Here is a 72,089-nt window from a genome sequence, read left to right as displayed (position 1 = left end):
AAAACATCATACAATTGTCCCATGTTGATCTGCTTAATTAAATAAACAACAAATTATAAAAATTATAAATTAGGTCTATTATATAACAACTCCACTAACAAGAAAAATCTTTGAATATTAATTCATGGTAGATGTGGAGCATGCAAACTAAAGCATCACTTTATTTTATTGATTTTTTATGTGTATTACATCATTATCTTTAACTATAATTAAAAAAAAGTACAAAAGTTTGATAATAATTTTTTTTTAAGTATATTTATGGTATTTTATTGTAAATGATAAAAAATTAAGCGAAGTCTAAATATAATTTTGAAAAGAAAAAAAAATATTTAGTACACTGATGTCATGTCTGTATCTCGGTTGAATTTTCCACCAGAGACAAAATTGGAATTGTATTTACATGATCCATTTTATTCAACAAAATTCCCAAAAGAGAAATTAATCGTGAAATAATTCAAGGAGAAATCAAACTTGTCTTTCAAAATTAACCTTTCCTAGGAAACTTTGGAAAGTTGGGGACACTAAAATTTTCAAATTTGTAAGTTTTAAGTTGTTGCAATCTTGGACCATAAATAAAAAAAAAATGATCTCTTTCATGTATTTTAAAATATTAATACTTTATTATAAACGTTATATGATAACAGATACCCGTTAGATACTTACCTTAATGTCTATTGATCATGTGTCATGCCCCTATTTTTCAAAATGTTGTCCATGTATCTCAATATTACACATGATTAGTGTTCACGTAATCTACCTTCTACATGTCTTGCCTATAAATAGTAGGTTTTGAAAGATACACGTTAGGCAAATTTCAAAAGTGGAGAAATCCATAATTTGTTATTTTACTTATTTTTGTTATTTATTTTATTTTATATATTTATATATATTATGTTTAATTTATTTTAATATTTATTTATTTATTTATTCCATTTATTTATTTTAATATTATATTTTATTAGCATCCGTGTTCCCGTTGTGCTCCTCAAATTCACAACACGTTATCAGCACGAATTCCTATCATTTTCCTTGCTAACATAAGTCCTAAAGGTATGTCGATTTTTTCTTTTTCGTTATAATTAATAAATTTAATGTTATTTTGCATATTTAATATCTATTAAATTTCTAACATAAATAAAATATCTTATGATAGTGCTGCCATGAAAAATCTTGCAAAATTCGAATTTGCAACCCTTGATATTAATGACAATAATTATTTGTCATGAGTGCTCAATGTTGAAATCCACCTAGATGTTATGAATCTTGGAGAGACTGTTAAAGAAGGAAATACAACATCCAGTCAGAACAAAGTAAAAGTTATGATTTTCCTTCGTCATCATCTCCACGAGGGATTGAAAATTGAGTATCTTATAATAAAATATCCCTGTTTCTTGCGAAAAATTTTGAAAGAGAAGTATGATCATAAAAAAACAGTTATTCTTCCTAAAGCTCATTATGAGTGGATGCACTTGAGGCTACAAGATTTCAAATCAGTAAGTGATTACAGCTTCGCATTATTTAAAATTAATTCAAAATTATTATTATACAGAGAGAAAATTATTGGTGTTGATATGTTAGAAAAGACATTTTCTACCTTTCATATCTCGATTATGCTCTTACAACAACAATATCGAGAAAAAGGTTTTAAACAGTATTCTGAATTAATTTCATGTCTTCTTGTGGCCAAACAAAATAATAAGTTATTAATGAAAAATCATGAATCTTGACCAACCAGAATGACGCCATTCCTTGAAGTCAATGATGTGAATTTTAATAATTATCATGGTCGAGATCGAGGTCGTGGTCGTGGTCGTGACCGTGACCGTGGTAGAGGAAGAAATAATTATTATTTTCGTAGTGGTCGGTCTAATAATTCAAATTTCAAAAGACCACACAAAATGGTGATCACAAAGGAAAATTTTCACAAGATAACAGTTCAAAAAGTGTTGAAAATAAATGCTTCTGATGTGGAATGACTGGGCATTGGTCACGTACCTATCATATGTCAAAACATTTAGTTGATCTCCATCAAGCCTCCCTAAAAGAAAAAAAAAAAAAAGAAAAATGTGGAAGCAAATTTTGCATACCAAGATAATGACATATTTGATCCATCTCATATGACAAATTTGGATGTGACGGACTTCTCTGAATCTCTTGAAGAGAAAAGTGGCAGAGTTGAAGGAATATCAAGTGTTTCATTTGACTTTGAAAATATCTAGACTTAATGTTGTTTTTTCATCTCCATATTTTTTTTTCTCTTCGTAGATGTTAACTTTTAGATATTCCAAATGTTGTTTTTCTTCTTGTAATTATTTTCCTTTAATGAAGAAACTTGGATCATTTTCATATGTTGGGTGACTAAAAAATGAGTAAAGAAGATATATGTCTGGCAGACAATGCAAGTACATATACAATACTTACAAGTAGAAAATATTTTTCCAAATTGATAATGCTAGAACCAAAAGTCCATACAATCAGGTTTTGCAAACCTGATTGAGGCTTTGGAAAAGAAAATATTATTTTGCCTAAGGGAACAAAATTTACAATTGACAATGCATTGTTTTCTAGTCAATCAAAGATAAATCTACTTAATTTCAAAAATATACATTGCAATGGTTATCATATTGAGACTGATAGTAAGAATAATGTAGAATATCTATATATCCTATCTACGATCTCAAATGAAAAACGTATACTTGAATAGTTGCCTGCTTTTTCTTCTTGATTATATTATACTCATATACGAGTAATTGAAACATATGTAACAATGAACCTGAAGTTCATGAATCTAGACATATTTACAATTTGGCATGACAAATTAGGTGATCCAGGGTCTATAATGATGAGAAGAATTATTGAGAATACAAATAGACATCTATTAAAGAGCCAAAAGATTCTTCAATCTAATGAATTATCATGTGATACTTGCTCTTAAGGAAAAATGATAATTAGACCATCGCCAGCTAAAATGGGGACTAAATCACCTACTTTTTTAGGACGAAATCATAGTGATATATGTGGACCCTTTAACCCACCAAGTGGACCATTTAGATATTTTATGGTATTAATAGACACATCCAATAGATGGTCACATGTTTGCTTATTATCAAGTTGAAATCTTGCATTTGCAAGATTACTTACTCAAGTAATTAAGTTAAGAGCACAATTTTCTAATTAAACAATTAAAACTAGTCGTCTTGATAATGTTGGTGAATTTACGTCCCAAGCTTTTGAGAGTTATTGTATGTCAATTGGGATAAGTGTTGAACATCTTGTAGCTCATGTTCATATATAAAATGGTTTAGTAGAATCATTTATAAAACGTTTGCAGTTAATTGTTAGACCATTGCTTATGAGAGTTAAGCTTCCTACATCTGTATGGGGACATGCTATTTTGTATGCAGTGTCACTTGTACGCATTAGGTCAGTAGCTTATCATAAGTACTCACAATTACAATTAGCTTATCACCATAAGTCAAATATTTCCCATCTGAGAATTTTTGGATGTGGAGTATATGTTCCAATTGCTCCACCACAATACACTAAGATAGGTCCTCAAAGGAGGTTAGGAATTATATTAGAAATGATTCCTCATCAATTATCAAATATTTTGAACCCCTGACGGATGATGTATCTAATGCATGATTTGATGATTGTCATTATAGTGAGACAAATTTTTCAACATTAGGAGGAGGAATTAAGAAGTTGGAAAAAGAAATTACATGGAATGCATCGTTATTGTCTCATTTAGATCCATGTACAGATTAATATGAACTTGAAGTTCAAAAGATAATTCATTTGCAAAATATAACAAATTAATTACCAGGTGCATTTATAGATGCAAAGAAAGTAACTAAATGACATATATCAGCTGCAAATGTTCCATCGAAAATTGATATCCCAACACAACAAGTTGTCACTAATGAGTCTGAAACACGCTAGAAGTATGATAGACTAGTGAGTTCCAAAGATAAAAGTCCTCGAAAAAGAAAAACTATAAATAGTCAAGAAGATTTGGTTGAGGATGTAAATACCCATGAAAAAATTCTCGACATTACTAGTGAGGAAGTTGAAATACCTAAAGATAATAATGAGATTTCAATAAACTATGTCATGACAGGAAAAATATGGAACCAAACTCATGTATTTATTGACAACATTTTTGTGTATAATATTGCTCTTGATATTATATCTAAAAATGAGGATTCTGAATCAAAATATGTTGAAGAATGTCAACATAGAAAGATTGGTTTTAATGGAAAGAAGTAATCTAGGCAGAATTAAAACCACTTTCAAAACGTAAGGTTTTTTTACCAGCAGTCCAAACACTAGAAGGTGTCAAACCTATGGGATGCAAATGGGTATTTGTGAGAAAAAGAAATGAAAATAATGTGGTCACAAGATATAAAGCAAGACTAGTTGCACAAGGTTTTCACAAAGACCTGGTATTGATATGATGAGACATATTCTCCGGTGGTAGATGCAATTACATTAAGATATTTAATTGGTCTGACTGTGTATGAAAATCTAGATATGCATCTTATGGATGTAGTCACAACATATTTATATGGATCTCTTGGTAATGATATTTATATGAGAATCCCAAAAGGATTTAAGGTACCTGAAATATATATATCAAATTCCTGGGAATTGTATTCAATAAAGTTAAAAAGGTCATTATATAGATTGAAACAATCAGGACGAATGTGGTACAATTGTCTGAGTGGATATTTGTTGAAAGAAGGATATCTAAATAATCCAATATGTTCATATGTTTTCATAAAGAAATCACAGCCAGAATTTGCTATTATAACTATATATGTTAACGACTTAAATATAATTGGAACTCTTGAAAAGCTTTACAGGCAATAGAATATCTTAAGAAAGAATTTGAGATGAAAGATCTCGAAAGAATAAAATTTTACCTTGGCTTGAAAATTGAACATTTACCAGATGAAATATTTGTTCATCAGTCAACTTATACAGGAAAAGTTTTGAAAAGATCCTATATAGACAAAGCGCATCTATTGAACATTCCAATGAAAGTTCATTCATTAGATGTGAGGAAAGATATATTTCGACATCGAGATGATAATGAAGAACTTCTCGGTTCCAAAGTACCATATCTTAGTGCAATTTGTATCATGTATTTGTGCACTTATGTATCTTGCTAATAATACAAGACTACATATTGCATTTTCAGTAAATTTATTAGCAAGATATAGTTCTTCTTCAACTAAAAAACATTGGAATGAAATTAGACACATTATCTCTAAGGAACGATTGATATGGGTTTGTTTTATTTAAATAAATCAAATTTTGATCTGGTTGGTTATGCAGATTTTGGATATTTATTTGATCTACACGATCTCAAATAGGTTATTTATTCACATGTGGGGAAATTGTTGTATCGTGGTGGTCAGTAAAATAGACCATAACGACTACTTCTTCAAATCATATTGAAATTCTTGAATTCACGAGGATAGTCGAGAATGTATATAGCTAAGATCAATGATTCAGCACATTCGTGGAACATGTGGTTTGTCTTCTAGTAAAAATCTTCCAATAATATTATACGAAGATAATACAACATGCATATCCCAAATCAAAGGAGGATATATTAAAGGAGAGAATAAAACATAACTTCACCAGAGCTTTTCTACACTCATGATCTTGAAGAACATTGTGACATCACTGTACAACAAATTTTTTCGAAAGATAACATGACAGACTTATTTTAAAAGACATTATCTACCACAATCTTTGAAAAACTATTACACAATATTGGAATGTGGTGACTCAGAGATCTCAAGTGATATTTCCATGAGGGGGAGTAAATATAATTTTTAGGAATATAAATTATATGAAATATATACTCTTTTCTCTTCACTAGGATTTTTTTTCTCATTGAAATTTTTTTCCTAGTAATGTTTTAAACGAGACATATTTCATATATATAATAAGCATCTGAGGGAGAGTATTATATTATATGATAATAGATGCCCATTAGATACTTATGCTTAATGTCTATTGACCATGTGTCATGCTCCCATTTCCCATGTCCACGTGTCTCAACATTACACATTATTAGTGTTCATGCAATCCACCTCTTAGTTGTCAAATTTCCTGTAAATAGTGGCATTTGGTGGATTTTGGAAGATACACACATTGGGCAAATTCCAAAAAGTTTGGAGAAAGTGAAGATTGGTGAGAAATCTAAACTTTAACTTTTGGAGAAAAATTTAGAGAAAATTTTATGATTTCATGATTTTCTTATTTTCTTTATTTTTGTATTTTATTTAGGTTATTTATTTCATGTCCATATATATTTATATTATTTTATATTTATTTGTAATTTATTTATATTATATATTATTAAATTTATTTATTACTATATTATATTTTTTTCCATATCTGTGTTCTATTGTGCTTCTCAATTTTACAAGAGTATTCAACTAGAGTATTAAAATTGTTTGATATCTATTTAATTTTTTTAAAAAAAATTAAGTTTATAAACACTATTTTCTTTTAGAAAAAAATTGTTTATTTTTTGTATGAAAATTTTAGAATTTAACTGTAAATTTAAATCTTCCCTCAAGAGAGCTTGACTTAGTGGTATTGGCATGACCTCCATCCTAAGAGGTTAGAGGTTCAATCCCCCTACTCCGCATTGTTGTACTAGAAAAAGTTTCCTTATGAAATATGACAACAGATAAAAAAAGAAATTGTGGGCAAGCCAACATAATTTTTAAAACTAAAGACGAAAAATCAGACAACTATAAAATTAGGTATAATACAGGACATTTGCAATCAATGGCGATTTAAATATGTTATTTTGTAGGTATGTCGCCCATATTTAATATTTCGCATATGGCAACAACTTCAAATTTGGATTTATAATTAATTTTTGTTCAGGAAAAGAAAGAAGAGAGAAAGAGAGGAAAGTGGCGACCGACGACCAGCGACTAACAATCGGACATGCGACGATCGACAAAGGTGGAACAAGGAGGTAGAGTGGTGGATGGCGACAGATGGTGTGGACAAGTGGTGATTGGTGAAAGAGAGATGTGGGGGGAGGGGTCTATTGCTGCAAAAAAGAAGAAAACCTAGTTTTTTTTTTTTTTTTTTTCAAATAATCTAAGCATATCATTACAAAATATATCAAATCAATCAAGTATATCGTTATCAAGTTTATCGACAACATATCAATTAAGTGTATCAACGGTATATCAGTCAAGTGTATTAGCATTATTAAATAGTGCAACATTATCAAGCTTATCAACATTATATTAGTCAAGTATATCTTTATCAAGTATATCAATCAAGTGTATCAACTTTATTAGTAATATAAATGAGTGAATAATTGACAAATTTATTAGTAATTTATCAGTCACATATATCATTATCAAATATATCAAGTAATCAAGTGTATCAAGTATATCAGTGGTATAAACGAGTGCATGATTGACAAGTTTATAAAGTATATCAATCAAGTACATCATTATCAAGTATATCAAGTATATCAATTAAATGTACCATGTGTATATCAATAATGTATCAAGTCAATCGAGTGCATTAAGTGTATCAGGTCTATCAAGTATATATCAGTAGTAAGAGCATTTGCAACATTTTACATATTTTATATGTGGGTTGACCTTTGTTTTTGCAATTTTAACAAACAGCAAACATGTGAGCTATAAGCCTAATTAATATATTTGTTTTGTCTTTTTTACCAGAGCCCTATAATATATTCTTTTCATATTATTAACTAACTAGAATGTATTACTAAATAATATTTGGAAAATTTGTACGGATGACCCATTTTTTGGGTCCAAAATGTCAAATGGCCCATTTTTAAAAAATAATGTCAATTGACTCTCTGCTGACATCATAGGCATACCAAATTACGTAAATTGTCCTCATCTCTTCGAGAGATCATAGGCATACCAAATTACGTAAATTATCCTCATCTCTTCGTCTTCTTACCTTTTTACTGAAAACCAACCAAAACTAAAAACTCTTCATTCAAATTTTCCAAGGCTAACGGCTTCGTATTGCTCATAAACTAAAAACTCTTTAGAATCCATCATTTCGGCTTGCAAACGATTCCACTGCTGCCGAAAAATCGAATCTGATAGGTAAATCTTTCAATCTGTGCCTGAAAATGTCTTAAACTGATCAGTAATGGGGCTTTGTGGGTCATTTTGGGTTTAGAAATATTGTGAACCTATGGTTTTTTTGTTTGTTTTTTTGGTTTTCGATGTGTTCTGTGGTTGAAGACGAGTCGAAAGAGTTTGTAAGCGAGATAAGTGAGAGTGAAATCAGTAGAGCGATACTAGAGAATGTGACACCAGAAATGGTGGGTCGTTCTAAGGTTTAGAAATACTATGAACCTATCATTTTTTTTGTTTATTTTTCTGGTTTTCGATGTGTTATGTGGTTGAAGACAAGTAAAAAGAGAGAATGTAAGCGAGATAAGTGAGAGTTACTAGAGAGAGCAACACCAGGGAGAGCGATACCAGATAGAGCGATACCGGAGAGAGCGACACTAGAGAGAGCGATACCCAGTGAGAGCGATACCAGCGCAATTTAAACAGAATGCTTTTTTTACAATTTTTTTTTTTAAGGAGTTTACTGATTGAATCATTATTTCATGCAGGAGTTATTTAAGATGGCAACACGTGTCAGAATACTCGTAGTCGAATGATTTCTCGGTCAAGTAACGAGCTTGGCCCATATTGCTAATGAAAACAAGATTGTGAAGGAGAAGCTTACCCAAAGGAAGTTAGACATGTTCAAGAGAACATTTTTTGGGCAATTTGTAGACGTTGACATGGTGTTTAACAGCCCAATTATCTATCATATGTTGCTGAGAGAAGTGAAGAGGACGAGATTTGACTCAATGTCATTCTCTGTTTGTGGAAATGTCGTCACTTTTTCGAGGATGATTTTTTGTTGATGATTGGTTTGTGGCGATCCCCAACACGAGTTGATCAGAATGAGCAGTCCTCGTATGAGCTTACAATCAAGTATTTTGGTAATCGAGTGACGAAGGACACATTACTTATCTGTCTACTTGAAAAAAAAAATACAAGGAGTTAGAATTTGAAAATGATAAGGATGCTGTGAAGATTATAGTAGTCTACTATACTGAGGTTGCAATGATGGGAAAGAACAATCAGAATAATACAGTGGACCTCAAACATTTTAAGGAAGTTCAAAACATAGAGTACTACAACAGTCTTGATTGGGGTACCATTGTTTAGGAGAGGACACTGGATGCCCTAAAGACTACGTTGAGTGATAAGAGTAGTCTATATAAGATGAAGGTGAAAGGAAATAAAAATTACGTTGTGAAGTACTTTTTGCGTGGATTTCCACAAGTGTTCCAAGTAAATTTGCTTAACATAATAATCATGTTGTTTGATTTAACATTACTATTGTTCTTAATATATGTTAATATTTAGGTATGGACGTACGAGATCCTAGCTGCATCGATAGCTGGGAACATTGCGGAGCGAAGGAGCAAGGTAGCTTTGCCCCACATATTACGATGGTCATGCTCCCATCCAGTGTCCTTCAAAGTACTCGAGAGAGAGAGATATTCGAGTCCAACAATGTACGGTTACTCTATGCATAATATGTTTATTTGGTTGTTAAATTGACACCAACCAGTTTACTGGGTTATTAATGCAGATAAAGATTAAAGAGGGTATTGTCATGACAGACGCTGAGAGGGAGTTTCAGGATACCCCAGTGAATAGACGACCTATCTTTGATCTAGGTGCCGATGATGATAGTGTTGAAAGTGGCAATAGGTCGAGTAGTGATGGGGTAGTTTTGAAAGTGAAAGTGACGGTGATGATCATCGTGGAGATGACAATGATAAATATGGAAAGGTGGAGAGAGGGGATGAACACGAGGATGCTGAATGTGGAAGGGTGGAAGGAGGGACATACACACCTAGTGATGATATGTTCCATGATGTGGTGGGAGACGTACGCGATGAGGATGAGTTGAACCCACCTGTCCATCTTGCAGACTTCCATAGAGAGCGATTTATAGATGAGGAGTGTCTTGAGTGTGTTGCCTGCAGGGAGAGAGCCAATCCTGGTGATTCTATTTATTCGTACCTGTGGGCCATTGACAACTCACTATCGAGGTTGGATGGCCGTATATCGAGTTTGGATAGTCATGTATCCAATATGGAGGAAAATATGATAGACATGAAAGGATAATTATTAGTCATCCTATCACTGTTGCAGTCTATGTGCAAGGTTTGCATTTACTATCATTTTATGTCTTTACATGTTTCATTTTTATGTGTTCGTGAACTCATCACTTTACTTTACTAATTGAAGGGTTCCACAGTGAATGAGGAGATAACAAGGTCACTCATCCCATCTCGGGATCTCGATACCACTAATGCGACTGTCTCTGATACTCTCATCCCCCCTATAGAGCCTCAAAACACCACCACTTTAACTACTCCCATCCCTCCTCTAGAGTCCGATACCACCACAACATCACCAACTGACGTCGAACCTATAAAGGCCGACGTCCCACAAACAGAGCTCGACATGTCTACCTTACTCACCATGCCACATACAGAGGCCGACATGTCTGACATCCCAAAGGTCGACACTTCTAGTATTGTTACGACCATAGAAGGAGTTACACTGGTGAGTAATTTATTGATCAGTAATTTTTTTTATATTTTTATATTCCTGGATGAGTGCCTTTTTGTTATCTGTTAATGTGGGAATCTCGAAGAACTACTTGTAAGAGGAAAGTTGTTGATAAATATACACCTCCAACTCAAGTAAAGAAGAAAAATGTGGTTAAACATCCTCTCCCAAGTGTAGCTACGTCACTATCCAGAGCGATTGTCGCATACAACGTAGCATATGACATTCCACACAATATCATTATAGAAATGATGGGTTGGATCTCAGACGAGAATACCGACAATGAGGTTCGAGAGAATTCCTTTAAACCACTTGCCAAACAATTCTTCAAGGAATTGATTTCCCCAAGTTCGTGGGTCGAGTGCGATGTAAGTTTCCTAATCTTGACTTCTTTACAGTTGAATATCTTGTACTTTTACTAACATAGTAATTCTTTGTGTAGACCATAAATACTTTATTTTATTTTATGAAAGAAAAATTTTATACCCAGACTAACATGTGCATGCACAAGTTCACCATCTTACCAATTGGTGTAACGGTAAATTTTGATATATTTTTTCGTGCAGAGTCATTTTACTATGGTATATTTCGTTACTTAACTTCTCATTTTATTTGGCAGAGTTACCTTAATGCTCATGGCGGATATTTAAACGAATAAAGAATAAGATACTTCTGGAGGCTGCCCTAGCATGGGAGGATGAAGACATCCACAAGGACTACGTCATCGATAAATTCAATGTCAAATGGGCAGATGTGGATTTCGTTTATACAACAATGAATATCAGTGAGCACTAGATGGTCCTTGTAATGGACATTAACAGAGGCCACATATTCGTGTTCAATTCACTTCCATCATACACACCAATGACAAAGCTGGTGAATTGGCTAGAGCCATTGACTATCACAGTACCATCCCTACTTCACTACTGTGATGTGGATTGTTCAAAGCCAGACCTATCCACAGCCCGTTGGAAAATCTTGCGACCTATGAACGTCAACATATAGCACGGGTCGCTTGATTGTGGCATCTTTGTAATAAAATTACTAGAACACTTGGTGACTGGTACTGATCCGTCCGTAATCACTCAGGAGAAAATGAGTGAATATAGGATGCAATTAGCGTGTCAATTATGGGCGAACACTCCATATTTTTTATGTGTATAGGACATGTAATTTTTATTATTATTTTTTTTTTGTGTATATAAAACATGTATTTTTTATGTATGTAAAACATGTACTTTTTATGTATGTAAAACATGTATTTTTTATGTATGTAAAACATGTACTTTTTATGTATGTAAAACATGTATAAAATAATTTTATCAAAGTTCAAAGTTCAGAGTTCAATATTATACATTTTATCGAAACATGTATAATTGAGCTACTGCTCTTTCCATTATATTAATGGTATATAAAACATTATATCAAAGTTCAAGGTTCAAAGTTCAAACATTGAGAGAGCGAGATTTTGAGAAAGAGTAAGATTTTGAGAGAGAGTGAGACTTTGAAAAAATAGAAAGTATGTTACAACATGAAGATTGCTATTATAGAAATACTCCAGCTTGTTATTGTTTTTTGTTTACAAGATGAAAGTATGAAGTATGAAGTGTTACAAATATGAAAAAGTATGAAGTATGTTACAAGTATGAAAAACTATAAAGTATGTTACAAGATGAAGTATGTTACAAGTATGACGTATGAAAAACTGATTAATGGTATTTATAACAAATGAAATGTTACAGGTTAGTTATAAACTAAACTAGATGAGAGGTGTTTGTATCACGGTTTCTGGAATTTTTAGCACATCACACGGTTGTGAAAGATTCGCTACAATTTTGGCGGTGATGCCCATAATTCCCACAATGATCACATTTCATTTATCTGCGAAATTCTCCTCTGGATGGTATTCTTCTCACTCTCCGTCGCTTGGTTTGTGCCACAAACTTCAGAGGAAGGATAGTCTTTTCTACATATCCAGGATGTCTCTTCCATTCAGATATGTGGCCAAGTGGATTTATAGGCTCCGCATACGCAGTCATTAAAGAATCTACTATATAAAATCGACTGCAAAGACTCTAGATGGGTATATTTTATTCTTTGGCAGCAACAATTGTATACGAACATGGGGTGCCAAGTGAGTTGAATTCCTTACACGTGAATTCCTTCGTGTGAAGATTGACAATACCATCCAATCAATTATCTCGCATGTGGACCCGCTAACAATCAATAAGCTCAACCCAATGTTGTCTACCCTTATCGGCCTCACTTGCCAATCGGGTTTCACAGCAGTCAGAGTGCAATGTTGTTCGAGATGTCCAGTAATTCTTCCGTTCGTAGAACTACGATTGGAGCATTCCTCTAACATGTTCAATCAAGCATACTATGAGCAATAGCCGATACTTTTTAGTTAACGAATTGAAACACTCTGCACTGTTGGATGTCATGTTATCATATCTTCATTCTATTTAGTAAACCCGTGCCCACCTTTGAAGACTGATGTCTTCCAGATATTTCATGACGACACCGTCTCGAAAACTATGGAGTTTGTCCCATTTTCTTTGGAACTCTGTCATGCGAAATGCCCTTGCTGCATCTCTAAATATCCCAACAACCGTGTTATCCTTAAAGTTTGTAACAAGATCTTATTCTATATGCCATGTGCACAATCCATGAAATGCCGTGGGAAAAAATGTACGAATAGCATTGCTGATAGATACCATTCGATCAGACACAAATACCAGATTATCGGGTTTTCCGATACTGCATTCCAAGTTTGACATAAACCATTTCCATGATCGATCGGTTTCATTATCCACTATTGCATATGCTATTGGGTATAATTGATTGTTCCCGTCCATAGAAACCGCAACCAACATGGTGCCTTTGTATTTTCCTTTCAAGTGTGACCTATCAACAATTATAACAGGCCGACAGCTTGCAAAACCTCTAATACAAGGCCCTAATGCCATAAACATATACTTGATATGCACCTCATCTTCAAGTTTGATCTCAAAGACTATACCCAAATTCTTTATTTTTAACGCTTCTCCATAAGCATGTAGTATAGAGTACGAGTATTCTGGAGTACCTCTAGTGAGATCATACGTGGCTTCCCTTGCATGCCACGCTTTATCATAACTTATGTTCACACATAATCTTTCCTCATATCCTCAACGATATGACAAGGTTTATAAATACGTCTTATTCCCGTGAACTTATCTTTAATCAACTGACCAACAACCGTAGCAGTTACTTGTCTATGGTCGTGATTCAGAATTCTAATGGAACATGTGTGCGAATTGTAGTACTTTGTGATCTTGAATATATCAAACCCTTCCATTTTCATGGCACGAAGGCTCCACTTACAAGTCTCCCCGATACATTTGACAGTGAACAAAGATTTGGTTGACTTCCTAACCCTAAATTCAAAATTTTTGTTGATGGACAAAATAGACAATCTTATTTCAAGTCCTTTTTGCTAAAAAATAGTTGACCAACTTCAATGTCCTCTGTCCCAAATGAAGAGGTACCAAGCATAATCAACTCTACCCTATGACTTGAAGACACAGATGGTGGAACCACTAAAGCTGCTGTAGAACGACGCACATCTCTATGATCACGATCCATTTCATTCAATCCTATTGGTTTCTCATTAACATCCACTGAAAGACCACAACTTTGCTCTGGATGACCACAATCCATATAATTGAAACTAGATGGTCTCTCATTACCAACAACTGAAGTACCGCCCCATTTTGAATTCAATCTTGTTGGATTAGTGCGGTTGTTGTATAGTGATAATGTTGATTGTACAGTGTTGGTAGACAATGGAATATCATCCTCTTCCTGACGAAACTGATATGATTCCTCATATTGTTTGTCCACAGTCGTATCATCATAACTCACATTTCCAAACCCCATTCTAATATTTTCGTTCTCATTTGATTTCAGCGTTATAGATAATTGAAGTCTACCAAGGTCTTCTTAGAAAAGAAGGAAGCGAACATCATCATCATTCCTTATGTATTGTGGAGGGGCTGCATATTCAAACTTATATTTAACTCTTAGTATAAGATCAAACTCTGAAGAATTGACATTTGTAACCCTATAAATGTGAGATTTAAGTTCTTCATACTTCAATGAAACATGCACAATGATTCCTGTCAGCTGTCCCCCAATGTACGAAATTTTATTCTCATCCCAATCACCTCCATATCGAATAAGTAGACACTTTTTTTTTTTATCATTCTACAAAACAAGAGAACATTTGTCATTAAGTTGTACAAGCAATTGAAGTGTACTCTCGCTCTCTCTCTTAATCTTGCTCTCTCTTAATCTCGCTCTCTCTCTTAATCCCACACTCTCTCGTAATCTCGCTCTCTCTTAATCTCGCTCTTTCTTAATCTTGCTCCCTCTCTTACTCTTGCTCTTTCTCACTCTCGTTCTATCTCTTGCTCTCTCTCTCCCAATAAAAATTTCGTAATGCTATATTTCTTGAAATAACACAGCAAAAATAATTAAACAGACTCAAAATAATGAAACACCTTTCTAAAAAACTTATTCCATTCTGAAAAAGCCTGGTCTTAGAAATCCCCGTTCGAAAAATCTCCGTTCAACAAAACACCGTCGAAAACCAGAGAAGTAATTAATGTTGAAATGGAGTTTATAATTTTAAAAAATCACCATTGTATTGTGTTTAGGTATTATTGATTTGAGGCTTCCATCGTGAAAATTGTCAAATCATTCGTACACTGACAAGCAATCTCATCAAACTAGGAAATTTCAAGCGAGAACGAGAGTATTTAATCAGACGAGAGCGAGACTTACCTCGTGAAGCTGATGTAAGGACAATTTACGTAATTTGGTATGACGATGATGTCAGTAGAGGGTCAATTGACATTATTTTTTAAAAATGAGTCATTTGATATTTTAGACCCAACAAATGGGTCATCCATACAAATTTTTTAACATCATTTAAAAAAAAAAAAATTAATTAGCCATTACAATTTTTTTTTACTACTACTTTTTAGTAATTATTACTACTTTATTTAATAGTTACTATTAAAAACTAACCTTATTTTAAATATTTATTTAATATTATAAAATAATTATTAATATTTTTAAAACTAAATAACTAAAATAAAATTACATTGGCTAATAAATATTAATATTACTTTTATTACATTTTTTTAAACAAACTTTTATTAGAACTTCAATATGTAATTAAAATTATTGTTCTGATATATACACACACATATAAGTATTGTTATGATATTTAGTAAGGATGATTTTATTTGATAATTTATTTTTATTTGCGAATAATTGATTATTAAAATAAAACATTCTTAAAAAGGTTTAACATATATACATTTTTTAATTAAAGCTATCTGATACCATATCTAATAAAAATATTTAATTTTAACAAATTAAAAATTAAAAATTAAAAATTAATATTCAATAAGTTAAATAGACAATTTTAATTTTTATAAAAAGATTGGGTGTAATAAATAATATATTAATATGATTTTTCTATTAGGAAAAAAGGTATTAGTAGTGCAGGGAGAAAAAATGTAAAATAATTAATAAATGTTGTTAGTGTCTTTTCTAGACAATAGAAAAATAATAACTCAAAATAGTTAACCAACAAGTTATAGGCAAGAACGAGAATGAGATTGATGAGTCAACATAAAAAATTTTGTGTTATATTTTTGATGTCTCGATTTTTCTATTTTCATATGTTGTCGAAAAAAAGTTTTAAAAAAAAGATGAAAATTACCTATTTATATTTATATTGTAGAAATTCTCAAATAAGTGGTGGTCCAACAATTAATTTCATGATGTATTTTAGTATACACCATAAATGTAAACGAAAATTTTGATTCTTGTTATTTCCACTCGTACTAAATAAATTAATATATAAAAGAAAAATATAAAAGAATTGGAAAAAACAAGTCACTTTACTGCTTTAGAAAATTAATAGATTTATATTCTTTAACATCTTCCTATAACATAAGGGTATTCAAATGATCTGACAATCTAAATAATCCAAACTATAAGATTAGGTTGGAAGTTTTACTTTTGGGTTGGTTTGATTTTTTTTTTTAAAACTTTTTTTTGGGTTGATTTGGGTATGAGGTTTAATATAAAAATTTGGATTGATTTAGTCCAATCCGAATTACTTATATATTAAAGAAAAAATATATATTTTTTAAGAAAAATTATATATATTTTTTAATAATATTTGTTTTTATATAAAATTGTAATAGATATTATAGATATTTGGTATATAAGAATTTAGTTTGATGAAATTTTAGTATGTTGTAAATAAATTTGAATATTTTAAATTAGAAAAAGCAATAACTCGATAACTCATTTTTGAAGGTTGGGTTAGAAATATGTTAGATCATTTAGATGGTCAACTTGACGGACTCAAATTTTGAATGCAATCCAAGTACAAATCCTATATAACGTGAATTAATAAAGGAAATATTAATTAATGTAAAGATTAAAGAGAAAAAAAATATGGCGTAGATCTGCAGAGAGAGAAAAATAGCGTCTTTCTTCATCTTCAGGCTTCAATGGCTGTGGCCCAATTGCCTTGATCTTCTTTGCATATGTGAAACTGATTATGCCCTCTCCAGAATCCAAATTCGTCCTTCTCCCATTCGGTTTCTTCTCTCTACAACTGGGTGGAGAAGGAACTCCCAAAACCTTCGTTTTCACCCATCTTTCCCCACTAAATTCTTCACTAATCAACTCTCTTCCCGGCTTCTTTTTCTCTCATTCTCAATTTCCATTCGTTTCTCGATTACCCCACCTCGTAATTTCTTCCTCATTGCATAATTTGATCCCCCTTTTCTAAGTTTCATTTATGGTGAAGGGATTTTCTCAACACGATTTGAAAAGGGTTGTTGTTTAGAGTTTTTCTTGTTTCTTTTTTGGGATGTGATTGATCGGGGGATGATTAGTAATGGCTCGGGACGGGCATGTAGTGCCGGTGGATCCACAGACGGCGGTGACTGTGAAGAAGAAGAAACAATCTTCTCGGAATTGGATTCTACTGGATTGTACGGGCCAAGGGACCGTCCTCGATGTCGACAAGCATGCTATTATGCTTCGAGTTCAAATTCATGCTCGAGACCTTCGGATTCTTGATCCTTTGCTTTCTTATCCTTCCACGATTTTGGGGCGTGAGAGGGCCATTGTTCTTAATCTCGAGGTGTGAATTTTATTGGAGTGTTGTTGTTGTGTCCTTTTCAGTTTCCTTTTCTTTTATGAATTTTGATCTTAATCTGCTTTTTTCATTCTTGTTTGTATATGGGCACTGCAGCACATAAAGGCGATCATTACTGCTGAAGAGGTCAGTTTTACTCTCTCAAGTTGGTCTTGCTTTAATGCTTGAATGGGTTATTTTCATATTCATAGCGTTGAGAAAAAAACTTTATATGATGATAAATTAAGGGAACACTTTCTTCCTTCTTCACTCATTCATTGTCTATGTCTGTTCTTCATGTTTGCCTGCGGTTTATTAATATTGGTCAAACTCAAACATTTACTCTGGAGAGTGATTAACCATTAAAGATGAATCGTACAGCCAGCTTTGATTGTTAATTGACGGTGTAACAGTAATATGTTGTTTAAGTTGACTAACATGTTGATCCCCTGCTAATTTTTGTCCAAGAACAACATCCTACGGGGGTTTCATTAAGTTGACTTTTGGCAATTGGATCATCAATTAGTCTTATTTTTACCCCTAGACCAATTATTTAAGTTGATGAGTTAGGTAAGTATTAGTTGACTTGAATATTAAGGTGAGATAAATGGGATGTAATGAAGGAATGATATTGTTGGAGTATGAAGTAGATAGGTTATTGTAAATTTTATATTTTTCTCTCAACCCACCAAAGTAAATTAGTTTAGTTTCCTTTTCATTGGGTTTTTGGTTTTGTTTTTGTTTTTGTTTTTGTTTTTTTTTTCATTAAAAAATAAGAACACAAAAACTAATTGTATATATATTTTCTTTGTTTACCTGTTCACTTTGTAGGAGCACAAAAACGAAAAATTCATTTCTAAAGACTACTATTTTCTTTTCGCTGTTGTTTGAGTAGGATTTTAAAAAAACGTAAATTAAAGATATATTACAAATAAAGTAATATGTTAGTAAATTTGTGTGTTTGTTGGAAAATAGAAGTAAAATTATTATCAAACAACTCTCTTTAAGCTTTGTAACAATAAAAAAATGACACTGTTAATTCATGTCATGGATAGGTTTTGCTTAGAGATCCGACAGATGAACATGTCATCCCTGTGGTTGAGGAGCTTCAGAGGCGCCTGCCTCCTTCTAATGCCTTCCAGTTTCAAGTTCAAGGGGACGGCAAAGAGTATCAGGGTGGCCAACAAGATGGTGAAGCTGAAGAAGATGGTAAGCATTTTTCCTCAGCCACCCGCAATGTGTCCTTAACTTAGCATATTCAAAAGAGACATGAATTGTATTTTACATATTCCAACGTGTTTCCTCTTTCCTCTTTTGAATGTGACACAAGTTTATTTTCTAATCTCCTCTTTTTACATTTGAATATAGTCTTTCTTCATACAAGTAACTAAAGCTATCAAATTCGTTCTTGTGATTTGTTTTTACATCAATATATTAATGATCTTGAGAGAGTGCATTTCAGATTCACCATTTGAATTTCGTGCCCTCGAAGTAGCTTTGGAAGCTATATGTAGTTTTCTTGCAGCACGGACAACTGAACTGGAGACTGCTGCTTATCCTGCCTTGGATGAGCTTACTGCTAAGGTGAGTAATTATTTTCTCACCTCATTTTGGTATTTCTATCAGCTTCTATTTTTTAGTTTTCCTCCCAGCTACGGCATATGAAATGCATAAATTTTCTTATAATTCCAGGAGATAATATTGTTAAGTTATGACTCTATCTTGTGGTACCTATATCATCTGATATTTACATATTTTTATGAGATTTGTTGATACCTATGTAATTACATTTCACTGTAATTATATCACTTTGAGTCACCATACCCCTGTATGTTCCTCGCTTTCTATGTTAAAGACTATAGATCATTTCTGATTGATTGTTTGCTATTGAACACTAATAAACAGGGAGGGGGCATCTGAGTTAGGAGGAAGAGGTATGATGTTGATGGGAACCGGAGCATGAGATTGAAAATTAAGAAATTAGGGACTAAATGTAATGTTAATCTCAAAATATGCCTGCTTGAAAACTTGTAACCCTCCCTATTTATAAGACTCCGCAGGATATTAATAAACTTATCTTACATTCCAACTATTTCTCTAGCAATTGACTAATATGTCCCCAGTAACCTTCCTAGTTCTACCATAATCCTTTTCACTAAAAAACAATGTATCAATATGTTCTGTTTTTGCTGTATGGCCTCATACCTTATTCATCATTTTTGTTTTGTTTTTTTCTTGGAGTTTGTAGATTAGTAGCCGCAACTTGGACAGAGTTCGTAAATTGAAGAGTGCAATGACCAGGTTGACTGCGAGGGTTCAAAAGGTATGGGCAACTTTTCACATATCGCACAATGTAGAAACTTTTGTCCAATAGTTCTGTATACTGAAATATTTTCTATTTGGAGAAAGCAGATTGCTGCATTATTAAGTGAAGCAGAAATGGTTTCTACTAGAAAATGCTTCTGCAATGTAGAGCATCCTATATGTGTCATATCTTAGGATTTTATCATGAACATGAACAAAGTTGAATTGGTTAGAGAATATCTTAATATCCTTCCCTAACCTTCTTTTCCCTTCAGTATTCAAGTTTTTATCTCCATCGGGTTTCTTTGTCTAATCATATCTGTAATCACTCTCATCTCTTCGTATGTCCTAGATTCTGTTGCACAGTACTGAATTGATAATAATACACAACTATCTGACTTTCTTACTATAAGATCAGCAGTTGTTATCTGCATAACTATAATTTTTTGACTTGTGGCTCCTAGCTTTCCTTTCAATACAGGTGAGAGATGAGCTTGAACAATTACTGGACGATGATGATGATATGGCAGACCTTTACTTGTCAAGAAAGATGAGTTCATCTTCTCCTGTAAGTGGTTCTGGTCATGCCAATTGGTTTCCTGCCTCTCCTACCATTGGTTCAAAGATCTCAAGAGCAAGCAGAGCAAGTATTGCAACTGTACGTGGGGATGAGGATGACATCGAGGAGCTTGAAATGTTACTGGAGGTAATAATAAATATAGTTTCTGGTTAGTCAATTTTCATTTAGGTCCATAATGAAGGTTTCATTTTGCAGGCTTACTTTATGCAGATTGATGGTACATTGAACAAATTAACTACAGTAAGTTCACCTGTTTCCCTGCTTATCTAATATATAGCTGAGATTGCCTCGTAATAAGCATAACTAAAAAATCCATTCTATTTGCAACCTACTTGAACAAAAATATTAGGAGTTCATTAGTACTTTGCGATATTAACGTTCACAGTGTGACAGGAAGAGATTTTGTAATAACTTTTTAATTTTATGCTAAAACGAAAATTTGGATATCGCTGATAAAGGTTTTAGATTAATTTTATTTTTGTTTTTTGTTTTTTGTTGGATCAGATTGAAATACACCCTTAACTTCTGCTCACCACATTAACGATACACTCATGATCATCTTACTCTACCTTTATATCTGGTTTTATCCTTATATTAAAATATATGAACACCATCTTATTGGCTTAATTGTCCATTGAAATGTTACAATGTTTGGATTGGACTAATAACCCTTACAAAGTACGATTGCCCCTAATCTAAGGGCATATTTGCCTATGTTTTATGCTAATTTACGATTTTTAGTTGTTTTAAATGATTTGCAGCTGCGAGAATATATTGATGACACAGAAGATTATATCAATATCCAGGTAACTAGAAGTGAAAGGTTCGAATCTACTGATGCATGTTCGAATGACCTTTCTTTCTTTTCTGACTTGAAGTTATCATTGGTTTTGCAGCTTGACAATCACCGAAATCAACTCATTCAGGTTCTATATTCTTCCATATATCAATGCTTCCCGGATTCTTATTTATTAAAATTTCTTCAATTTTGCTGGGTCTCTTAATGTGCAGTTGGAGCTCTTTCTAAGTTCTGGAACTGTTTGTTTGTCAATCTATTCTTTGGTGAGTGCAATATTCGGCATGAACATTCCCTATACTTGGAATGATGATCACGGATACATGTTTAAATGGGTATGCCAAAAGACTCGACTGATTTCTGACTTGAAATGCAGGAAACCGAGACTCCGAACACGAGCTTATAACCATTATCTTGCCTTCATTATGTGCAGGTTGTCATTGTTTCTGGAGTAGCTTGCGCGGTGTTGTTTGTCACAATTATTTACTATGCTCGCTACAAAGGTTTGGTGGGATCTTGATCTTCTTTCAAATAATCAATCCTTTTCGAATGGAAATCGTAAGTCGAACTGTGACAATAAGGGGGAAAAGAAGGAAGAAAAATAGAACGAAAGTGCATGGAGATGAGTTTAGAGTGAAATACATACCTGACTATACTTACAGTTTCAGTTTCTGTGGGATTATAGGATTTGGACAAAAGGAAAGGGAAAGAAAAAAGGAAAAGAAAAAGGAAAAAAAAAATAATGAAAAGAGAGAAATTTCTTTCTAGGACCTATTTGATTTTATGGCTGATTATTAGGTACCATATGAAATCAAAGATCATCAGGTCGTTCAAAGTTTATCTTAATCATATTTGATTAACTGGCTTCTGGCTCTACGGATAATTGTATAAACATCATATAGAAAGAAATTTTCTTATTTTAATTGGGAACTAAAGCTATCGTATTTCTCTCAAGAAAACGTTTTCTTATTTGAAGCTTTTTGTTATGGTTGGTTTATTTTGTCATATTGGCTTTATGCTTAGTTTTGATTGAGAACCAAAATATGAATATAGTTTTCTTATTTCAATTGGAACCAAAGGTTTTAATTTTTGGTTTCAAAATAAATTAAAAAGTTCTTATTTTTTTTTTTTCTATGTTGAGAGATGTGGTTAATCTCTGATCACACCATGTTCATTAGCGTCGTATTGGTGACTTATGGAAGATCAAAATCATAATTTTTTAAAGTTTATTTTGAAATCTTATTTGAAATGAATTATTAGTGTGGTTACTATTTTCTTTTAAAAAAGTGAAAACCGTGATGGAAGGATTGTTTGAGGCGTTGAGTTGAGATATAATATTTGAAATTTATGTCGTGGAGTTCATATGTCTGGGTGCAAAATTATTTGGTCTGAGTTTATATGTCTATCTTTGGAATGCAAAGTTAAGTTTATATGTTTGGGGTATTTGGTTCATATGTAGAGATGTTTAATTTCCCTACAGAATGGGATGCCTCGATTAGGCGGGAAATGGGGAGGGAGTCGAAAAATTTTTTTTTAAGCTAAATGCATTCCCCGTCCCTACCCTGTTCCCTGTTCTCATCCCGATTAGTTTCTACATATTTATTTAGTATAGTTATCTAATATTATGTTGTTGTTATTATTATTATTATTATTATTATTATATTTAAATTTCAAATTTGATTATTTATTGGGAAAAATAATGAATATGTTTAAATTGAATATTTAAATTTAGATTATATATGTAAATAATTTGATTTATATTTATTTCTTTCTACTAAAAAAATTAATTAGTTTTTTTAGGCCCAACTTTGAGTAATTTATCTTTAAATTCAAATGGTCAGTTAAAACTAATCATAATAAATAATTTAGTGATAAAGTTAGTTATTTAATTAAAATTTGCTCATATTAGTGATTTAAATTAATTGATTTTTTAAATAAAAAAAAAAGAAAAAAGAAAAGGAAAAAGAAAAAGTAACGGGGAAAAATTATCCGCGGGAAATTTGATCCCCGCGAATTACCCGTGAGAATCTCCGTCCCGATCCCTGTGAGGAACTTCAGGGATAGGGAATGAATGGAGAATGATATCCTAAGTCCTATCCTAGCTTGGGGACATTGGGATGCATAGTTGAGGTTAGATGTTTGGGGTATTTGGTGTCTGAATAATCTGCTTTTATGATTACTACTTTTGTTTTGAAACTTTTTTATTCAATAATTTTACCCATAATTTTTTGTGTAAAATGTGGATTGCAATTTTTTAATTTTAATTTTTAAAGTTTTCTTTAAAATTTTAATTTTTGGTAATGAACCATAATTATTAACCTATAACATTTTTTGTAGAAACATGGTTAAATAAAATGAGAAACTAAAGATAAATCAAAACTTTGATTCTTAATTATTCTCTATGAATTTCATCTTCTTCTTTTCCTCTCTTGTTGTTGCTCTGTATTTTACTTTATAATTTTTTTTTAAAAAAAATTGAACTTCCCTCATCATCTTAGCCGCCAAAGAATGCCACTACATTTTTTTTCTATAATTTCACTTTCAATTTCTTTAAATTTTGGAGGATCATCATAGAACATATTTAAATTTTTCACTAATTGTTACTATAAAATGTTTCAGAAAAAAATATTAATTTTATGGTTTTTTTGTATATGTTACAAACTTTTTAACATCATAATTTTCCAAATATTCTTAACACTCATTTGATATATGAATTCAATTAAATAAATATATATTTTACAATTTCTACATATGAATATTGCATTTAATGTAGACAAAATATCATTATTTATATAATAAAAGACTCTATAACATACTTTTAATCGTCATTAGTCTTATAATAGTCAGAAGTGGTTGCTGAAATTGATTATAAAAGATGATTTTTGTTGAAGTTTGTATTCGAAGGTGGTTGTTGGAGCCTAAAGTTGGTCGCATGAAGGTAGTATTGGAGTTGGTCGTTGAAGTTTGTCGTCAAAGGTGGTTTTCAGAGCCTAGAGTTAGTTGCACGAAGGTGATCGTCAAAGTTGATTGTCAAAGATGATTTTCGTCAGAGTTTGTAGTCGGATGTGGCTGTCAAAACCTAAAGTTAGTTGTATGAAGGTGGTATTATAGTTGGTTGCTGGAGTTTGTCATTGGAGGTGGTTGTCGAAGCTCGGAGTTTGTCATCGGAGTTGCTTGCTTGAAGGTGGTCATCGAAGTTGATCATCGAAGGTGATTTTCGTCGGAGTTTGTAGTCGGAAGTGGTTGTTGAAACCTATGAAGGTGGTTGTCGAAGTTGGTCATCGGAGTCTGTTGTCGGAGGTGGTTGCCGAAACCTAAAATTGGTTGTCGGAGTTGATTGTACGAAGATGCTTGCTTGAAGGTGGTCATCGAAGTTGATCATCGAAGGTGATTTTCGTCGGAGTTTGTAGTCGGAAGTGGTTGTTGAAACCTATGAAGGTGGTTGTCGAAGTTGGTCATCGGAGTCTGTTGTCGGAGGTGGTTGCCGAAACCTAAAATTGGTTGTCGGAGTTGATTGTACGAAGATGCTTGTTGGAGTTGAGTCATCGGTGTTGTCATCAAAAGTGGTTGTCGGAGTCCAGAATTGGTGGTTATTGGAGCTCGAAATTGGTCACAAGAGTTGTCATCGGAGGTGGTTATCGGAGGCCAGAGTTAGTTCCCAGAATGTGATAGATAATCGTCGACATTGGCCAATGAGTGGAGTCATTGATAACATTGGAAGAATAGAGAGTTGGAGTTTGAGTGAGTTGGTAAAATATATCAACTTGACTCTACCAATATTTAAAGTTTATGGGTTAAACATGGAGTTGACATATTATACTAACTCAATTCGACTCATGTTGGTGAATCAAATATCTCATAATGATTTATGAAAATTGATGTTATTTATTGGTAGAGATGTTAATGGGTATCTCTTTGTCCTTCTCCACATCTATTTTAAATTTTTGTAAGCTTTTTACGAAATCTTTTATTTAATTTTGTGGATTAGGTTTTCCATGGAAAATTATTCTCCATGTTTCTTATAATGGAAATCTCTGTTGGTTTTGCTAAAAAATTGATTCCAACCGAATACAATGATTTTTAATAGTAATTTTAAGTATAATTTTTTCATTCAAAGAAAACAAAATTCTTCAATATCCTAATGAAAACAATATCACAATAACATTCCTAGGCTAAAATATAATTAAAATGTTTTAACATAATTTTTAAAAGTTTAAATTTAATATTACAACACATATTCTTCAAAATTTCAAAATTTCAGAATTTTACATCAGTGTGATACAAAAATTTTCTAATGTTCTTTACAAGAATAATGTATTCACTTTTTATTGCTATATTTGCAATTATATATATATATTTGCCATATACATGCAATGGCTCTTATAATTTGTTTTTGTTTGAAAAACTATTTTTTACGATATGTTGGGAGAATCAAACTTTCGAAGTTGATAGTACATACTTGATTTCAATTGAGTTATGCTCATCTTGACAGTAACCTTTAAAAAAATGTACCTTAAAATCTCCTATGAATAACTGAATAATCATAAGATACAAGTGTGAATTAACCCATTTTAACATTAATGATGATTGACCATCAATTAGAAGAATATAATCAAAGCAATTTAAAACATATCAATTTAAAAAACGGTGGGTTTAGCTCAACGATAATTGACGTAGTTCACTATTCTAGAGGTGGAAAATTCGATTTCCCATCTCACGAAGTTGGTGGTACCATAAGAAAAAAAAAACTTTAAAAGCAGTGTTTAAATCAAATTCTAATTAAATAATTTGCCATGGGGTTTGGTAGAAGCAGATCAGAAAAACAATTTGTTACCCTCTTTTAGCAAACATGGAAAAACATAAATAATTGTTTCCTTTGGCCTTTTTTTTCCATCCCTCTTTTGCTTTTGCTTTTGCTTTTCAATTTATTTAATTAAGATTTTGCAACCAATTATGAGAGACTCATAAATCTGGCAACATCACACACTTCTAAAATCTCTCTCTTATGTCTTCTTTCACTTTTACCTTTTGCTTTTTCTTTTCAACTTGTTCAATCAAAGGAAGATTCTACAAACATCCCAACACATGTGATTTATGACTTTTAACACACTATTTAAATTGATTAAAGCACATTTAGGGTTAGGATTAATCCCTATTTTTTTTAGGGCTAATTAATATATAGTGCAAATTAGTTGATGAAAATCTCTATGGCTTTTATTGAAATAAAAAATATAACTTACCATGTTCAATTTATGCTTAAGCAATAAAGATATATAATTTATAGTCAATTTTAAACAAAGATTAGGAAGACAATAGTGGAACTTTTAAAACACATGGATTAAAAGCATAGTGAAATTAGAATTAACCTAAGCTTTTGTTAATCAAAAAGCATGCAGATGGAGCTGTTAGCTTTGGTTAAAGTTAACACAGAAATCGAGTTAATTAGGTCTAGATATTGCTAGTTGAAGCATGAGTACTTTTGATTAGGGTTTTGTTTTTGTTTTATTCTCTGAACAAGTCACTAAAAGGTAATGAGGAATCAGTAAGCGCACCGAAACATCTCAACTAGATTAATATCTTTGTAGCGTATTCATCATATTCCAACTCAATAGAGAAGAAATTCATTGCCAAGAGATGAAAAATACAAGAAAATTCGATACAAATGAACAATGAAAAAAAAAAAAAAGAGAGAGACTAGAGGAAAGTCTTCCAATTAACAGTGATTGTAGCAACATCATAATTACAAAAGGATTTATATTTAGTGCACCAAGAGGTCGCCAAATATATAAGGTCTTTCCACAGATGAGTTGGTGTTTTTCAGTGCAATTGAAAGTTCTATTATTACTTTTTCTTGAATGTTTGCGAGTCAACAATATAGGCCCATCGATAACATATCTATTACTATTTTAAAATATGATGACTCAATATCGTGACTAGTAATATATTGAACTCGAAGAATAAAAGAAAATAAAACGAAAAAAAGTTTCTTTTATAACCATTAGATTAATTTAATTAGATCGAATATAGTTAGGGACATATATTTTAACCCGTTGATTTATACTCAAAGTGATTTATTGGTACATAATAATATAGAGAATGTCTGCATTTATTGATTCATGTAACCAACAATTTTTTTTAATTGACACGAACTATGCAAAAAAGCCATGTACATATATAAACCATGCTTACTTTAGATACAGGAAGTGGATTGTAAAATATTTGACTATTGACTTCAATTCGATTTTTTTATTATGAAATGTGTTGTCAGATCAAATAATGAATAAATCATCTACATTTGGTTATCACTTTATTACTATTGAATATATATTCAAAATGATTGACTTGAACATAACTCATGTTAAAGCATTATATTTTCGATTAAAAAAAAATAAAAATAAAAATAAATAATACAAAATTTAAACCTTGATATTTCTTGAACTTGGAAAAATAGTGAAAATGTAAATTTTAGTTTTGATTTTATTTTACCAAGTATGACAACCATACTGTTTTGAGGTCACGTTCAATAATTTCTCGAACGACCTTTGGTAATTTTTGCAAGTATAGGATTTTGACGCAATATATGAAGAGAGGTTGTTCCACATGTTACGAAATCCGCCATTAAAAAATATAAAAGAACGTAAAATAATTGACATATAGATATACGTGGTTCATTAACGGTGTGTTAGCTACGTCCACGGTACAAAGGAAAAACAGTATTATTAGAGAGAATGTTTTCTGAATACACAAACGACACCTTTAGGATTAGAGAGTTTATATAGCGCATTACTCTAAACCCTAGGATCCTAATCGTAAATAACTACAAACAAAAGAATATGCTAGATACGAATTCTGAATAGGTTTCAGGGCATTGCCCCCAAACTCCCACTAGGGTGCGCCGAGACCCCAAACAAAATTCAAGGCATTCCAAGACCACACATTATTAGAAATATTAAAAGAAGTTCAGTTATTGGACTCAAATCGTTCAAGTTAGAAATCTTTCAAAGTTTGGATGTGCTAACTTTATTTAAATTCTTTTGGTGTTATCTTATTGAGAGTTGAGAAAAGGATGTGAGCGGCAAAAGAAGAGCTTGAGAGAGTACTCTTGTGATTGAAATCGGGGAGAGAATTCCAGAATTCTACGTGATTGTTGTAAATTTTTTCACATAGTGAATTTCCATCTGATGGATTTGGCCATTTTTGTTTTCTTTTCGAGTTTGAAGTTTTCCACTAAATTCTCGTATTTTCTAGTTTTGTTGTTTTCTTTATATGCTTATTCGTGAATGAAGGATGGGAGGTATTCTTTCACCTAGATGAAATGCAAAGCTTGAGGCATCTATTCCTAACCTTGTGAGTAGGGTTTGTTTATTATTGTAAGGATTTAAAAAATGTATCCTCTAAGATTTTTGCTGCTTCTTCTTTACAGAAAGCTGCATTCAAATTCTTCGGTGTTGTGACTTTGAAGACTAATATCTTGTCACTTTCTCCAAAAGAAACTGTGGGATTTGGAATCTTTTAATCATCATTGTTAGCCGCCTATCAAAGTTTTATAACTTTTTCCATTTTCCATTTTATAATCTTAGTTTACTCAATACTTAGTTTTTGGTCATGGAAACAATGCATCACATGAAAGACTTATCTACATTGGATGACTTTGGTTAAGATATTCACATAAAATTACCTTTCATAAATATATCTTAGAAAAAGAAAAAAAAAACAACTTGATATATGTTTCAAGAAGTAGGTTATATTGTACATGATGCACTATACTTAAAACAGAGAAGTCTTTAAAAAGGGGAAAAAAAAACATATACCCTTCAACTTTGCAAGTCATTAGACCATATGTGTACTTTCTTATAAGTGAATCAAATTGGGCTCTAGATTAGTTTATTTATTTTTTTTTTAAAAAATTATTTTACTACTTCAGTAGAAGAATCAATTTGAGTATGAGTATATAAGTTAATGACAATATCTCTATTCGTATATGACATTTTTTTAGGTAAAACAAAAAGTAAAGTCACGAGTATTTATGGTCAAAATAAATAATATCATACAATATTAATTGAGATATGTGAAGGATTGTCTTTAATCAATGGTATAAGAATTATAGGCCCCTAACTTAGTCTCGTGGGTCGTAGAATCCTCGAAAGCCGGTGGAACCTTTATTATGCAGGTGAAGTATTTTGGAGAAGAGGAACTCTCTTGGGTTCAGCAAAATCTCGATAAAGCAAAGGAGTTGGATGGTTGTTCAAGGAGAGAATTAATTGTTTGGAATGTGACTAAAGTCTCACATTGAAATATCAACGAGGGACACATATTTCCGATAGTATATGTCTTTTGGATGAAACTAAAAAAATAGTCACTATAGCTTAATTTCTTGTCTAAATAAGACAAATCGATTTTTTTTTTCCAAAAAAAAAAAAAAAATTAAAATTTCCCATTGTCTCATTAAATTTCTTAAAACATTGTACCAATAGTAGATTCTCTCTGAACAAACATTTTTTTTTCTTGAGAATTATACTAAGATTTCATTTTATTTCAAGTTCTAAACTTGTAATTTTAACATTAAAAATATTAGAAAATAGCGAGTCTATACTTGTACATACAATTAACATTAAGAGAGTGTTGAAAATCCTACATTAAAAAAAATAGAGATTTGACACTCTATATTATATAAAAGATACATGCATGAGTTACTCCGAATTGATTTTGAAATGAAATATTCTAAGTTTATCTAAGAGGGAACACATTTCAATTATATTTGTTAATGCATGGGATTGTAGATTAAGATTTTTTAACTTCAAATAATTCAAAAGATATCAAAGACATTTATTATCATTTTCAAAGATCGATAGTTCGATCCATTCCTACAAATGTCTAACCAATTTTTTATAGCTCAACACAAAATATATACTAAGTAATAATATTGGTCATAATTCTGTCTTTCTTTTCTCTTTTGTAAATTAAACTTGCTCTTATTAACCTCTATTTATTTTGTAGTATATTTTTTAAAAAATAAATAAAGGGAAAAGACAACAAAGAAAGTGAGATATGGCCTACATCAAATCATAAGCTTCACTAAAGCTCAAATTCAGCATGCAACACAAATTCTTTTCTTCTGACAAGAACAATGGTTTCTTTCATACTCTTTGCCTTTTCTGTCTTTTATAGAATATTTTTATGTGTATAAATATAGCCTAAACAATTCCAATAGACAACACAACCAAACATCTCTCAACCCTTATAATCTTTCCTTCTATTATTTTTCACTTCCCTTAAACCATGGCCGCTCCACACAAGGCACCCACCACACCTGCATTGCTTCATTCTAAGCAATCAGCCAACCCTAAGGACAAGGAGGAGATGAGCATGAGACATTACTCCGACGACCTCGTCACCGGCCACATTTATGCCAAACATCGTGATGACGACACTACTAAAATTGACCTTTCCAATTACATCTCAGTTATTGAGAGCATTATCACCACTGCTGATCGAATTACTGATACCGTTCATCGCGTAAAAACAATTACTATATATTCACATACATATAAAAAATTTGGCTTGTCTTTTTTTTCTTTTCCAGTGTTTGACACATTATAATATTGTCCATGCATGCAGGGAAGTGAAGGGCGTTTGGTGTATTCAAATGATTCATTGGCATCCGGTGTTGTGATCGAGCCTCCGCTCTGTACCCTTCACTGTATCTCGAGCGAGGTCATAATTCATAAAATTATGTCATATTTGTTAACTAATTTATTTTTAATATCTTTTCTTGTTTGATTACATATATTTCTTTGGTGTGTTTCTTATACTTTTCAAAGAAATATGTGAACATCAAACAAACAAAAACAAGTTCAATTTATGGAAAGTTGAGTAGTTTTTAAAAAATGGTAATTCCAGTGAGTAGAATTTTTAAGGCTAATAATTAAATGTATAGAAATATTATTAAAGAATTATTAAATATAGTAAAATCTATAAGGGATAGACTTTTATCAGTGATATAGCCTATCATTGATAGACCTTTACATACAACTGGATCTAAATTTTTTAATATCTACAAATTCTTTTGCATTGTGCTATACCTGCTAATACTTTGAGCTTAATTGTTATATTTTCAATTGTCCATTTTAAAAACTTGTTTTTGTTTTGAATTTTGACTAAGAATTCAAATGCTTTCTTAACAAAGATAAAAACTATGGTAAAGAAAACACATAAAAATAACTATAATTTTTAAAAATAAAAAATCTAAATCTAAATGATTATCAAACAAAGTTTTAATGGTTATACTTTGTATCTCTTTCTTTTTAAACTTTTTTTGTTATGTATTTCACCTTTTAATAACCCTTTTGAAATCTCTAAGTAAAATTTCAAACCATGCACAAAAAGAACTACTTCTATTATTGTTATTATTTTTTGAACTTTTACTGTAACATCATTTTCAGCTATCATGCAAGCCCACGGGGATAGAAAAAGCACACGAAACCACACTAGAAATCTTTGAAATATTGGTAAATTATCCATGGGAAGCCAAGGCAGCTCTCACTTTGTTAGCCTTTGCAACTGATTATGGAGATTTATGGCATCTCTACCATTACTCCCAAGCTGATCCATTGGCTAAATCTTTGGCAATTATCAAGCGAGTAGCTACTTTGAAAAAGCACTTAGACTCACTTCGATATCGTGAAGTGTTTCTCAACCCCAGAAGTCTCATTCAAAGCTGCTTACAAGCAATCAAATACATGGATGAGATTAGAGAATTCTCAAAATATGATGTCAAGGAACTTCCTGAGTTACCTTCTGCTCTTCGTCAAATCCCATTAATTACTTATTGGGTTATCCACACTATTGTTGCTTCTAGAATTGAGCTCTCCACCTACCTCAGTGAAACTGAGTAAGTTTTTTATCTTTACCATAAACAATCCGACAAATCGAGCCGATCGATCAAGATCAACTGTGTTAATTTCAATTAGTCGGCTTATGTCAAAGACTCTAACCGACCGACGGAAAATGACATGTTGACTCTTGTTATGTAGTGTTTGTTTGAGAGTGATTTTCAAATCATCAAAATCACCCTAAAACCCATTTTTAATCACTCAAAATTAATTAAATATTAAATTTTATACTTTGAAATGCAATTTCATTTCATCAAAATTAATTTTGAAGGATTAAAAATACGTTTCATGGTGATTTTAAATGCATCGCTCTAGTATTAGGGTATGATGAAGATGCTACAGATGTGTCAACCTAGTTGAGATGTCTTGGTGCACCTATTGATCGATATCATCTATCTTGTTCAAATTTTTATAACTATTTTAGAATCAATCACATATAATACCTTTGGAAGATTTTATTTGGTTTATAAATTGATTACAAATGGTTGTTTTTTTTTCCAGGAATCAGTCACAGAGATATTTGAGTGAATTGTTTGAAAAAATTGCCCTTGTACTCACTGTACTCGAAAAGCATCTAGAGGCCATCCGAGAACAACATGGTCAAATACTTTACAATATATAATATTTTTATTAGTGATTGATATCATTAATTAATTGTCAAATTTATTGGCTTAACTATGACTGAAAAATAACATTAAATTTAATTTGTTGTATATATTCATTTGAATGCAGAGGAAGTTAATCTCTACCGGTGGTTGATTGACCACATTGAGCATTATCATACTGACATTACATTGGTTATTCCCAAGTTGCTTAGCGGTAAACCTGAAACCAAACCACTTATTGATGGCACTACTCATAGAGAGGTCTCTTCTTGCTCTAAACATTTGCTATTGCAAGTTTAGTTCATTATGAAAATTATATATTTGAATCTTGAACTTTTAAACGCGTTTGACAGATCTTAAATTTTTAATTTTGTGTCAATAGCATGTTCTTAAACTTTTATAATATATAATTAAGTATCGAATCTTTAATTTTGTATAAGTTATCGGTGTGGTCTACTTTAAAGAATTAATTGTTCTATTTAGATATAAATTTAAATTTTACGTTGAGTCGCAACTAGCCTAAACATTCAATAATATCAAATAGATGAAAGATACATATTGATACAATTGAAAGTTGAGAAACTTAACTTGTAATATATTTAGTCATGTAATTATAATTTATTAGGAGGGTATGTTATATGTAAGAAGGTGTGTATACAAAAAGAAAAGAAAAAATCGACAAGCAAATAAAGCATGAAAATGTAAACAATAAAGATCGACACGGAGATTTAAGTACTTTACTAACAATGTGTTAACTACGTCCATCAAAAGAGGAGAAAAAACCATTTTGTTATTAGAGTGTAATATCAGATAACACAAATAGGAAGACGCTAGTAGGGTTAGAGGATTTATACATAACACCTCCTATAAACCCTAGGTCCAAAATCGTAAATAACATATAATGCGTATACAAATCATTCTAAAAAATGTGTGGGTGTTTTTTCAGGTAAGTGTTCATGAAAGTTTAGCGGGAAAGAACGTGATATTGATAATTTCTGGGTTGGATATCTCAGAAGATGATATCAGAGCTTTTCATAAGATTTATGAAGATTTGAAAAGAGATAATAAGCATGAGATAGTTTGGATTCCAATAATCCCAGAGCCTTATCACGAAGAAGATCGTAAGAGATATGATTATTTGCGTTCTACAATGAAATGGTATTCAGTACAATTCACTACAAAGATATCTGGCATGAGATATATTGAAGAAAAATGGCAACTTAGAGAAGATCCATTAGTTGTGGTACTAAACCCACAATCTAAAGTGGAATTCATGAATGCAATTCATTTGATTCGAGTTTGGGAAAGTGAAGCAATACCTTTTACATTCAATAGAACTGAAGTTTTACTAAGAAAAAACTGGCCCGAGTCAACTCTTATCAAATTTGCTCATCAACCAAGATTGCAAAATTGGGTATGTATTATAACTATTGATATGCCTGCATTTTTAATACAACATGTTTTTGTTTGACTACTGATAGAAGAAATAAGGATATGAAACAGTGGGACGATGATCTAGAAAAAAAAATTTGATCATCAAATCATTTTAAGTCACTGTTACACTGTTACACTATTTCAGGTCCTTATTTTCATTTGAAAGTGTTAAAAATGCTTCTAAATTCATGTTTAGGAGTTATTTTGAAATAATTAGAATCGTTTTTGTTATATTCAAAATCCCTGTGAAACACGTCTTTCTTCACTCAAAATCATTTTAGATATTGATTATTTTACATATATAACTCTTTCTAAACAGATCGCAAGAGAGAAGTATATCCTATTCTATGGAGGAAAGAACCCATTGTGGATCCAACAATTTGAAGAGAGAGTAGAAATTTTAAAAAGTGATCCTTTAGTAATGGATGGTAGTTCATTTGAGATTGTACGTATTGGAAAAGATGCAACAGGAGAGGATGATCCAGCACTAATGGCTCGTTTTTGGATAATACAATGGGGTTATTTTGTAGTTAAGAGTCAAATAAAAGGTTCAAGTGCAAGTGAAACAACAGAAGACATCTTAAGATTGATATCATACCAAACTGAGGATGGTTGGGTTGTTCTAACTGTAGGGTCAGCCCCAGTGTTAGTTGGTCGTGGGAGTTTGATATCAAAATTACTCGAAGAATTCCCAAAATGGAAGCAAAATTTGAGGCTCAAGGCTTTTCCTGATGTCTTTAGAGATTACTTCAATGAATTGGCTCTCAAAAGTCATCAATGTGATCGGGTAGTTCTTCCTGGATTTAGTGGATGGATTCCTATGATTGTGAATTGTCCTGAATGTCCACGTTTCATGGAGACTGGTATTAACTTCAAATGTTGTCACGGAGGTGTTGATGTGTGATGTGATCATAATCCAAAGTGAGTTATCGTTTTTTTTATATGTTATATTATTACTACTAATTAAGACTACTATCAATAATAAATGATGCCATTTTTGGTGGCAATGGAGTTGTTTTTTTCCCCTTTTATGTTGTAATCGAGGCATATGATCTCGTAGTTATTTCATCGATGGAATATTTGTATGATTTTTATGCTATTTAACTAAATGATATCATTGTATCTTTCTCTGTATTTCGAAAAGTTATGAAATACTTTTATGTTATTATTTCTCATTTTCTTTCAATCTTTCGTAAATTATGAAGTACGTTATCTTACCAAATCTCTCTCTCTCTCCTCTCATCATACGAAAAATATTGGAAAAAGAAAATCAAAGTTAACCCTTAAACTTTCAGGTAATATCAAATTTAGTCCATAAATTTTAAAAAATGTTGCAGTTTTTACCCTTAGTTCAATCTCTTCCAATTCACCCATTAATTTATCAAAAATAAAAATAAAAATAAAGACTATTTTCAAATATAGAAAATAAACCAAAATATTTATAATTAATAATAGAATATCATCGTCTATATGTGTTACATCGCGATATTATCTGTGTCTATCATATCATGACATAGATAGACACAGATAATAGTTTATCGCTGTCTATCATAGATAGACTGTGATATTTTGCTATTAGTTGTAAATATTTTTAGTAGTTGTATCATTTAAAATAATTTTTCAAGAAATAATCATATATAAAACTAATTAAATTCAATAAAATAAAATTTTGCACATAGAAAAATTTAAATAGTGCAAAAATTTTCAGTGAAGCTTATTTTTAAAGCTAATAAAAAAATACTCAAGAGAATACTAAAAACATGCAATGTTTATCCATCCCCAACTTAAAGATGGAACATTGTCCTCTATGTTTAGAATAAACAAATGAATTCAACAAACAAAAGAGAATGGATGTAGAGAGAAGTTTCGTGGTTTTCTTGTTGATCGCTTATTTGCTTGAGAGAGAATTTCTTGCTTTTGTTTTATTTATTTGAGAGCTCATTTTTCCTCTTTTTATTGAGTAAATCACCTACAAAGAAAAAGAGAAATTTGAAATACTAAAATAAGAAAGAAAGAAGAAAAATGAAAAATTAGAAAAGACAAAATGAAAATAAAAAGAAAGAAAGAGAAAATTTTATCTTGTTGCAATTTTTTAGCGTCGTTTGCTCGACGTTGGTGAAGAGGGGTATCAAGTATATGAGGGATTAGCTAAATGCAAGCCCAATTGGACTTGATTTACATGTCCTTCATTGTAGCTTTTGAGTCTGTACCCGTTTACTTTAAAGATTTTTCTAGTTTCTCAAGGAACATGAAAATTTTCATGTTTTTCTAGGTTTTTGCTTCTTGGGGTTCTTGAAACAACTTCCCAAGTTTTTACTCTTCTTTGGAGAAGGGAGAGCCTTGGGCTCAATCCCTTTTACCTGCACATTTAAAACAGAGCAAAGATTAGAAGCTTTGATTTTATTTTTGTTATTACAATTGAATTTTGAATTTGAATTATTAGTTGAAGGTTTTTCATTTATACAAATTTTGTTTTGAAAATTTGAATCTTCTTTTGAAGTATTTATATTTTGGCAAAATTTGTTGTTGAAAGAATTATCATTATCATCTTTTGAAGAAGATTCATTCTTTTTAGAAAATTGAAGTGAAGAATTAGAAACATGCTTTTTATTTGAACTATAATAGTTGCAAAAGTGAAGAGATGCACGAGAAGAATTATGAGAAGTCAAATTAAAACCATAATGAATTGAAAGGGCTACCAAACAATGAGAACTTTTGTATAACATGGAATCAACAATGTAATCAATTTCATCATGTGTCTATGGAGCAAAGAGAATAATATTCCTCCAGAAATCTCATGGCGTCATAAATGTTGAAGGATATTACCTCTCCGTCAAATTCTACTCATAAAGACCCCTTATCTATATTAATTATAGTTTTTGCAGTTTTCATGAAGGATCTACCAAGTAGAATATTAGAGGAAGAAGTAGAGTATGGTTCATCCATTTTTAAAATGTAAAAAATCAACAGGAAGAATTAATTCTCCAACTCTTGAAGATGCATGCACTGATAGTCCTTCATCAACCTACAAAAAAAAGTTAAGTAATAAAAAATTTAAGTAAAGTTATTAAAATAAAGAAATAAAATAATCGATAGATATATGTACTAATTAAAACTTTGTCAAATAACCATGCAACTGTATTCCCAATTGCATCTTCTATGTATGTCATTTATGAGTTTGGCCTCCATAAAAATGCATCATGTTTCATTGATAAGTCTACCCAAACTCTAACTGCTTGTGGACCAAGGGGAATATGATGAACAAGAACTTTTGGGTCATTTGAAGACCATCGACCTTTAGCAACTACCTCTCCTATACCACACCAATCTAGCAACTTACACTTGCGAAGAGCATTATTATTGTTAATAGTCTATCAACAAGGCAATATAAAAAGCAATATATAATATAGTGAGAAACTTATTAAAAGTTTGTTAATCTAAAGATAGTTCAATAATCTACGAGTAATAAATAAAGAATATAGGAAACAAATAATAAACACTTTACCAAAGGTGAAGATACCACAGGGTCAATAGTAACGTTGTTAATCAAGGGTCCATTTGAAGCATTAGAGAGATATTCACTTGTATTTCCCTAAAATTAAAAGAATTTAAGAAACAAAGTAAAAATATTAAATAATAAGAAAACATAAACATAAGCCCACATCGATTCTACTAGTTAGTAGCATACTTGAACTTTGAGTAGGTGAGAAATCAAATATCTCATTTCAATCATCTCTCCCTCCATCTTGTTACACTTTTCTTCAAGTTGGGTATAACTCTCTCTTTGAGAAAATGCAGACAACTTTGATGTGGTCACTCCAAATTTGAGTCCTCTAACATGACCACGATCAGGACCAAGAACTTTGCTTATTGCATCATCTTTCATATTAGTTGAGGAAGTGTTTATCCCTTCATTATCAATTTTTTTCAATACGTTCCTAGCATTCCATCAATTAACAAAACAAAAGTGGTCAAGGAAGAAAGAGCAAAACATTCTATAAATCAAAATTAGAAATTCACAAGACATTGAAAGTAATAAGAAAAACCTTACAATAACTATAATCATACCATTATTTCTGCAACTTGTGAGTTACCAGATTACCATCTCTTTTCCTGGGTGGCTTGGTCCATAGTGCAACTCTAGTCACTGAAGTTGAGGCTGAACTACTATTTTTCTTAACAACAACACATGTGTTAAGAAAATGCTTTAGGACTGAAATAAGTCCACTCTGTTTAAGTTGATTGTGTCAAAGATTGTTCCTATTTTTAGGGATTAGTTATTTTGTTATTCATGCTCTATAATTGTGGAGCAAGTATAGGACTTTTTGGTAGAGGGTTGTTATGTTAAGCTTTAAATATTCTTGGGAGTTGGTTGAACTGGGCTAGCTACTTAGGAAGAAGAAGAAATTACCTTTCCGCTTCTTAGAGTGATTGCACTTACATTTGCATGCTCCAGTTGAGTAGGTAGCTTTCCTGATGATTTACTCTCAAGCTTGCTTACCACAATTGCAAGTTGCATGATTTGTGTGCCTAAGTTTGAGAAGCCTTGTCTAGTTTCTTGTTGAAAAGACTTTGTGTCTTGTTGAAGTTGTTTTGTTTCTTGTTGAAGTTGTATGTTGTCCTTTTGCAAATTGTGGAGTACCTGTTGAAATTTTAACGAATGGTCCACAAGAGATTTAACTACATCCTTGAGAGACATACCTGAAGAGCTTGAAGAAGATTGGTTCCAAGTTCTCAAATTTTCCTTGGACCCCCATTTGAAATTTGGGTGATCTCGCCACCCTTGGTTATAAGTTTGCCCATGGGGGTCGTACTTCCTTTAGAAGCCTCTTATCACTACAGAAAAAAAAGGTCTACTATAACTTTGAAAAAAATGCTATCATAGGTCTATTATAGCATTTTGTCCAAAGTCGTGACAACCCATGCTATTAAAAGTATGGAGCTTTTCATAGCACTTTTTAAACGCTATTGAAAAGTTGAACTGTTTATAGCATGTTGTTACATGCTATAATAAGTTTCCTTCTATAGCACTTGCTAAATGCTATGAAATATTCATTTTTATAGCGTTTCGTAAATGTTATAAATACAGGTTTCAAATAGCACATTTAGTCTTTGTAACACGTAAGAGCATTTTTGAAAAACTATGAATTCACTTTTATAGCAAAAATATGTAGTTATTGTTTGTCTATTATAGCATTGATTTATAATTCTAATTATTTATTTAGTGAAAGCTATAATAAGCCTTATTGTTAAGGTTTTGTATTCATAGCATTATTAGCTTTTTATAGCTCTAATGAATCCTATTGTTGCATATTTATAACTTCTAAAATATGTTCATTTAATCCTATATTGTTGTGTTTCATACATTTCTACACATTAGAGATCACATAAAATTATATTTATGTAATTTCCAAAATAAATGTTATCAAAATAAGCATTCAATACAAGATAAACACTTTACCAAAGGTGAAGATACCACAGGGTCAATAGTGACGTTGTTAATCAAGGGTCCATTTGAAGCATTATAGAGATATTCACTTGTATTTCCCTAAAATTAAAAGAATTTAAAGAAACAAAGTAAAAATATTAAATAATAAGAAAACATAAACATAAGCCCACATCGATTCTACTAGTTAGTAGCATACTTGAACTTTGAGTAGGTGAGAAATCAAATATCTCATTTCAATCATCTCTCCCTCCATCTTGTTACACTTTTCTTTAAGTTGGGTATAACTCTCTCTTTGAGAAAATGTAGACAACTTTGATGTGGTCACTCCAAATTCAAGTCCTCTAACATGACCACGATCAGGACCAAGAATTTTGCTTATTGTATCATTGATAACTGGCAGAAATACAAGTTATTATAGCCTCTTATTTAGAATTATGAGGGTTAACAAGTAGAATATGTGGTGATTATACTAAGAATTCATATGAAAAGTGAGCTTGCGTCGATCAACATAGGAAATCTCCGCTAACCCAATAATATGCATTATTCTACGTCGAAATGTCTATTTTTGTAGCTATTGTAGGAATCGATCGTATGCAGTGAATCCCAGATCATCGCAAGGGTGATCGCGTGTGTTCATCGCATGGATGTTGCGGTTACAGAGTAATAACCATGATAGAAGGATGATCGCAAGGTTGGTGGAATGCGATGGTACTTCGACAAAAATGAGCATAAATGCATACCTTGGAGTACCGAAAAGATGATGTTGACATTTCACCTACCGCGCCGTTAGTGGCAAAGGTTCAGAGTTGGACCATCACGCCGTTAGTGACAAAGATTCAGGACGAGACCATGAATGCTGTCGGCGATTGAGCTCTATAAATAGAGCCTTAGAGCCCAAATTCAAGGTATCCAAGCTTCTGCCTTAAGGCAGATCCTTGTGATCATAGATGAGAGCGTGAGAAGACATTCTTTGAGAGTTCTTCATTTCTTCACCCATTCCAAGTGACGACCAGAGCTTTGCTGGAGATAGATCTTGAGAGAGACTACTCCACCGCCCTTCCATGGCACCACCGGCAGCCTTGACACACATCTGATGGAAGCAAGAGATTGCCTACATCTAGCCCTCCATCTCTCTTCTACATCTGTATTGTATTACATTTTGGCTTAAGACATTAATACATTTTGTAATTAATGCATCTCTTTATTTCCTTCGACTCCATCTTCATTAACTTTGTCGTTATTATCCCTTACTTTCATTGCAACGAACTAAGTAAGATTGTGAGAGTATCACATACTCAATCATGCGGCATAGACATATGAAGCATGTAACAAACCACCGAGAGGTGTGCATTGCACGAGTATAATGAGTAAATCCTCTTTGCTTAGTGTGAGGCTGTAACAACGCTTGTCTATGAGCTGATCAACGGTGAGAACTCACTAAGCAAAGTAGGCAGTGTTCCTAGAGATAGGAATAATCTTATGTTCAACCATGTTTTATGTGATTATCTTGTCTTATGAGTGCATCATTCACCCTTTGGTCATACTTGAGAGAGTAGTCTAAAGATAGAATCTAGATTTGAGAGAGTCGGATTAGAATCACACAAGCAAGAAGTAGAAACTTAGACATAAGTTCTATTGCTATTTACACATCGCATGCGCCCTTGAAATAGGATATGGTGGTATGTGGTCACCTTATCTCATGTGTGTTAGATCGCATAAGAATAGAGACTTAGACATAAGCTCTATCAACATTTTCACATATGCATCACATGTGCATATTTATGTACAGCATGATCGCATAACTTGTGCTGGTTGGGATTACCCTTGCGATCAAGCTTAATGATGCAGTGAAGCTTTCCCCTCCACTATTTTATCTATTTTTTCATGCATCTTATTACGCATTAACAGTCGTCGCGTCTCTACCAATTCTCATAGTCATACTTCTATTGCTTAATCTGTTTAGTTAGGAGAGGATTCTTCTATTAAAACTGCGCACCGAGGAGAATTATTATCGCACCTACAAGGAATGAACGCACATCACATCTAAGAAAGCAACCGCAAATCCTAACTAAACAATCACTTCATATGCAAACATTACTATAAAACACTCGAGAAAAACTACTTGTAAATAAGTGACCATTGAAGGGATAAAAATTATGTTGTTTGGATTTATCTTGGAAGTTCAAAGATAAAAAAAAAAATCATATGATCAAAAACAAAAAGATTGCAACCACACTTGGGAATACTTCGATTTAAAATTATGCTAGAAATTTCAAGCACACTTAAAGAAGCATCCAACATCCTATTTTGCAATGCAAAGATTGCAAAGACAACAAAAAAATTAACTTAGAAATGACAACTCTTTAACTCATTCGGTAGTCTGCTACAAATGGTGCGATCAATTTTAACTTCCACAATGGGTCTCCAAGATTATGAAAAGTTGCTCACCCTAACAGTATCAATGAGAAAATATTATCAAATCCATTGAGTACTTGAGAGCGTAATAATGCAAATTCATAAAGTTGGAAAAGTATGGAAAGACTAATGAAGTTTCTTCCTCAACCATGCGTTTTATATGTAAAGTATCACTAATCTTCACAATGCAAAAGATAAGTTTATTAAATTAAAAGGCAGGTAATCACTAGCCATGGGAGCATCCGCACACAATTGAGATTTAAAATCTATGCAATTGAACTTCATTTGCACCACTCCTTCGTTATGAATCTTTTGAACTAGAGCTGATTGCAACTTATCTAGATTTTGGATATCCTAGATTTTGAACTAGAACTCCTCCAATTTCTCACAAGCAAATAACATTCATTTTGGATATCCTAACCTAAAATTTTAACAAGTTATCTAGATTTATGCAACATAAAAAGTTTGTCAATTGAAAAAATCAGTCATAATCATCTCACTAATAATACCCAAAAGAGTTAAATTTGAAAGCAAGAAAGTTGAGAAGTCATTCAAGTTGGAGATTGCATCTAGTAAACTGCATCTAGTATACACAATTTACCAGTCTACAAGACAAGATCTGCTATGTCTACATGGAAAAGTTACTTGCCTCATCTGACCAATGTTATTTATGTTTCAGAAAATCTATATAAGATTATAGTAAAAGCTAGTTTTGGTAACCATGGGTGTTAGGCTAAAATATGTACACCTTTGTATGATTTATACATGGAAATTCATGATTGTTAATATCCTAAATGGTTGGTCGTGGTTTGAACCTTGACAACCTTATTCACAATGACCTTGAACAACCAAATGTAAAAAAACAAAGCAAGTGCTTGACTAATATGCCAAAATGTTGATAAATGATATTATGAAAATTTTGTTAAACTATTGCATGGCCATTAGTCAAATAAAAACCAAACCAACATCCAAATAGGTAGCAAACTTTGAAGAAGTCAGGCCATTAAGTCAAATCAACGTCCAAATAACAGAGATCATGGTAGAGAAGGCTTTGCTTGCACATATCAGTGAATATTCTATAAAATAAGTTGCAACCAATTATCTATATCAATAGTGAACAATAATTATAGCATAGGCCAAAGACCATCTTGGCAGTGGAAATAACAGATCAATACACATCAACAAATGGTTTAGGTTCTTTACAGGGAAGAAAAAGGCACACAACAATGAGAGAACATCTAAATTATAAGTGTCATTAAAAATGCAGAGACATGTATCCCCACAACTGCAAATGCAAAAAGAAAAGTGCAACTTATTCTTTCTCCATCCATACAAGGACTCACATTTTTTAGGTACACCATTAAGGATTAGAGTAATAAAAGAATACTTCATCATAACACCAAGTAGAGAAATCATTCTTTACCAAGTCTAAAGTACAAATAACTCATGGGAAGTGCTAGAATAAGCTCTCAACTCCAGAAAAATATGAAGAAAGAAAAAACAACCTGTGACATCTGAAAGAAAAGAGAATGTGAGATGTGCTAACCTTCAATAATAAAACAATATTTATAGTATTGTCACCGTATGAATATTTTGTAGCCCTTTTATAGACCCAAATTGCCTTTGCTTGCTGATTTTTTCATCACTAAGAGTGGGATTGAGTTGATAGACAACCTTAGGGCTTGCAATCTAAATTGAAATCATGACTGAGGCATATGATAAACGGTTCTCAAAGTTGAAATTTTCGTTTGTCTTTCTTTTTTGTAACAATTTTAAATTATTTGTCAAAAAATTGTCTGTTAGAGTAATCACTAAGGAATTGAATATATAAAATAGTTTATAAATTATTTCATCGGATGTTGGACTAAAGAATACCAATGATACTCAAATATGAGTAGAATCATAAGTAAATTGAAAAACAAAGAGTCCTTTTTTTGTACTAAGCTTATGAAAATATGAAGAAGCCATCTCTGTATTTTTCCAAGATCCATCTTGGATGGTAAAGGAATTGCAAGATTATGGAAAGGGATTGGAAGATTACAAAGTAAGAAAAGAAGTAATTAGATTGTTTAACCACAACAAGTGTAGGCTTGTGATAACAGAGTTAGCATCCAGGTTTAACATTAAATCATTAAGCACCAAGTGTCGTGGGTTTCAAAAAAAAAAACAAATCTTTTCCTACATAATTTTGATGTTCTCTCAGAAGAAGACAAGCAAAAGCTTTTGATGGAAGTCTACTTTGGATAAGGGGTCACCATTTTGCCTAAAACTATATTTGCAACAGAAAAAAGGTAAAGTACTTTTCAAGAAAGCATTTTAATCTTGGTTCCTTCAAATTTCTGTTTTGATTCTTCATGTTAAAAAAAATTGAGTATATATGTTTTAATAATTATCTTCCTGAAATTGGTTTTTATTCAATTAAGCTACAAAAACTAGTTTAGCTAGGATTTTGGATAAGAGAATATTAAAGACCCCAAGAAAAATCATTCCATGGAAACCCTTCACTTATTTTTCTTGGAACAAAACAGCACATTAAGAAAAAAATCCAAAATAAAGAACAATTACTTCACCATTGCCAAATCAAATAAACAATTTCACGAGGCATTTTTTAAAACAGGCTCTATGCAGCAGTAAACTTTTACCAACAGAGCTGAATTTAACAAATTGAATTTAGCTAAAATAGAAGCTATAACAGTAGACATTCAGTAGAAGAAATCAGTGGAAAATATAGAGAGAAAGCAAAATGAAAAAGAAAACAATGAACTGAAAAAGAATACCTAAAAACCTGAAATGATGTTGAGTTTTTGGAGAGCCCAATCACAAACCCTATTTGTTGTTATAGGAAAAGCTTAAAGAGGTGCCTCTGTCGCAAGGTTTCAATCCCAACATAGAGTCGTGGGCCACCTCCGAAAACACCATCTATTCGGTCACAAGCGCTCCTCTCACTGACTTCACGCTCATCCGTCCACACTTTCTGACGTCTAATCAAAGCTTGGTGCGTTGTGAATCAGTTTTACGACATCAAGTGAATTCCAACTCAACTGGTTTTTGCGAATCAAAATTGGGGCTTCATCAAGAATCAAGATTAAGTGGAGAGAAACACATAAATAAAAAAGAAAGAACAGAGAAATAAAGGGAAGGGGAAAATGTGAGACCTTTTCACCTTAGTTGAAATGCTATAAAAAGTGATATATCTTGTAGTGAAGGTTGCCAAATCTAAACTTCATAGTTGAAAAAACAAACCATATAACAAAACTAATACACAAAAAGAAAGCACTCAGTATAGATAATTCAAGAGATAATTCAAGATTAGACCTGAAAGACAACGAGCAACAATGATCTAGTGGGCCATTATTTTTAGTAAAGGAATTAAGGCTTCAAATTTTTCATTGCAACTCCACCCAAGATCTTGAAGTCTCAAATAAAGTTAAAAAAACTGCAGCGAAGATAATAAATTATAAGAAAAAGGCTAATCCTAATCATGGCCGTCAAGTTTGTCAACTCAAGAAAAATTCGGCTTCGGCCCAATATTGGAATGGTGCTCTCAACCCATGATCTTTTCAACTTACATGGAATATAGTGTCCCAAGAGTGGAACTATACCCTTGTACAACATGCAATTACAAACGAGTCAAAACAATCGTAGTGGGTCTTTTTCTATAATGCACTTCAACGATACTTTGGGAGGTTTTTTGTTATTTTCAAAGAAATATACAAACCGAAAAAATGATAAAACAATATTTGACAAGTCTTGAAGAGCAAATATAGAACATCAACTCTTTTATTACAGATCTTTTATTGTGATCAAGCTTGGTCCTATTATTGTAAGCATCTTCTGCCATTATTCAGTTTCTTGTTTAGCTGCAATCCAATCTTCTCCAACATCGAGATTATTTTGGATATAATCGTTTTTGGTAGATTGAGAAAATCAATCCTAATCTGATTTGGCTTTATTTATGCCCAATGAGTTGGGTTGAAACACACATTCAATCTCTCTCCATCGCATTTAGTCAAAAGAAGGAGAACAATCATAGTCTTCAATTAAAAAAAATAAGCCAAAAAAGGTTAGAGTTGAAGGAAAGCACACACCAAGAGAAGGGCATCAGAATCAACGATCCAGTAAAACAAATCCAATTGCTCGACGTGAAGCCTTTAAAAGTTAGGGCTTGAGAGCACCATTCCAGTATTCTGGCTCTTCTCGATCCTATACACAAACTCTACAAGAGATGTGGAAGCTTTGAGAACGGAAAAGGCCACAACATAAGTAACCTGTCAAATGAGACAAGAGTTGAGGCTAGGGTTTGTGATGAAGAATGTGTGAGTGAAAGAGAAGGACAAACAAAGTTGGAGAGGACTAACAAATATGCTTCACGCTGCGACTGACTTGCGAAGTTGGAGACGAGAAACGAGAGAGAAACCTAAGAGCAAACAATAGATGGAGCTGTTCGAAGGAGAAGACGAGAAAGAAAATGAAGGGGAAGAGACTGCACTTGAACTAAGAGGCAGAAGAGAAATGACGCTTGAAGGAAAAGGCGGAAGAGAAAACAAATCCAACAGCGCGTAATCTGAAAAAATGAAGAAATTGAGCGTCCTAAATTTTAACCCTCCCGCTTTTTTTCTTTTGTTTTTTAATAGCCTTGTATTGAAAGGCTACGCTAAAATGCTATTGAAAAGTGTAGTGTATTGCATTAACTGAGGTTGACTTCATGGGCAAGCTTCTAAAGCATGTCCAACCACTCTACATGCTCTATATGTTTTAATTTGGGGAAGTTCTTCTTGAGCAACCTGAGTGAAAAGAGAAACTAGATTAGATACTTGAGTTCTCAACTCACTAACCTCTTTAACTTGAACAATATCATATTCTAGAGTCCTTGATCCAAAATTCTATGAATTCTCTACCATAGTTGATATTAGCTAGCTAGCTTCAGTGGGCGTTTTGTCATCTAAAGCTCCATCGACAACTGCATCAATGTTGCTCCTCTCAGATGGAAGCAATCTTGAATAGAGATACTGAATAAGATATTGGTCAGAAATTTGATGATGGGGAAAGGAAGTACAAAGTTGCTATTGAAGGGAACTCGACATGAGGGGATCCTTGAGCAGAAGCGGATCGTCTAAATTTCATTAATTATCGAATATAAAATTTACAGTAAACATACAAGTAGATATGCATTCAAGGTTAAACTACAACATGCTTTTACAAAGAAAACAAGTTTCAAGAAACCCCACCTTTGAAGAACCTTTATTCAAGTAATCCCTCGTACTAGCCACGAACAGAACTTCTTCTTCGTGGATCTCCTTTTTCACGCACGGACACTACCAGTTGAGAACTCTCTGTATTCTCTTTTGGGATTCAAAGACTCAAGCAGGAGTTATGGGCTTTGCTTAAATCCTAGGAAGAGGGAAGAAGATGGAGAGGATGAGAGGGAAGATTTCTTAGAGAACTTTAAATTGCTCTAATTGCATTCATACCTAAGGAACTGTTAGGTGGAATATTTAATTTTCAAGCCCCTAATTAAATATTCGTTTGATTCAATTCTAGGTTAGTTAGATCAATAGTAATTTTAATTGATTCGCAAGGCAACCTAACTTATTGCTTCCTATAGATCGACATACTATTAGGTGTCACGAATCATACATCAATCAAAAGTATTATTATATAATCTACAAGCTTACTACAATATGATAAAATCTCATAAAAATAGAATTGAATTCGAAAAATTACAATATTTTGGTTTAAAAACTCACAAATACATCAAATTAGGGAAAAATCCTAAAAACCTTACCTAGAGAATGATACCTTAGCCCATAATCGATATGCCGATCAATGGGTTTGAGTTTAAATACATCTACCAAATAGAAAAAAAAAAAAATAGAGAGAAATCGAGTTCCAATCGGTAGAAATCAGAGTTTTTTTTTTTTTTTTGCCTAGGTGACAATCTTTTCTATTTATAAAATTGCGATGATGCCGCAATGCTCGGGTATTGTGTCATGGCACTGTAACGATAAAAATTAGTTCCTTATTATGCATGTACTGTGATGATGAAATGAATGATGTACTAAATGCGCTCAAGTGCTTTGCGATAAAGATAATTTGTGTGATACTACATTCTAAGTGTCTGCATTGATAGTGATATGTTCGTAGAATGCGATGAAGTAGTGCGTGTCACAAGTTTCATTGCACTGAAACCAAGTATAATTCCAACACAAGTTTCTCAGAGTGATCCGAGATCGAACGCGAGGATTGTTGTCGTTAATGCAATACTTATATGATACATGCGACCGATTTTAATAATGAATCAAGAATGTTGGTTTGTACAGAAATATAAATTGCGATAAAGTAAAAATGCGTTGTAAAGTAAAGTCCTAAACTACTATGATACATGATACAAGATACATGATACATGATACTGATGTCGAGGACTAACTGTGAAGTTGTACAAAAGAATCGATATATGCGATGGCAAGTCTTATGAATGAAGTAGAAAGAGAAAGAGTAAAGAGTAAAAACATTGCAAGTTTGTCAATCGCGTTAAGGACGCAACTAAGGTTCCGCTTTCCCTTGGCGTACACCTCTCAGTAATTGGTCGCGTTCCCATATATCTATGGTGAAACAAAGATGAAGTGATAAACGCAAGGTTGTTTCCATCTCTGGAAATACTTCTCGCTTTAGTTAATGCATTCTTCCAACCTTTTCTCGATAAGCAGAATAACATCTTCACTTCTGCTTTCATAGGTGAAGATGCCGTCAAGCATGGTTTAGCTAAACTTAATTAATTCCTTAATACAAATTAACTCACTCCCTTAATTCTCGCTTTTCACCCCGGAGATTAAGAACACATCATGGAGAAAATGGATGATAAACGTATGGAAAGAGACAGAAAGATGATAATGGTGACGATGATAACATTTAATTCTAAAATTAAGCATTTGATACATGTTGTGAATGAAGGATTATAGAAGATGAACATAGAAGATGAAATAGAGAATAGAAACAAATATGGAAAGAGTGCCAACGTCTTGATACAGATTTCGATTGAAGATTTGTGCTTGCCGGTGTGTGGAAATGGTGGAGAGGAAAGCTTCCCTCTCAGACTTGCTTCCTCGGTAGACCTGACCCTTGCACAGAGCTTCAACTTCGGGAATCAGAAGAATTCTCTGCTCGGAGACTCACCTCTCGGCCTTGTCTCGTCATTCTCCCAGATTTAATCTGTAAGTCGCTTCAGACCAGCCTCTCTCTCAGTATCAATATATGCACCTCTCTACGTATACATGTATCTCCTTTAGCGAATTTGAGGAAGCTATTTATAGGCGAGACCTTGGCTCTTTGAATTTGTGGTCCCCACTGTCTAATTTTGGTAGTTCCTAAAATGGCGGAATGGAAAATTTCTTTCTGTTACGCAATCAATCCGTCAGAAATGCACAACTAAAAGTTGTACACTTGTCAGAATCGTCCGCAAATGCGTTGCTCTTCACATCTTCGATCGATCGCCCCATGTGGTGTTGTTTTTTATTACCGCATGCGGTTAAAATTGCGTTGATCGCTAAAGCTCAGGATTGATTGTCGCATGCGCCGTCATTGCGTTGATCATCTCTTCGTTCTGGATTGATGGGCGCATGTGACATAGATGCATTTTTTTTTGTCTTCGAGCCATGAACGCATGTGGTGACCTATTTCCTGCAAAACAGAGACTGAAACATTCTATTTCGCCACCACAATGGTGTTAGTGGGTGTGTTTACGACATTTCATAATATTCATATTTCTTAGCCAATTTTTATACTATCGATGCAACTTTCCTTTCTTTTTGCCACAATATCTAAATAAAATAGCATAAATAGCTTGGATTTCTACAAGTTATCAGGCACTGATGGAAAATTCACGCTTTTAGACTTCAGAGCGTCGCAATGGGCGGTGGGCATTACCTCATGTTTCTTATTAAGTACATCAGATGTGCTTGCTAAGATGTAAGTTCGGGCCTTTTTGTTAGCCCTAACCCATCGATCATAGATGTCCCAAACATTTTGGTTCGCTGTTGTACTGGGAACGGAAGGACATTCCTCCGTCAACACAAATCTTAAATCATCCACAACTAATATCGTATTGATGTTGGATTTCCAGTTTGAATATCCTTCACCGTTAAATTTATTGGAAGCTAGTAGTTGGATAATTGAATTCGACGTTGCTGAAAAATTTAAACAAATTCTATTAAACTTTATGCATCTAAATCAAAATTTAGCAAACATAATAAAGTACCCAAAAAATCTTTATTTATTTGCAACGATAAATTAGTGGTTTAGAACAATTGCTACCGTGGGGCAGTCAACAATTCCTTCACTGAAGCAAGACAACTCTTGACCAAATACTATATCAGAATAACTCTTTATAGTTCTTTTGGTTATCGTTTTCGGTCAAGACCTTTACTAACAATTAGTAATTCTTGTAAGTGTGACCTGCCATTTTTCAGATTTTATAGAACGGTATGAATATGCCCCCAAGATGGAAGACAATACCCAAGACGGAACTATAAGACCTTATTCATTACTGAAGTCTGGATTCCAAATCCTATGTTACAACACTCTGTGGGGATCGTCGTGGTTAATGACTAGTTAGTGTCGCCTAAAAACGACAGCACGCGCAACATAGGAATATCATGATTTAAACTAATGGAGGAGATTGTATGATAATTGATGACATGCAAAAATGCACGTCATCTTAGGCCTTTATTCATTCCCATTCCTGAAGATAAGCTCTATGCACATATCACTGCTACTTGGAAAACAAGCCTGAGAAGGAAGTTCTCCACCACGTCCCTCCCACACGTCGGCAAGCAAATCGTCTCTGATCGGGATCCGTGTCAAGACATTGACACACTTTCCGTATTTGTTCTCATTTCCTATTCATCAACTGTTGTCCATCTCTAATCTTTCATTCATTATCTATAACAAACGCTTTATCATTATCTTTTAATATCATTATTATATTCATCATCATCTCTCTGTTCTTCACCATACATTCATCATCCATTTCCTTTACCATGTGTAACTAATTCCCCAGGGTAAGAAGGAAGGATTAAGTGAGTAAGTTAATCCTTGTTGAAGAAATTAGCTGAGTTTAGCTAGCACATGCTCAACGGCATCACCACCTGTGAGAGTAGAAGTGAAGATGTTATTCCACCTCTCAAAAGAAGGTTGGAATAATGTGTTAACTAAAGCGAGAAGTATTTCCAGAGATGGAAAAAACCTTGCGTTCACAACGTTTAATCCTGATTCACCATAGACATATAGGAACGCGGCCGATCACTGAGAGATGTAAGCCAAGGGAAAACGGAACCTTAGTCATGTCCTCTACAGGATTGACGAACTTGCGATGTCCTTTCCCCCAACCCATTCTCTTTCTAACACATTTCACAAGACTTGCCACCGTATGCATCAGATACTTGCACACCTTTACAGCCAGTTCTCAATTTGTTTATTTACTTATTTATTACAACACATTATTTATTACTGCATCTTATTTATTACTGCATATTATTTTTTTCCTGCACCTTATTTTATTACCGCATCTTATTTTATCACCGCAATTTACTTTAGCATTGCTTTTTATTTCATCCAAAAACTTGGTGACGAAAATTTGGTGAACGCAATATGCGATGCATGTCTTAAGGTATGCGTTGATTCTCATGCGTCGGTGGTCATGCGTTGGAATGAAACTATATGTTAATAAATGTATGCGATGACCATGCGTTCCTGTCACAAGTTTTCTTGTGTTCACGCCAAGTATAACACGAACGCAAGTTTCTCGAGTGATCTGAGGTCGAACTCAGGGACTTGTAACTAAATGCTATGCGGTAATGTGTTTGCGACAGATGAATAAAAGAATGATAGGGGTTGTAAGCTACAAACTACTCCTACTCCTAACTAACAGACAAAGCAATGAGAATAAGAATGAGAGGTAGAGACACGGCAACTATTGACGCAAAATAAATGCATGGAAAAATAGATAAAATGTGAGGATGTCTTCATCGTAACTCTTAAGAGTGATCGCAAGGGCAACCTTAGTCAACGCAAGCTATGCGATCATTCTACACACACTCTTAATTCTAGGACGTATGTGATGTGTATACGAAATGTAAAGAGGCCTTATTCCTAAGTCTCTATTCTTGCCCATGTGCTCTCGCACATAAACAAGATGACCGCATACCGCAACTATATCCTACTTCTTGGATGCATGCAATATCCTCTCCGTAGGGTGCATATGCTGTGTAATAGCAAACGGAGCTCATCTCTAAGTTCTCCATTCTTGCTTATATGATCCAATCCGCTCTCTCGAGTCTTAGATTTGGTTTTTAGACTACTCTCTCAAGTATGCTTAAATGTTGAATGATGCGCTCATAAGACAAGGTAACCACATAAACTTTGCTGACGTAAGATTATTCCTATCTCTAGTGAACACTAGCTTACACTATTTAATGCGACCAACCACTTACCCTCCCGGGCAGTTAGTTGTTGCTGACTTTACTCATAGACAAGCGTTTCGTCCGCCTATAGACAGGCGTTGCTACAACTTCACACTAAGCAAATAAGGTTTTCTCACAACACTCACGCAACGCACACCTCCCGGTGGTTTGCTACATGCTTCATATTCCTAAGCCGCATGATTAAGTATGCGATACTCTAACAGTCTCACTAAGTGATGCAATGAAGATTAAGGATACTAAGTAATGAAGATAGAGATGGAATCAAAGGAAATATAGAAATGCATTGAACACATGATGTATTAATTTCTTAATCCAAAATGTAATACAATACAATATGAGAAAAGAAGAGAAAATGAAAGGACCAGTTAGAAGTGATGACATGCAGAAATGCATGTCATCTTAGGTCTTTTATTTAGAATTATAAGGGCTGTTAAGCAGAATATGCGACAATTATATTAGGAATTCACAAGAAAATGAGCTTGCGGCGATCAGTATTAAGAATCTCGGCTAACCCGTTATTATGCATTCAATTGCCTATTTTTGTAGCTAATGCAGGAAATGGATGTAAACGCAGAAGCTGGACTACCATAGACGACTGCATGCGGAGAAACTCTCCATCGTAAAGGCGAACGCATTCAATCAATGCATGGGTGTTGCAGTAATCAGCCGCATGCATCCATCTCATGAGAGTTGCACTCGACAAGCGATTGCAGTCATCGTGTAGAAGTTATGGTATTAAGCGAATGTGGTCACTGCATGATTGCGGCTACACGATAACGCATAATAGAGGGATCAACGCAAGGTTGGTGGAATGAACACATCAACGCATATCTCGAGGAAATCAAAAGATGATGTTGACATTTCACCTACCATGCTGTTAGCAGCAGAGATTCAGAAAAGGACTAATGCGCCGCAAATATCAGAATCAAAGCAGTCCATTAATGTTGTCGGTGATCCAAGCTCTATATAAAAAAGGCGATGAGCAAAATTTCAAATCATCCAAGGTTTTCGCCTGAGGTTCGCCTTAGGGTGGATCCTTGTGATCCAGACAAATGCGTGAGAAGAAAGCTTGAGAGTTCTTCATCTCCTTCATCCATTCCGAGTGACGATCGGAGGCTTCGATTGGAGCTAGATCTCGAGAGAGTCAACTCCACCGCCAATCCATGGCACCATCGGCAGCCTTGACGCACATCTGCTGGAAGCAAGTTATTTCTTCCACCCAGTCATTTCATTTTCTCTTCTTTTCTTATATTGTATTGTATTACATTTTGTGATTAAGGAATTAATACATTATGTGTTCAATGCATTTATGTGTTTCCTTCGATTCCATCTCCATCTTTCTTTACTTAGCTTCCATAACTTCATTGCATCACTTAGTGAGATTGCTAGAGTATCGCATACTTAATCATGTGGACTAGAGATATGAAGCATGTAGCAAACCACCAGAAGGTGTGCGTTACGTGAGTGTGTGAGAAAACCTTATTTGCTTAGTGTGAAGCTAATGCAGTGCTTGTCTATGAGCAAAGTCAGCAACAACTAACTGCCCAGGAGGGTAAGTGGTTGGTCACATTAAGCAATGCAAGCTATTGTTCACTAGAGATAGGAATAATCATGCATCAGGCAAGTTTATGTGGTTACCTTGTTTTATGTATGCATCCATCACACTTTTAGAGCTACTTGGGAGAGAGTCTAAAGAAAGAACCTAAGACTCGAGGGAGCTAGGTTAGAATCGATGCTCAGAAGGGCTAGATTAGGTTTACATAAGCAAGAATGGAGACTTAGGAATAAGCTCCATTTGTTATTACACAGCGTATACACCCTATGGATAGGATATTGCATGCGTCCAGAAGTAGGATACGGTGGTATGAAGCTATCACGCTCATGTGGCGAGAGCCCGTGAGTGGGTTATGGAGGTTTAGGCAGGCATAGGCTTCCCAACACTATCACATATACATCGCATACGTCCTAGAATTAGGCTCAAGTGTGTGTAGCATGATCGCATAGCTTGCGTTGGCTAAGGTTGCCCTTGTGGTCAATCTACGGGTTGCAATGAAGACATCTCCACATTTTATCTATTTTTCCATCCATTCACTTCCTGTCAATAGTTGTCGTGTCTCTACCTCTCATCCATATTCTCATTGCGTTGTCTGTTACTTAGGAGTAGGAGTAGTGTTAGCATAGAAACCTTCCATCCATTCTTTTATTCAACCACTGCATGCACATTACCGCATATGTCTAGGTACAAGTGCCTGAGTTCGACCTTGGATCTCCGGAGCAACTTGCGTTTGCATTATACTGGGCGTGAATGCAAGAAAACTTGTGACAGGAACGCATGGTCATTGCATACATTTGTTAACGCATAGTTATTCCAATGCATGACCACTGACGCATGATAATCAACGCATACTTTAAGAACATGCATCGCATTTGCGTTTCACCAGATTTTAGTTGACGAGTAATTGATATCTAATTTCTCGCCATCAAGTTTTTGGCGTCATTGCTGGGGACTTGGTAGGTAATTGTTTGTTGAGTTTTATGTCTCTGGCAACCTTTTTATCTTGGGAGTATTGTAGCTTGTGCGACCAGGTTGCAACTAATATTAAAGTGTAGGCGATGCGCCAAAAGCCAATATTGACCCCAAGGTAGAAGGGCAATCAGTCGCATGAGCTGAAGGTAATTTTAAGCACATGGTGGCCAACATGCACCCAACAATTACCGGAAGTTCCAATGGCCAAGGTACTTGACCCAAGCAGTTGAGAGTAATCTCTTGCATGGAAGACTCCTTGCGATGACAACACTCCAATTTTTCCAGGGACATCTTCTACTCTATCTTTATCTTACTTTCATATTTTAGTTTATTTTTATTTTTATTGTTATTTTGGATATGTGGCTGCTTCCTTGGTTATGGTGCGATTGTTCCTTGCAAGTGCAACAATAAGTCTCCTCGATGCGTCCTTTCATCCTTCAACACATGGTTTCGATCATGTGGATTTCAATGCATGATCACATGCGTTGTTCCGCCTAAGGTCTTTTCTTGTTATCTTTTATGCCTTATCCTTTTGAAATTCTATTTTCCCGATTGCGCTCCTTTGTGATGTTTCTATGATGGCATGTATAATTCACTGGCAAAGCTCACTTTACCTTTAATAGCTTCTTCAAATTTTGAAAGTCTTAAGTTTTATTTTGTGCAAACCTTCGCTCAAACATTTGTTATCGCATTCTTGTAATTCTGTTTTTAGCTTTGTGGTGAGAATGCTGCCGACCTCTAAGTTTGGGGGTGGTAGTGGTCTCGAAGAATTACGTTCATTACATTGCGATTAATGCAAAAAAAAAAAAAGCAAAGAGAATTTTTTAGAATAATAACTCCATTGTCAACGCAATGGGGAAACCCATGTTGATAATAGTTAAGTTGTGAAAGGCACTTACCCGTAGTTGGATGTTCACATGACACACGTGGGGGCAAGCCAAAACGAAAGTAAGTCGCTAGGATCAACACATTAGTGCAACTCCTCTGTCGGCGCAAGCCAAATCAAGTGAGACAAGAGTTGAGTGGAATATGGAATGCAACCGAAGTTGGATGCTCGCATGACACACGTGGGGTAAGCTAAAACGAAGGGCATGACCAGGTTCAATGCCGCATTTGAATAAGTAATCACAAATTTTTGAAGTATTTTGAACGAATGCATTCTCAAAAGCTAAACGCAAAGTTATAGTGAATGAATAAAAAGTTTTTGAGTAAAGGCTTGCTTGATATAAACTTAGAAGAGATCTTTTTGAAGAAGCAGCCAAAGTAGAAGAGAGCATTGCGGCGATGGTCAGAGATATGAGGAAATTATACTCTGAGAAGCTGGTCATCGCAAAGGAAAGCCGGAAGGTGAGTTAGAATTTCTTGAGTATAATGCATGCTTGAGGACAAGCCTGATTCTAAGTTTGGGGGTGTGATGACATGCAGAAATACATGTCATCTTAGGCCTTTTACTTAGAATTATGAGGGCTGTTTAGTAGAATATGCGGCAATTATGTTAGGAATTCATGAGAAAATGAGCTTGCGGCGATCAACATTAAGAATCTCGGTTAACCCATTATTATGCGTTCAATTGTCAATTTTTGTAGCTAATGCAGGAAGTAGACGTAAACGCGGAAGTTGAACTACCGCATAGATGACCGCATGCAGAGAAACTCTCCATCGCAAAGGCGAATGCGTTCGATCAACGCATGAGTGTTGCGGTAATCAGCCGCATGCGTCCATCGTATGGGAGTTGCGATCGACAAGTGATTGCGGTCATCGTGTAGAAGTAGCGATATTAAGCGAATGCGGTCACTGCATGATTACGGCTACACGATAACACATAATAGAGGGATCAACGCAAGGTTGGTGGAATGAACACATCAGCGCATATCTCGAGGAAATCAAAAGATGATGTGACATTTCACCTACCACGCCATTAGAAGTAGAGATTCAAAAAAGGACTAACGTGCCGCGAATGTCAGAATCAGAGCAGTCCATTAATGTTGTTGGTGATCCAAGCTCTATATAAAGAAGTCGATGAGCAGAATTTCAAATCATCCAATGTTTTTGCCTGAGGTTCACCTTAGGGTGGATCCTTGTGATCCAGAAAAATGCATGAGAAGAAAGCTTGAGAGTTCTTCATCTCCTTCATCCATTTCGAGTGATGACTGAAGCCTTTGATTGGAGCTAGATCTCGGAAGAGTCAGATCCACCACCCATCCATGTCACCACCGGCAGCCTTGACACACATCTGCTGGAAGCAAGTTATTGCTCCCAGCCGGTCATTTCATTTTCTCTTCTTTTCTTATATTGTATTATATTACATTTTGTGATTAAAGAATTAATACATTATGTGTTCAATGCATTTATGTGTTTCCTTTGATTCCATCTCCATCTTTCTTTACTTAGCTTCCATAACTTCATTGCATCACTTAGTGAGATTTCTAGAGTATCACATACTTAATCATGTAGACTAGAGATATGAAGCATGTAGCAAACCACCGGAAGGTGTGCGTTGCATGAGTGTGTGAGAAAACCTTATTTCTTAGTGTGAATCTAACGCAGTGCTTATCTATAAGCAATGTCAGCAACAACTAACTACCTGGGAGGGTAAGTGGTTGGTCACATTAAGCAATGCAAGCTATTGTTCACTAGAGATAGGAATAATCATGCGTCAGGCAAGTTTATGTGGTTACCTTGTTTTATGTATGCATCCATCGCACCTTTAGAGCTACTCAGGAGAGAGTCTAAAGAAAGAACCTAAGACTCAAGAGAGCTAGGTTAGAATCGATGCTCAGAAGGGCTAGATTAGGTTTGCTAAGCAAGAATGGAGACTTAGAAATAAGCTCCGTTTGTTATTACACAGCATATGCACCCTACGGATAGGATATTGTATGCATCCAAAAATAGGATACGGTGGTATGCGGCTATCACGCTCATGTGGCGAGAGCACGTGAGTGAGTTATGGAGGTTTAGGCAGCCATAGTCTTCCCAACACTATCGTGTATACATCGCATACGTCCTAGAATTAGGCTCAAGTGTGTGTAGCATGATCGCATAGCTTACGTTGGCTAAGGTTGCCCTTGCGGTCAATCTACGATTGCAATGAAGACATCTCCACATTTTATCTATTTTTCCATCTATTCACTTCCTATCAATAGTTGTCATATCTCTTCCTCTCATCCATATTCTCATTGCATTGTCTGTTACTTAGGAGTAGGAGTAATGTTAGCATGAAACCTTCCATCCATTCTTTTATTCAACTGCCGCATGCACATTACCGCATACGTCTAGCTACATATCCCTGAGTTCGACCTCAGATCACCCGAGAAACTTGCGTTTGCGTTATACTTGGCATGAGCACAAGAAAACTTATGACAAGAACACATGATCATCGCATACATTTGTTAATGCATAGTCATTCCAACGCATGACCACCGACGCATGATAATCAACGCATACTTTAAGAATACGCATCACATTTGCGTTTCACCGGATTTCAGTTGTCGAGTAATTGACATCTAATTTTCAATCATCAGAAAGCAATGTCTTGCTTCCAGCATATTTGTGTCAAGGCTGCCGGTGGTTCCATGGGTGGGCGGTGGAGCTGACTCTCTCGAGATCTAACTCCGACGAAGGCTCCGGTCGTCACTCTGAATGGATGAAGGAGATGAAGAACTCTCAAGCTTTCTTCTCACGCGTTATTCTGGATCACAAGGATCCACCCGAAGGTAGGGAACCTTGGATGAAAACCCTGGATCCCAACCTTGGGTGAAAACCTTGGATGATTTGAAAATTTTCTCACGGCTTCTATTTATAGAGCTTGATCGCCGACAACATTAATAGACTTGCTCTGATTCTGACATTCACGGAATTTTGGTCCTTTTCTGAATCTCTGCTGCTAACGGCGTGGTAGGTGAAATGTCACCATCATCTTTTGATTTTCCTGAGATATGTGTTGATGCTTCCATTCCACCAACCTTGCGTTCATCCTTCTATTATGGTTATCATCGTGTAGCCGCAATCTTGCAATGACTGCATTTTCTTGATTACCGCAACTTTTACACGATGACCGCAATCGCTTGACGATCGAAACTCCTACGTGATGGACGCATGCAGTCGATTATCACAACACCCATGCGTTGATCATATGCGTTCGCCTTTGCGATGGAGAATTTCTCCACATGCGGTCATCTATGCGATAGCCCGGCTTCCGCGTCTGCGTCCGTTTTTTGCGTTAACTATAAAGATAGACAATTTAATGCATAATAATGCATAATAGTGGATTAGCCGAGTTTCTTAATGCTGAACGACGCAAACTCATTTTCTTATGAATTCCTAACATAATTGTCGCATATTTTGCTTAACAACCTTCATAATTCTAAATAAAAGGCCTAAGATGACGTGCATTTCTGCATGTCATCACACCCCCAAACTTAGAATCATGCTTATCCTCAAGCTTGCGTTAGACTCAAGAAATTCTAACTCACCGTCAGGCCTTCCTTTGCGATGACTAGCCTCTCAAAATATAATTTACACATACCTCTTACCATGGCCGCAATGCTCTCCTCCACTTCGAGTACTTTTTCAAAAAGATCTTTTCTAAGTTTAAATCCGGCAAGCCTCTACTTAAAAACTTTTTATTCATTCACAGCGACTTTGCATTTAGCTTTTGAGAATGCGTTCGTTCAAAACAATTCAAGACTTTGCGATTACTTATTAGAATGCGACGTTGAACCTGGTTACACTCTTCATTTTGGCTTACCCCCACGTGTGTCATGCGGGCATCCAACTTTGGTTGCGTTCCATATTCAACTCAACTCTTGTCTTTAATTTGGCTTGCGCCGAACGGAGGAGTTGCGCTTATGCGTTGATCCTGGCTACTTATCTTCGTTTTGTCTTGCCCTCACGTGTGTCATGCGGACATCCAATTACAGATAAGTGCCTTTCACAACTTAACTCTTATCAACATGGGTTTCCCCATTGTGTTGACAGTGGAGTTGTTATTTTTAATATATATATATATATATATTTTAGAAATGATCGCAATGTAATGAACACAATTCTCCGAGATCGCTGCCACCCCTAAACTTAGAGGTTGGTAGCGCTCTCACCACAAAGCTAAAAACAAAATCAATAGGAATGCGGTAACAAATATTTGAGCAGAGGTTTGTACATAATAAAACTTAAGACTTTCAAAATTTGAAGAAGCTATTAAAATTAAGGAGAACCTTACGATGCTTAGTTAGCAGATGCGGTGAATTATACGTACCATCATAGATGCATCACAAAGGAATGCAATCGGGAAAAGAGAATTTCAAAAAGATAATGCATAAAAGATAACAAGAAAAGAACCTTAGGCGGAATAGCGCATGCGATCATGGTTTGAAATTCATGTGATCGAAGCCATGCGTTGAAGGATGGAAGGAATTCTTATTTTGTACTACGCAGCGAGGAGACTTATTGTCGCACCTCCAAGGAGCAAACGCACCACAACCAAGGAAGCAACCGCATATCCAAAATAACAATGAAAATAAAAATAAACTAAACTAAGAAAGCAAGGTAAAGATAGAGTAGAAGATGTCCCTGGAGAAATTGGAGTGTTGTCACCGCAAGGAGTCTCCCATGCAGAAGATTACTCCCAACTGCTTAGGTCAAGAAGCTCGTCCTGACCATTGGAACTTCCGGCAATTGGTGGGCGCATGCGGCCACCATGCACTTAGAACAACCTTCAGCTCATGCCACTGATTGCCCTTGTACCCTGGGGTCAATATTGGCTTTCGGTGCATCACGTACACTTCAATATTATTTACAACTTGGTTGCACAAGCTACAATACTCCCAAGATAAAAAAGGTTTCCTGCAAAAACACAAAACTCAACAAACATTTAACTGCCAAGTCCCCAACAACGGCGCCAAAAACTTGGTGACGAAAATTTGGTAAACGCAATATGCGATGCATGTCTTAAGGTATGCGTTGATTCTCATGCATCGGTGGTCATGCGTTGGAATGAAAGTATGCATTAACGAATGTATGCGATGACCATGCGTTCCCGTCACAAGTTTTCTTGCACTCACGCCAAGTATAATGCAAACGCAATTTTCTTAGGTGATTTGAGGTCGAACTCAGGGACTTGTAACTAAATGCTATACGGTAATGTGTTTGCGGCGGATGAATAAAAGAATGATGGGGGTTGTAAGCTACAAACAACTCCTACTCCTAACTAACAAACAAAGCAATGGGAATAAGAATGAGAGGTAGAGACACGGCAACTATTGCGCGAAGTAAATGCATGGAAAAATAGATAAATTGTGAGGATGTCTTCATCACAACTCTTAAGAGTGACCGCAAGGGCAACCTCAATCTACACAAGCTATGCGATCATTCTGCACACAGTTGTGCCTAATCCTAGAACGTATGTGATGTGTATGTGAAATATCGAGAGGTCTTATTCCTAAGTCTCTATTCCTGCCCATGAGCTCTCGCACATAACATGGTGTGTGAATGAAGGGGTAAAGAAGATGAAATACAATGATGAAAAGAGATAGAAACAAATACAAATAAGTGCCAACGTCTCGACACCGATTTGGATGGAGATTTGCTTGCCGGAATAGATGGATTGTGTGGAAGGATGAGCTTCCTTCCCAGGCTTGATCAACCGGTAGCAGGGATCTGAGTATAGAGCTTCGCGGCGGGGATCTGGCAGATTAACACTGAGACTCACCTCTCGGCCTTGTCTCTTCTTCTTCCCGGATTTCTTCAATTTAACACACAGCTCAGCCTTTCTCTCAATGACCTAATATCAATTCGCCCTGTATCCAGTAGCCATCCTTTTTTCTGTGAATTCTATGGGATATTTATAGGTGAAGATCTTTGACTCCGGCCTTGTGGTCCCCATTTTTGGTATGGAAATTCCGAAGATGGAGGGATATTATTCCTTCTATTATACAATCAGACCATCAAATCTGCACAACTGTTAGGCATACATGTGTCACAATCCTCCACTTTTGTGTTGCTCAGCTGCATCTTTCGATTGAGTGTTTGCATGCGATGTTATTTTTATTACTACATGTGGTTAAAAGTCAGCTCCGGATCGACTGTCGCATTGCACCGTCATTGCGTTAATCATCCCTTCATTGTGAATTGACGGGCGCAATGTGATAGAGATGTGTTGGTCAGTTTGTCTTGAGCTTTGATCGCAAGCGGTGACTTGGTTTCCTGCAAAACAGAGTAGAAATCTCCTTTTCTTCCATCTTAATGGTGTTAGCGGGTGTAATTGCGATATTTCATAATTATTGTATTTCGAAGCTAATTTTCATACAATTAGCGCATATTTATTCTCTTTTGGCCGCAATATCTAGATAAGGCAGTATAAATAACTTGTATTTCTACAAGTTATCAACTGTTGCCATTTTGAAAAAGTTATTGCTAAAAATACAAACATAACTTTATTAGATTTTGCTAAACCACATTTAACCCATTAGTTTTATAAAACAGTTTCAAGTACCTTAAGTTAAAGACTTCTATTTTTCAATGATGCCCCAGTGAGGCAGAACAAACGTCACCGGTGGGGTAATCAGATGCCCTTTCGCTGGGATGAGACATTCTCAACCTTTAGGCATAACCAACTATTGGAACTAAACCTAACAGCCACCATTTTTCGGTCCAGAACTGTTAACCTTCAACAATTCTGCTTAAGTGTGACCCCTCGCTTTTGGTGCTAGAGTCCCGCCCTAATGAGCCCATAGTAGGGAAGAAGCAGATTAGGACAAGAGACTATGTTACCTTATCCTCTTACAGGAGATCAAATAAAGAAACACGCAAAACTGCCATCCTTTAGGGGGGACACGCCAAAGGTGCCTCGAGGCCGAGGTTAGATCTCTTGGTGTGGACTATTGATAACTTGTAGAAATATAAGTTATTTATACTGTTTTATTTAGATATTGCGGCAAAAAGAAAGAAAAGTTGTGTCGATAGTATAGAAATTGGCTAAGAAATGCGAAAATTATAAATTTTCGTTAATACACCCACTAACACCATTTCGATGGTAGAATAGAATGCTTCAGCTTCTATTTTGCAGGATCAGTCACCACATGAATTCATGGCTCAAAGATAAAATAAACAATGCATCTCGTCGCATTGCATCCACCAATCGAGAACAAAGAGATGATCAACACAATGATGGTGCATGCGACAATCGATCAAGAGCTCTAGCGATCAATGCAATTTCAACCGCATGTGGTAATAAAAAATAACATCGCATGCGGTGATGGATCAAAGATGTAAAGAGCAACGCATTTGTGGAGGATTCTGACAAGTGTACAGCTTTCAATTGTGCATTTCTAACGGGTTGATTTCGTAACAGAAGGAATATTCATTTCGCCATTTCAGGAACTACCATAACCTTACAGTGGGGACCACAAAGTCAAAGAGCCAAGCTTCGCCTATAAATAGCTTTTGAAAATTCACTGAAAGACATACATGAATACATAGAGACATGCATATACTGATTCTGAGAGAGAGACTGGTCTGAAGCGACTGTCCAGAGTAGATCCGAGAGAACCACGAGATAAGGCCGAGAGGTGAGCCTCCGAGCAGAGAATCCTTCTGATCCTCGTAGCTGAAGCTCTGTGCGAAGGTCAATTCTACAAAGAAAGCAAGCCTGAGAGGGAAGCTTTTCTCTCCACTACTTCCACACACCGGCAAGCAAAACCTCCATTCAGGATCTGTGTCAAGACGTTGACACTCTTTCTGTATTCGTTTCTAATCTCTATTTCATCATCTATATTCATCTTCTTTACTCTTTCATTCACAACATGTATAAGATGCTTAAGTTTAGTATTAAATGTTATGATAATTTCCATTGTCATCTCTCTGTCTCTTTCTGTACATCCATAATCCATTTTCTCCATGATGTATTCTTAATCCCATGGGTAAATAACAAGAATTAATTGAGTAAGTAATTTGTGTTAAGGAAATAATTAAGTTTAGCTAAAGCATGCTCGACAACATCTTCACATGTGAGAGCAGAAGTGAAGATGTTATTCTGCCTATCGAGAGAAGGTTGGAAGAATGCGTTAACTAAAGCAAGAAGTATTTCCAGAGATGGAAACAACCTTGTGTTCATCACGTTTATCCCTGTTTCACCATAGAGATATGGGAACGTGGCTGATCACCGAGAGGTGTACGCCAAGGGAAAGCAAAACCTTAGTTGTATCTTTAACGTAATTGGCAAACTTATGTTGTTTTTACTATTTGCTTTTCCTCTTTCTAATTCATTCATAAAGACTTGCCATCGCATACATCGAATCTTCGTACAACTTCACAGTCAGTCTCGACCTCAGTATCATGTATCATGTATCTTGTATCTTTTATCATATTAGTTTAGGATTTTATTTTATCAATGCAATTTCATTTCATCGCAATTTATATTCCTGTATAAACCCAATTCTTTATTCATTGTAAAAACCGGTCGCATGTATCACAAAAGTAACGCATTAACGAAAACAATCCCTGTGTTTGATCTTGGATTATTCTGAGAAACTTGCGTTGGAATTATACTTGGTTTCAGCGCAAGGAAACTTGTGACACGCACTACTACATCACATACTACGAGCATATCATAACAACGTATATATTTAGACGTAGTATCGCATAAAATTCTCTTTATCGCAAAAGGATTGTTCATTCGTTCACATTCATATTTGTCCACATGCTTAAAGATAAAGACTAAAATTATGTCATCAAGTTTATGGTGTCGTTGCCGAGGACATGAGCTTGTAGCACATTATCTATCATCACAGTACATGCATAACAAGGAACCTAATTTTATTGTTACAATTTTATGGCGCCGCCGGGAACATGAGCTTGTATGATTCATTCTTTCATCAGTAATGTGCATAAATGATAACACAGCATAACATTCCATTTTTATGTCATCAACTATTTAGGAGAAACGTGAAAGTTTTAAGTGAATCATCTCATGCCCTAAGTACCTCCCACTAAATATTCTACCTAGGGGTTCATTAACCTAGACAAACTGGCTATTGATTTTAGTCTATGTCATCTTTTTAAATTCCCACTCATAAACAACGTTTGTCTATGAAATATGAACAAGTTCAAGTAGTCACATTTAAACGCTTTAATGGACTGTCCTTAACTTGCATGCATGCATCAAATCTATCTAATTCACCTTTCCAGGTAAGTTCCCAGGTAGAGGTGTTATGTTTCCGTCAACTTAAATACCCCAGCCTAGACAGAACCCGCCATAGACAAAAGGTCCCTTATAGATAGATTTGCTACACTTTAAACTTTTATTAGTCAATTTAATCCTATTAAACTGATGAAAAAGATTAAAGTCTTAGGGTTGCTAATCATATTAGAACTGTGATCTTAAATCTATGTGATCCAAGTTTTAAACATTTTAAAATCATGAATTACACCTAAGTGAGTATGCATGTCTTTCTTATTTCTTTTAGTTCTAATTTCTCTTTAACTTTTAGAAAGAAACAACTAAAAAAAAAAACATTTTGCACAACAAGGTGTTTATAACAATTTATAAAGTAACCTATGTGTCATGCTTTATGCAATGTCTGGTCATTACTATACGTAGCTTTTATATATACGCATAATAATCAAGAAAACATGCTATCATTCACCCTTATACTATAACAATTATAATATAAAGATGATACATGTCAATACTTTTTATGCATGCATAAATATAACTCTTATATTATATGATGCATGAGCATACTCTTACATAATTAAATCATGCTTATCTAAATTATAATATTTACAATAAAGAGATGATACATGACCAATGCATAACCTAAGGTGGAATTTACTATATTTGCATACAATATGACATATAATAACCATACATCGCATGTAATAAATTAAGGATTAATTGACTGGGATGAGCCTTTACAAAAATTTGAAGTGAAATAACCCTATCTATTACAGGTGAACCGAGTCTTGAACTGCTAGGAGGACTCCATCGTGTAGTAAAAATCGTAGGTAGACGATCGCCCAGTGCGCACTAGACGATAGGCGCAAAAGCTAAACGATCACTTAGACGACAATGAGGCTGCAAAGCCTAATCGTTTAGGCGATCGCCTAACGCGGTGATAGGTAAACGATTTACTTTGTGTTACTAAGCGATGAAGCTTGCTGAGCTAAACGATTGTCTAATACGCGTGAACATTAAATGATACGTGAGCATCCCATCATCTACATGACCTGATACTCAGCGATCGCTTACCCCATCGTCTACACGACCCAATCAACCCTTGATCGTCTCCTTCCTCGAAGAATTGCAGCCCTTGCTCTAATCTTCTTCACAAACGACTCAAGACTCAAACTGACTTTAAATTACAGACTCGATAATGATTATTAATGCCCAAAAACACAGAGGCCTTTACAAAAAACTGAAAATGTAATAAAATTAAATCAAACCGAGGCTAACATCCACGAAAACATCCATTAATCCGCACATCCACAACAATTTAATGATTAAACAGAGCAGATATGCACCCACCAAGAATGTATATGTAATTCGTTGAAACAATGAAATTGGAATATCAGAACCTGGCTCTGATACTAATTGAAGGAACTCTTTACGAAGAGCATCCATGAGCCATTCGGATCTTTCCGATTTCATCGTGACCGAAATACAACACATACATTCTTACATACAGTTATGCAAATTAACATTAATTAAAGGCATGCTTCGAACTATAACAACATAAGAGAAAGAGTTCTCATACCCATTGAAGACCCTCTTCAAACATTGAACTTAGACGCCGCGGACAAACCTCTACGCAAACTTTATCGCCCAGCAAACCAGTCGGCTGCAGCAGCACAATCGTCTACACGAACGATAGCAACACGAACAGTCACGAATAAGAAAGCAGCGGGGATGACACCACCAATTAGAGCCCTTGGTATTCTAGGAGTGAGAATCGAAAGTGTGGTCTTTGGTGAATTTGGTAGAGGTCGGAGAAAAAACAAATCGTGTAGACGATAAACAAGTGGGAGAGAAAAGAGCTATCATATAGCTGTGTGCTTATCGTTTAGAAGAAGCTACACGATCGTGTAGGTTTTACTAAGCGATCGTTTAATAAATGGTAGACGATCGTTTAGAAAACGCGACACGCTATGCGATTATTTAGGAAAGCTAAGCGATCATTTAGGGATGGGTGTGCGATCGTTTAGGCGCTGGTGTGCGATTGTTTAGACGATGAGCAACTACCGCATAGGCTCTCAAACGCAGCAATCGTTATGTTTTCACACCGATTACGAATTTTCAAACTCTTTGCAAAATGAAACAAATTTTCATTTTATTCTTTGATTATAGTAACCGACTTCGGATCCTCCTACTAACGCATGACCGAGGAGAGGTTTTCGGCAAATTATCATATAATTAACCAATTTAATATTAAATGAATATAATCATATAATATTCTTACCCTATAGTTTGATATCACATATCTACTATAGTAATTTCTCCTCCACTTGATATAAATCATATTTCTATCTCATACACTTAGCCAATTATATCATATATAATTAACCAGTCCAATTATATCATATATAATCGAACTCCCTTTTGCCAATTTGAACATTTCAAACTCACCCAAACATTGATTCTTGACTTTATCCAAGCTACCCAGGGGACCTAATGGACCTGTGGCTCGAAGCTCCAACGGTACGTGAATAGTTGACTAAACTCTTTAGCCACGGATCCACCATCTGTTAACTGTCAGGCATTCCACTAAAGACCAACAGCTGAACTCTTTTTACCATGGATATGTTTTTGTGTCCATCGGATATAACCAATCATGAGTACGATGACCCTTCACAGACGCTCGTAAGTACAGCTGGGCCACAGTTTTACCCCTGTAGTTACATCTTACTCCTTAAGTACCACTGATTCCTCTAATGAACAATACAACATAGTTCAACTATGTGTGAACACCTCTTGGGCCAAGAAAAGATATGTGGCGCCACATCGTTCAAGCCCTGGAATCAACCATTAAGGGAGTTATCTATCTACTTATCCCTGCCTTGGGGAAGGAGTGAATTCCATTTTGTGTATCTGATTCCCAGCTCCCAAATCAGACGAATCCCCAAAATGGTAGGTTTGAATCGGTGACCTGGCCACTCGCACTATACAAATCAAAGGACCATCCTCAATGGCAGGAGTTCCAAACTCACTTAGGTTTGAGGTCATGTTATCTATGGTCATCCTAGTGAAGTGAAGTCTCAATCATGAACGGTGTTATATAACGAGATGTTAACACTATGTGGTCAGGTCTTATACAAACTCTTTGTATAGGACGCCTCCGCTTGCATGTCCCCTACACAAATTATCAGGATCAGACCATCTGTGATAAGTCACAACACTTGTGACCATTCCACAAAGCGGGTCACATCTGTAGCGTTACCAGGATAAGGTTTCCCTCTTATATCCATATACTACAGACCATTTTGGTTATAACTCAAGACATGATCCACTTGTATGTCACTATATACATGCTTGAGTTACAAATAAATAACCAGGGATTTTATGTTCATTGGTTTTTGGTAAAGACAATAAATCATACAACTTAGCAAAATCAAAATGTGAAGTAAGTATCATATATTATACAACACAAGTGTTCGTACAAACTGTTTACAAACTACAGGACACGAGACTTTAGGGCATCAACCTTAACAGTTATGACATGAGGAGTGGGGGCATCCTGTGCAATGGGTTTGTACAAGATCGGACCACGAAATTAGTCACTCTTACTTTATAGCGTTGTTTACTATTTAAGACTGACTATTTCAAAGCGATGACATAGGTAACTTGACTTTAATCCTGAGCTAATTATGAACTCCTGTTTATTCGAGATTATCCATAGATTTGCATAGGTAAGGGTTGGTTCAACACCGCCAACTCAATAAACCTCCATTTTAGGGGTAAGATTAGAGAGATAGCTGGGGACATAGAGTGCAAGATGGAATTCACTCCTACCCGCTTTTAGGGATAGTAGAGAAGTTGTTCCCTTAAGTGTTGACTCCGAGTCTTGAACAAGGGCCCCCACCCTCTGATTGGCCCGAGAGAGACTCAGTTTATTGATCGGATCACAAATCAATTGTTCATTAAAGGATTAGTGGGACTTGAGGAATAAGAGGTAATCTCGGGGGTAAAACAGACATTTGAGCCAGTTGTTATTACGAACAACCTATGAAGGGTTAACTTACTAATCATGGTTATATATCGAGTAGACATAATCTATCTACAGTGAGGGGAGTGTAACTATGGGCTTTAGTGAGTGACCCATTAGTTAACGAATGGGGGTTAATTCAGTGTAAAGAGTTTAGCCAATTAATCTCGGATCGATGGAGCCCATGATCTATAGATCCACGAAGTCCCCTTATTAGCTCGTAAATAGATTAGCTTTAGAGAAGCGTGATAAGTTAATTTGAAACGTTCAAATTTGAATTAAGGGAATTAGTAATTATATGAGATATAATTACACGTTTAATTTTGGAGTCAAACAGAATTGGAGAATTAATTAATATTTAAATATGATTTAAATATTAAATTCATGAAGGTGGAATTTGTGTAAAATTAATTTAATATTTGGATATTAAATTAATTTTACACAAATTAAAAATTTTAATTAATTAATTATTATTAATTTTATTAGAAAATTAATTTTGTAAAATTATTAAAGTTTTCAATTTTCAAATTAAAACTGATTTTGGAAATCAATTTGATATTGGAAAATTTTGGAAAACACAAATTTGAAAAATGGGATTTCTCTACTATCATGAAGTAGCTCTGACAACATCCATTTCATTCAAGCTTCAAATCTCCAAGCATGAGCTGCATCTCGTGCAGCCATCTTCTTTGCATGAGAGTCCTGCAATAAATAGAGAAGATTGTAGTGGAATTGAGGCATGCATCAATAGAGTTTTTGCTGAAAAATTCGAGTTGAAGAAGTTGTTCTTCAAGTGGGTTGTTGCAGTGGTTTCTTTTCCAAGTTCCCTTCATTCAAGCTTATTTTGAGTCCCACAACTTAATCTAAAGCTCCAAGAGAATAGTGGAGAAGATCTTGGGGTAGTTCACAAAGAAATTTGGAGAAGCTTTGTAGCTGAGAATCGAGATTCTAAAGGTTTTACAAAGGTATTGCTTGAAATCCTCTTATTATTGTATGAGCATGCTTTATTTATAGCCAAAATTAATGAATTAAAATGCTTATTGATCCTTGTTGTTTCCGCTGCATGCTGATATACTCTATAGCGATGCTCTCCTACCTTTTGACTTCATAACATTTTTCCTCTATTTTCTTCCCTTCCTTTGGTCTATTTCTCAAATTTGACTTCTTTAAACCTAATTTAATCATTTTTGGCTTATTTTGTGTATAATTAACTTCTCGATCATAAATCCTGGAAATCACTAGCAAACACGTCAAATCTGACAGAAACACATTAAAAACAATCCTAAATCTAAGGCAAATAACACACATTTTATGTGTGTTTCACCACCCCAAACATAAGATTTTGCTAGTCCCAGGCAAAGAAAAGAACAAAAAAAAAAAAAAAAAAATAGAAAAATAGAAAAGTTCTAAATAAGTGTACTAGTGATTCATGCCTTAGAGAATAGCCAGTTGAGAACCCAAGCAGAAACATTCAAGCAAGTTTATCGTTATGATCGTCCATGGTGTGTGTGTGCAAGTCACATTCAATTTAAAACTCAGAAACTAAAGTTAGATTTAAGAAAGCTTCTCTAGTTTTCCCCCTACTTTGACTCATGCACCAGTCATCAAGTATCCACACATTTCAAGAAAGTAATATGTCCACTAAACTTGCATCATTCTACCTAGGAGTACTAGATTTCACACTTACTGCAGGGAACCGTACTTAGTCATTTCCCAGTGTCCTAACTTATCACAGGAAGGCTAGCCAATTCCCACTGAAGTGATTACCCTATTTTTTCGAAGGCTAACAAAATATTCTTTTCATTCAAAGATGTATATTTTCTATGTTAATTTCCCCAAAATTGTGTTGATTATTTGCTTTAAATGCTAATTTTATAGGTAAAATGGTCCCCAAGGTGTTTAGGAGTCATTACAAGAAAATTGGGCAAAAAATATTATAGAAAAATGACTAAGAAAATCAACAAATTGAAGAGAATCGAGTAAACACGAAAATACCATCAAGTACCATCAAATTCCATGGATTATTTAGCAGAATACTATCGTGTATAATCGAATAAGGGCCATCGAGTAATCAACTATCAAGTCATCTAGTCATCGAGTATCATCAAATTCCATCGAGTAATTACTAAAAAAGTCATCGAGTGAATGCTATCGAGTAATCGAGCATCGAGTATTGACCATCGAGCATCGAGGATCGAGTATGAAACAAAAAACTCGCTTTTTTTAACAGTAGAAAACTCGATGCGTTCGTTCTTTTTTTTTTTTTTTTTTTCCAGATTTTGATGCGATTCATCCCCGCACCTCACAACACTTTGCTGCTGATATAAATAAGTTCAGTCCTTCAGCAAAATATTATTCATAAAAGAGGATATCATTTTGAGAAATGATTTTTGAAGAGAATCTTTAGGAGGAAAAACCCATTTTTAGGAGGAAGCGTGATTTTGATGGAGGCTGAAATTTCTCTTTATATCAATTGGTCTCTATGGTAATTTTGTTTCTTACCTAGGTTAGAT

At 34.4% G+C, this 72,089-nt stretch overlaps 2 protein-coding genes and 1 long non-coding RNA gene across 6 annotated transcripts; 2 read left to right on the top strand and 1 right to left on the bottom strand.

The window, feature by feature from the left end:
* The first annotated feature begins 17,059 nt into the window (after positions 1-17,059).
* LOC120068048 (magnesium transporter MRS2-2-like) lies at positions 17,060-22,540 on the top strand. The gene is made up of 11 exons (XM_039019717.2): positions 17,060-17,907; positions 18,019-18,048; positions 18,957-19,110; positions 19,364-19,485; positions 20,150-20,224; positions 20,687-20,911; positions 20,981-21,025; positions 21,547-21,591; positions 21,682-21,711; positions 21,797-21,916; positions 22,015-22,540. Exons 1-11 carry the CDS (start codon positions 17,659-17,661, stop codon positions 22,099-22,101), a joined length of 1,182 nt encoding a protein of 393 aa, XP_038875645.1. The 5' UTR covers positions 17,060-17,658; the 3' UTR covers positions 22,102-22,540.
* An 8,237-nt stretch (positions 22,541-30,777) lies between these two features.
* On the top strand, positions 30,778-35,687 carry LOC120068242 (protein SIEVE ELEMENT OCCLUSION B-like). The gene is made up of 7 exons (XM_039019955.2): positions 30,778-31,097; positions 31,200-31,295; positions 32,024-32,472; positions 32,975-33,072; positions 33,206-33,339; positions 34,025-34,492; positions 34,832-35,687. Exons 1-7 carry the CDS (start codon positions 30,861-30,863, stop codon positions 35,414-35,416), a joined length of 2,067 nt encoding a protein of 688 aa, XP_038875883.2. The 5' UTR covers positions 30,778-30,860; the 3' UTR covers positions 35,417-35,687.
* Positions 35,688-37,187: 1,500 nt separating this feature from the next.
* LOC120092880 (uncharacterized) lies at positions 37,188-47,130 on the bottom strand. Of its 4 annotated transcripts, none has more exons than XR_016525126.1 (3): positions 46,735-47,098; positions 45,154-46,644; positions 37,188-37,537 (listed from the first exon to the last, which is right to left on the bottom strand). It is a non-coding gene; the product is annotated as an uncharacterized LOC120092880 (long non-coding RNA). The 4 variants fall into 4 exon arrangements; XR_005486208.2 differs by lacking the exon at positions 37,188-37,537 and adding an exon at positions 42,081-42,410; XR_016525127.1 differs by lacking the exon at positions 37,188-37,537 and adding an exon at positions 43,525-43,890.
* Between the last annotated feature and the right edge of the window lie 24,959 nt (positions 47,131-72,089).

Source organism: Benincasa hispida, chromosome 12, assembly GCF_027475165.1.
Source record: "Benincasa hispida cultivar pf3 chromosome 12, pf3_genome.v1.1, whole genome shotgun sequence".
Taxonomy (NCBI): Eukaryota; Viridiplantae; Streptophyta; class Magnoliopsida; order Cucurbitales; family Cucurbitaceae; genus Benincasa; species Benincasa hispida.
This window is presented reverse-complemented; position numbering and strand designations above follow the sequence as displayed.

Bases quoted from the DNA above. Each gene is read 5' to 3' on its own strand.
- LOC120068242 (XM_039019955.2), top strand. From the start codon at position 30,861: ATGGCCGCTCCACACAAGGCACCCACCACACCTGCATTGCTTCATTCT. The intron at 31,098-31,199 runs GTAAAAACAATT...CCATGCATGCAG, and splicing joins TTACTGATACCGTTCATCGC to GGAAGTGAAGGGCGTTTGGT. The intron at 33,073-33,205 runs GTCAAATACTTT...ATTTGAATGCAG, and splicing joins GGCCATCCGAGAACAACATG to AGGAAGTTAATCTCTACCGG.
- LOC120068048 (XM_039019717.2), top strand. From the start codon at position 17,659: ATGGCTCGGGACGGGCATGTAGTGCCGGTGGATCCACAGACGGCGGTG. The intron at 18,049-18,956 runs GTCAGTTTTACT...TGTCATGGATAG, and splicing joins CGATCATTACTGCTGAAGAG to GTTTTGCTTAGAGATCCGAC. The intron at 19,111-19,363 runs GTAAGCATTTTT...AGTGCATTTCAG, and splicing joins TGGTGAAGCTGAAGAAGATG to ATTCACCATTTGAATTTCGT.